Raw genomic sequence first — 72,089 nt, forward strand, 5'->3', positions numbered from 1 at the left:
GCTTAATGTTCTTACAGAAGGTTGTTACCAGCTGCCAATCTCTTGTTTACACAGGCAGGGGAGGGGTCAGCAAAACCTTCCCTACAGGGGATAACCCAAGGGTACCTGGTGGTAAGTGGCAACTTTAATTTCCTTTGGGAGGATTTTAGAAAGATGAACAACCCCTTTAAAGTAACTTGTAAATGTAATTGCTATTAACAACAGTATCTGACTGGCTGTTTCATTCTCTACACTACTGGTTCTGATTCTAAAAACATTGGAACAGAATCCAGCCGATTTGGAAAAAAACAACAGACTTGCTACATTGTTTTCAGAATCAGAACCACAAAACAGTTGCAACTGCATTTACAAATATCTTTGAAATCAGTGAGACCTTGGAATTGATAAATATTGCAAATTTGCATAGGATTACATCTTCTGTCATTATGCTTTATCCACATTACCCAATCAGGCACTTGATTATTAAAAGCTTTTAGAATGTATCTGAAATCCAGAATTACTGATAGAAATGAGAAGTTATTTATTAAAGTGAAAATCCCCCTTAAAATGAACCCCTCTTAACTGCAATTTGCAATTCACTGTGATTGGTAGGGCAGTGGTGTGAGTTACAGACTGAGATGAATAGAACACTCTCTGAATAGAGAAAAAAGCTACAAAATAACAATGAGTCTAACCGCTAATTAATCATCATCTTCCTAATTGAGCCTAGCAAAAGAGTGGTACTTTAAACTTCAGGTTGGGAAGAGAGCTCCATTTACTACATCTACTAATTGGTGCATGTGACCCAGTAACCTCAAACATAAATCTGGGGCAACATGGCATTATAGATCATTGTGGCTGATGACTTACATTGTAAAGCTTTTAAAGATATGACCTTAAAATCCTTATCTTTCAGCATTAGATTAATACTGTAAACAAAAATATATGGGTGAAATTTAATAAGAGGCAGAACAAAACATTGCATAGTGAAGGTATTTACAGAATATAATGTATATTGGAATTTCTCTACAGTAATCATAATACAGAACAGACCATGTTGCAAGATTTAAGAGGCCTGTTCCTTTAATGTCCTGACCTACATACACCAAGGGGCCATTCAGGGACAGGGGCATGTAATAGTAGAAGAGAATCTGTAGTAAAACACATCTGCTTCATGTGCTACTGAAACGGCCTTTAGATTTTAATAGCCAAGCTGCAAAGTGAAGTCAGTAATACTTAATTCAATATGACTGAATGAACAATTGCCTGGAATTTTATATGCTGAACATGCTATAGTTCTACCACATTCCTTTACTTTCTGCGTATATATATTCTTAAAAAAACAAAGTGCACCTCGCCAGCTTGAGCCATTTTCTAATGAACACTCATAGGGGAGATGGTTCATCAACAACTGCAAAAGCTCTCTCAGAACCAGCAAAGCAGGGCTGGGAGGCACTTATCTCTGTACTCCAGGCAGAATAGTGGTTCCATATGATAAAGTACTGCAAAAGTTAAAAATCAGTGGGCCTGATTTACTAACAGAAGCAAAGAATTGACACAATTTGGCATTTATTCTGCAATAGAGTCTTTTTTTCTGCTAAGTTTTCACAAATGGTGCCTGCTAATATTGAGTGACAGAAATCTAGTCTTCAGCAGCGTCAGAGTGGCCCACCAGGATACCAGGAAAATTCCCGGTGGGCCCAGGTGTCAGTGGGCTCTCCTGCTCACTCAGCCATTATGCTTGCATGCTTTTACCATGGTCATTCCTCATTTCTATATGAGAAAATAAGTGATTAAGTGAATAAATAATGTGATTAAAGAGAGAAGAAAAAAATTGGAGTTTGGAGTCTAAGGTTTTCTGGTGGGCCCATGGCACCCCAGTCTGACACTGGTCTTCAGTAACCTGTGCACAACTCTTATATACAGGGCTACCTTGTGTCTCTGCACACTGGGCTTTGAATCTTGCAGGTGCAAGAAAACTAGGGGACAGCAGCTATTTTTAAGGGCCTGCAAACTGCATTTGTTTTTAGTAGCTTTTATAATAAATGAGGTCCAAATAGTTTTATGATTTTAGAATATCCCCCTGATTTACCGGCATTATAAATAATAATATGTATGGGGAAGTGATTAAGAGAATAAATAATGTGATTAAAGAGAGAATAAAACATTGTTTGGAGTCTACGGTTTTCTGGTGGGCCCATGGCACCCCAGTCTGACACTGGTCTTCAGTAACCTGTGCACAACGCTTATACACAGGGCTACCTTGTGTCTCTGCACACTGGGCTTTGAATCTTGCAGGTGCAAGAAAACTTGGGGACAGCAGCTATTTTTAAGGGCCTGCAAACTCTGTGCATTTGTTTTTGGTAGCTTTTATAATAAATGAGGTCCAAATAGTGTAACAATTGTTATATGATTTTAGAATATCCATTAGGGATGCCCAACATGCAAAATACACAAGTCTGTTACAGTCCCTTGGGTGCTCCAGAGCCCCAGCAGTGTCTGAATTCTCTGCATAGACTAACTAGATAAAAGAACAATAGGCAAGGAATGTGCAAGGCATGGAGCCAGATTTAAAAATGCTGTGCCCAAGGTTTGGGGGTTTACACCATTCTTCAAAGACGGAAAGAGGAGAGTAGATTGGAGAGTGGTCTGAGTGGGGACTTCACTATATATATATATATATCGAACCAAGGGTGGCACACCGCTTCAATGCTTATCCCGGGTGCAAAGTAAAAAGTTTAAATATTGAAAAAAAGACCAGCAACACCGGATTTATTGCAAAAAATTAATTGTATATTAAAAAATGCATGAACAGCCAACGTTAAGTTTCGGTCCCTATCGGGATATCCCCCACCTACAGGTGGCCCCAGGGCCAAACGATCGATTTATAATGACGGGCATAGGTAAAGTCGCTCCAGGGACCGAATCAACGAGCTGATGCGGTCCCCGATCCGACTATATTTTCTAACCTGCCCGATCGACATCTGTCCGATTTCAGGCCAGATATCGGTCCGGCGGGCGGGCCCGTCGGTAGTGACCATACACGGGCCGATTAGCTGCCGAATCTGTCCAAGGAACCGATATCGGCAGCTACTATTGGCCCGTGTATGGGGACCTTTAGTTCAGGGAAATAATTGGATTACAAATCTTACTTATAACACCAGTCCTGGTTGTCAAAATAAGCTGGTAATATACTGTTATACACTAATATATAGAAATACAAATACATAATGCACATTACTGTTGAAAGGGAAACAACTCAACTGAATATAAACCATGACTATTACTGCCCTTCATGCCACAACCTTGCATAACTTAGAATAAAGCTTATAAGTGTCCCTGCACTTCCTTTAAGCATGGGACTCCTTTGTTTTACATATACAGTGGTGTGAAAAACTATTTGCCCCCTTCCTGATTTCTTATTCTTTTGCATGTTTGTCACACTTAAATGTTTCTGCTCATCAAAAACCGTTAACTATTAGTCAAAGATAACATAATTGAACACAAAATGCAGTTTTTAAATGAAGGTTTACGTTATTAAGGGAGAAAAAAAACTCCAAATCTACATGGCCCTGTGTGAAAAAGTGATTGCCCCCCTTGTTAAAAAATAACTTAACTGTGGTTTATCAATTCAATGTTCAATTTCTGTAGTCACCCCCAGGCCTGATTACTGCCACACCTGTTTCAATCAAGAAATCACTTAAATAGGAGCTACCTAACACAGAGAAGTAGACCAAAAGCACCTCAAAAGCTAGACATCATGCCAAGATCCAAAGAAATTCAGAACAAATGAGAACAAAAGTAATTGAGATCTATCAGTCTGGTAAAGGTTATAAAGCCATTTCTAAAGCTTTGGGACTCCAGCAAACCACAGTGAGAGCCATTATCCACAAATGGCAAAAACATGGAACAGTGGTGAACCTTCCCAGGAGTGGCCGGCCGACCAAAATTACCCCAAGAGCGCAGAGACAACTCATCCGAGAGGCCACAAAAGACCCCAGGACAACATCTAAAGAACTGCAAGCCTCACTTACCTCAATTAAGGTCAGTGTTCACGACTCCACCATAAGAAAGAGACTGGGCAAAAACGGCCTGCATGGCAGATTTCCAAGGCGCAAACCACTTTTAAGCAAAAAGAACATTATGGCTTGTCTCAATTTTGCTAAAAAACATCTCAATGATTGCCAAGACTTTTGGGAAAATACCTTGTGGACCGACGAGACAAAAGTTGAACTTTTTGGAAGGTGCGTGTCCCGTTACATCTGGCGTAAAAGTAACACAGCATTTCAGAAAAAGAACATCATACCAACAGTAAAATATGGTGGTGGTAGTGTGATGGTCTGGGGTTGTTTTGCTGCTTCAGGACCTGGAAGGCTTGCTGTGATAGATGGAACCATGAATTCTACTGTCTACCAAAAAATCCTGAAGGAGAATGTCCGGCCATCTGTTTGTCAACTCAAGCTGAAGCGATCTTGGGTGCTGCAGCAGGACAATGACCCAAAACACACCAGCAAATCCACCTCTGAATGGCTGAAGAAAAACAAAATGAAGACTTTGGAGTGGCCTAGTCAAAGTCCTGACCTGAATCCTATTGAGATGTAGTGGCATGACCTTAAAAAGGCGGTTCATGCTAGAAAACCCTCAAATAAAGCTGAATTACAACAATTCTGCAAAGATGAGTGGGCCAAAATTCCTCCAGAGCGCTGTAAAAGACTCGTTGCAAGTTATCGCAAACGCTTGATTGCAGTTATTGCTGCTAAGGGTGGCCCAACCAGTTATTAGGTTCAGGGGGCAATTACTTTTTCACACAGGGCCATGTAGGTTTGGATTTTTTTTCTCCCTAAATAATAAAAACCCTCATTTAAAAACTGCATTTTGTGTTTACTTGTGTTATCTTTGACTAATAGTTAAATGTGTTTGATGATCAGAAACATTTTGTGTGACAAACATGCAAAAGAATAAGAAATCAGGAAGGGGGCAAATAGTTTTTCACACCACTGTAAATGATAGGCTTGTCCTGTTACATAGCAACTTTAGAACTGCTATTGAAACGCGGGATTCCCAGCAGCATATAGATGTTAATGTTCAACTGAAGATGGGTGCATTTAAACAAGGGTATTAAATAAGAAGAAATGTAGAACCACATAACTATCTTGGCTACGTGTGATCCTGTTTATACCCATATAAATTCATTTTATTTATTCTAATAGAAAAACAAAAAAGGCAATATAAATGTTTCTAAAAGTTTTATATTTATAAAGGCTGACAAAATCTTTCTTTAGAACTGAAACAGAGCCACATGTGTATAAAAATCCAACAACAAAGGTTACAGTTTAGTAATTCTAAGTATATCCATTTACAGGAGCCATGCAATGCCACAGGCAATGTATCAAGCCTGATGAGGAGTTAAAATCCAAGAGTAATCCCTTAATATGGGAGCAGGATGACCCGACAGAATGTCTCTGCTCCTGAGTGACAAATTTTGCATCATCTGTCAAGTGGAAAGATTGATCAGATTGGAGCAGCAGTCACCTCCTTGCACATAAACCAGGGCAGTTTTTTTTCCTATAGCTCTTTTGACGTCAGCCCTCGTACAGACAATAAGCTGTGAATTCTAATGCTGAAACAAATAGGGCTCATTGGAAGCTACAGCAAAGCAAAGGGGTGTTTTGTGGAAGCCATTACTGTCTCTGAAAGCATAATGAATAATTTTCTCTAACTGTGTGGGAACTTGTATTGCTGCAAGGGGAGAAAAAAAGGAATGCTGCACACTCCATAGGTGGCACTAGGGAATGGTACATGAGTACTGAGCGTTAGGTTTGCTAAAGGAAGATCATTTGGAATCTGTCTGCCAGAAAGAAAGGATTGGGCTGAAAGAAGAGCAGACATGTCTGCAAAGGAAAGGCAGAAAATGAGAGTTACAAAGGACAGCGTTACATTGCTGCCATGCTTTTATTTTGTGGAGGTGAGTATGTGTGTGTCGAATCTATGGCTTTGCTGTGTTGTTGTTTTTTTGCCTTCTTGTGTCTGGGAAACGTGCTGGTTAATGCTGTATCTGTATGCACACAGCCTGTGTGTTGTATTAGTGGCTTTCACAGCTACACAAAATACACATACTGGGGATGCTGCACACATTGCTTTAGGTACAATGCAGGTGTTTGAAGCTACAGACCCCAATGAGCAGTTATTTACTGGATCACTGCATTTCTTTTTATGTCATGGCAATTACATCCAGATTTCAGCTTTGTCGGTCACAAATGTATTCTCATTTAAAATAATTAGCATTTCCAGAGGGGAAATGAATAAGTGCAGCAGGGCATCAGAGGATAAAACGTACATTTTTTTTTTTTTTTTTGCTGGGATTTGCATGTCTTTGATGAAATCACATATATGCTGGTGGAAGATTCAGAAAATAGCATCAGATTAAAACATCCATCAATCTGCAAATGATTTTTATTCAATGTACATGTTTCGATAGAACATATGTGATTTTATTGGTGCTAATGTATATTCTCACATGGGTTTGTGCTAAAATAGCCAAATAACCACATTCTGTGCAATGTTTAATCAGTGCTCCTCTCATAGGTTTCATTTTGTTCAGTAGGCGGGGAAAGGGGAAAATCTTTTGACAGAAGAGTTTATGAAGGTCACATACATATACCGATTCAGAAGGCCACTGTCTGTGTTTTAAGATTAGCCTGGTGATTAAAATGACTGAAATTGCATTTATTAACCAGTTCCTTTCCAGTTAAACGATAAGCATCTAGGGTTTATGGTGTAAACATCTAGCATAGGTTGTGGCCTTAAATTAAATCTAATTGAATTATATAAATGCAGGGTCAATAATGAAAACCCTGTATTGGATTAGTTTGTTACGCTCTTACATACTATGCAGTACTGTAGAAACTGCTTGTATTGTGATTTACACACATATATAAACGACAACAGGGCCTTGTATATGACAGTTCAAGCTGCCCCGGAAAACCTGTCCACATTAAATCAAATCCGCTTGATGTGGTATAGATAATACAGAAACATTTCTCACATTAAAAATAGCATATAATACAGCATAGCCAAATTGATGACAGTAAAAAATGGATGATGCTAAGAAAGGAAGTAACCATGGAAACGGTGCAGTGGATTATGGTCCCACCAAACGTACACAGCACTGTAAGTTTCACGTGCATTAAAGACATAAAATGCATTTTGGGCTGATTTATGTTATGGCTACAGAGATTCAGAAAATTTATTTATTTTATCCATTAGAAGAAACCATTTACTCAAAGCTTGTTAATAAATGATAATAGAAAACAGAAAAGTGAGCAAGAAATGAATACAAAAATATATAAACTGCGCTAAGGCCCAAGACTTTAACAATCAAAATATTGAGAGAGGTAGTCATTGCAGATTCTAACATAAAGCAACATATTAGCCTCCTCCCCTATCAGCTTTTAAGATGAATTTTACTTAAAGGGGCTATCACCTTCAATATGTCCTATTCTTAGCAACTTTTCAGCTGGTCTTCATTTTTTATAGATCTTTCTCTTCTGTCCACCTCCTATTTATATTCCAGTCTTTCATTAAAGCCACTGCCTGGTTGCTAGGGTAAATTGGACCATAGCAACCAGATAGCTGCTGAACAATTTAAAATTGGAAGCTGCTGAACAAAAAGTAAAAAAACACAAAAAAATAAAAAAATGAAGACCAATTGCAAATATAACTGTCGATATGATACTAAAAGCTAAGTTAAAGGTGAACTACCCTCTTAAGGGTTATGACACATGGGATGCATTTTTTTCTCCCTCATTAATCTGTGCTACCCTGCACCCCTACTTTCCTTACCTCCAGTGGGAAAACATATGCAATATTTCTGCTTTCCGAAGTAGCCTGAAGTTGCCTCACACAAGAAAACTTCTGTATATTTTCCACCCAGAGTTTCAGATTGCTGCCTGCCACAAATAGTCCTTGGGCCCCCTGTACCTGTTCTGATCATTTAAAAACTTGGGGTGGTGGATTGGGGGTGGGGTTGTAGTATAATATAGTTTTTTTTTTGTGTAATCGTCTCTATGTTCTAACTTTGCATTAAGACACAATGCAATTAATGCTCTTAAAGGGCACCTATCACATAAAATTGTTTTTTACTTGCTCACCATGCACCTGCACTCCTCCTGATCCATAAGTCATACACATAATGAGCAGAGTGAATGTGCATAGTATCAAGCTTGGGCACTCACTCATTATGTGCATGTACCCCAGCATGGCCGCCACAACACCGGAAGCTCCCTCCCAGTGTGGAGGGGACAGTAGTCAATAAGGCAGTTCTTTAAAAAATACTATTATCCTCAACTGGAGCACAGACTCTTGTCAGCCTACTCTCCAGACAGAGGATACAGAGATTTTATGTGATTGGCACCTGGAAACAAATGTTATGCAATTGATGCCCATTGTATTTTTATTATTATTATTTTTTTAACGCTTTTATTTATAATTTTTCAAATACAGTAAAAAAGATGTTTACATTTTTATATAACATCTTTCTAGAAACAATTTTATCAGTGCAACCATAACAGGCAGAGAATTTCACACTCTAAAAATATTTTTTCCGTACCCATCAAGATCAAGCCATCAAAAGGTATGCCCTTGTGCATATATAAATATACACACACACAGTAATTATACTTTGACTTGTCTTTTAAGTTGAAAACAGGGGTCATTTACAAACTCAAGGACAAGTACAAAGCCAGAGCTGTCAACCTGACAGCTACATGACCACGTGCCACCTGATACCCGAAAGTGATGTCACACACGGGCGCAAAATCTCAGGTGAAACTGAAAAATTCTACCCATGTATGCACAAATGCATCAAATTACATCACCGAACCTTTACTGCGCATGCGCACCCAAAATTTAACATGGGACTTTATGAGCCTACGGAAAAATCGTGAGAATGCTGCTGGGGGATGGGCGAATGGGGAATGGGGGAGAGCTTCAAAGTTGGGTAACTCCCAAATGAATAGTGGGGGTTGACAGCTCTGCAAAGCCTTCAAAAGCTACTTACAAAGGTAGCTGCACTTATAAACACTCGTGTTTTTTGCTAGTTTTGGGGGCACAATTTCTTTTCTCCCAAGTGGGAATGTCCATTAGGTTATACAGTGAGAGTTTACCATGTACAAGATTATTTTTGCATTTCCTTTACCAGGGTTTAGCATGCAACAATTTTAGCTAAAGGTTATTAACCCATTTTACCTATAGGTTATATGGCCTTTGGGTAAAAACCCCAAACCTGTGTTCCAGGAACAGCAAGGTTGGGAACACCTTTTATATTGTTTTCTGCCTCAGACCTTGGTGACCTTAATCCAATTGTAAAATTTGAAAAAAGCTTTTAAATAGGGAGAACATTTTCACTTAAAAAAATTGATACTGATGAAAAACAAATTGAAATTTGAAATCATACAAAGGGAACGAAAACTCAGCCTTTGATTAATCTGCACCTTTGTCTCTATTTCTTTCAATAAGTGCAGTGTCTTTTAGATCATTGCTGATCCCAGCTGGCATGTCCTGCTACAGCAAGGGTAAAGCATGATTATTTTACTCTACTCATACTCAATACAGTGTTTTCCACACTGAGGACCAGGATCACATGTTATGTTTGCTTGTAGATCTATGAAGGCCTGAATGCAATCCTAGCTCCTCATACATTCAGCTTTGTTTTCAGAGACCATCTAAAAAGTTTTAATATATTACATTCCATTTGGTCTTGTTTTTACTTTTCTGTAGCTATAACTTAAACATATGAACTGCCTAATAAAAAATTGTAATCTTGGATGTGATTTGGGGTAAATTTTATATGGTGACCATTAAAAGCATGTTAACCCAAGGGTAAATCCCACATCCCGCAGCAAGGATGGAGCATCTTGCATGTCTTCTGTGCCATTAATAAACTCATAAATTAAAAGTGGCACTAATTCAAAACCCAACGGTACCCTAGTTATAACCTTAGTCTAATTAGAGGATGTTACTCTTGCCAACTACTTTTGTACAATGTTTTCAATGTCTCTCAGCCAATTCGTTAGCTTTGCACAATTGGGGCTTGGAAGACTAAAAGACCTCACTTAGAGTAAACATTTACATGGAACTGTATCAAAAGCATTTGCAAAATCAGATTATATCTACTGCAATGACAATATTCTACTCACCACATTGTTAAGGGATGTAAATTTTTGGAAAAAAAATCTCCAATGACCCCATACAAGATACGGGAGGGTTTTTAAATTTGTTAATTTCAAATCTCAAAAACCTGGCACAGTCACATAATCATTCCCCACATTCTCCTCCACCCCAATCCTGTGTTAATAACTCTCTCTCTTCATATATCTTTTTAGTCATATCATAGGATTAATGAGTTTCTGTGGTAAATTTATCTCAAATGACTTGTGTTTTCTACTCCTTGTCCAGTTAACTCTTTTTATTATTCTGCCCTCAATACTTTGTCCTGTGCTATTTTTTGATCAAACAATACATGAAAGGAAGTGCCAGGGCATAGGATATGTTCTATGCGCCATATGAGCTTTGCTCCTTAAGTTCTTAGCAGAGGACACAATGTGCACCTCATTGATCAGCTTCAAAAGCAGTTTGTTGGAGTGGCTAGTAATTACAGGGATCCTATATATGTGTTCTATTTATCCATAGTGAACAAGCAAATAGGAAGTGACATCAGTGCACACATGCCGTAAAGTGACTGTTGTAGTAAAGCATGTAACTAATGCTGCAAAGTGATTTGTGCCATAAATTGATCACTTTTTTTAGTTACATGCTTTACTGCAACTTCCTATTTGCTTGTTCAGTATGGATAAATAGAAAATGGGGTTGGTTAGCATGGTTGCCTTGAGAAAGGTCACGATGGGGACCGAAACGTAACGTTGGCTGTTCATGTGTTTTCAATACCTGATTGATCTTTTTGGAATATAACTCGGTGTTGCTGGTCTTTTTTTGTATATATATGTATGATTTTTGTGTCCACAGAATTTTTCATTAAAATTCACACTTTTGTGTGGAGAAACTTGATTTTGTAACAGTGACTCTGTATTGTGCACGCCTCATCGGCAAGGGGAGGGGGAAGTGGCCCAGTGCCTAACTATACTGTCCATGCCACCAGTTCTAGACCACTATCAGTAAGGGCAATGTTAAAGATGGTGCTAAAAAGGACCCTGGGCTGGAGTATTTTTTAGAGAATAGGAGTGCCTGTCTGAGGGTCAAGGTTAGTGACTATATTCACTGAGGGATGACTAACAAATTGGCACTGCCCATGAAATAGCACTTTTCCCTTTTACAGCCTAAAGTTTTACCAAGCTGCTATCATTTACACTCAGTAAAATGTTCTAACAAATATCATATCAGCCCTTTATTATTATTGCCCAAAAGCCACCCCATTATCCAAAACCGCCACCTAATTGCCAACTCTGAAAATGTAGTATTCATTTTCATACAATAAGATTTATTAGGGGCAGACCTATCAAAATTTGAAATTAGAGAAAAACTCACCCACTTTCTAAGATTTCCCAAGATTTTAGACACAAAAAAAAAAAAAGGACAGTGTCATAAGCTGTGCCAGTTTTTGGTGTTTTAGGTCTGCCCAGCTTTGCAGCCCAGACAGAGAAGGACCAATTACCCACAGAATTGGTAGTATCACTTGCTTTGTTGATCGCTAAAAAGGGAATATTTGCTTGATTTTGCGTTATGCATTGGAAGCTAAGCTTATGTTTATTATGCTTTATATCCATTCCCTCATCAGTCTGTTTATTGTTTTGGCATCAGAGAGTCACATTAACACAATCAAAGGGAACAAACCCTATTTAACTTTACGTTCCATTGGGCAAAGTGTTTAATTACACCAGAGCTTTAGATAGACTTGTAATAGCTATGTTGAAAAGGGCAAGTTGTGATGCTTCAGGAAATTTGGACAGTGTACTTTCAGAAGAATCTTTAATTTAGGTTTCATGTGAATTGTGTATTGACCTGCCTTTCAAACCTTTGTCCCAATGGCAATATGTAATTTATTTAGATGAATCACAGCTGGAATACAGGAGGGAAAATGGGTTGTTAGCTTTTAAGTAACATATTTAGACATATTTCTGCTTGCTTTCTCTTTTATTATTCATGACATAAACATTGTTTGCTTTTAAAGGGGAAATACATGCATATAATACACCTTAAAACCTTAAACCTAAAAAAAAAGTTAAAACTGTATTCTGCCTATTCTTTTAATAAAAAAAACAAAGCACTAAGCAATCACTGTTTTGTACCATATCTACCTCCCATTCCCTACCCATCAGTATGGTTTGTATTATAAATATAATGAGCTGTGAATAAACAAGCCCCTCCCTTTACCTAGCTGTAGTATACAGCAAGTTTTAAAGATAAGGTGGAGCTCATTATAATATACATGAACTGATTTACTACTCTGCCTCTACTAACAACTGTTCTGAATGACAAGTGCACAACAGGAAAATGTATTTTTAGCACAGCCTCTACAACAGAAGTTGTCACTGCCACTGGCTCCTACTCAGATAATCGGCCACTGGGTAAGGGGGCATGTATAAAGATATGTTTAGTTTACAGCTACTAGGCTAAGTTGTGCTTGTTTTCTTTCTTTCTTGTTTGTCTTTCTGTGTGGTTACTAGCATTTCATTTCAGGAAGATATTTCTGGAGGAGGCAGCGCAGAGTTTATAGCAGCTGCATGAGGCACAGTTGAAAAGGGGGAAAATCAAGATGCCGTAAAATCAGACATTATAGCAGAGTTAATGCAGTGTTTTGGTGAATAATAATTCACCAAAACAAGATCTTGCTTAAAAATTGAGCCTTCCATATACCATTTTTGACTTTTCCATCTGCTTTGACTCTCTAGTGGATGATGAAAATGTATCTTTCTAGTGGTACCCAGGCTGCACTGGAATATCCCATAGCCCCGGAATTAGGCTTTCAGACATTTCTCTGACAGTTTAAACAATCAAGATAGAAACTAATGTGGCATTAAACCAATATTACTGGTTTAGTAAATTAGATTAGCTTTTCATACAATTAAAAAAAAGCTCCTGCTATGTTTCTGCTTGCATATTATCTGATAACATAGGCCTAACTTTCTTTTAATTCTACAATTCTAACCCAGCTTTTACCAAACAATTAGTCTGTGACCTAAAACACCTCTGTTATACAGCAACCCAGCAGTCGAGTTGATCTTTTTGCTTATACCCTTCTTAAAATCCCATAGGAATCCCATAGGAGTTTTTGAGTGAGCTCTAATTTCACACTTTGATAAATCTGCCCCAAGTGGGAAATTTATCAATATCCAAGATTGATTTTTTCAATGATTTGTATAACCCGAGATGAAAAAAAATGGAATTATTGAGTTTTCTCTAATATGCTACCAGTTGAGGGGAAAAAGGTTATCAATCAAACGATTTTGTCACAATTTATTTTTTTATCAATCACCAGCACACTGCAAGGTTTTGCAATAGCGAGCAGCAAGCAGCAATTACCTGGTGTTTTCTGGATAGAAGGTCTTTCTGTAACTGGATCAACATATCTTAAGTCTGCTAAAAATCATTTAAATATTAAATAAACCCAATGGAATTGTTTTGCCCCCAATAAGGATTAATTATAAATTAGTTATGATCAAGTACAAGGTACTGTTTTATTATTACAGAGAAAAAGGGTATTTTAAAAAAATGTTAAATATGTGATTAAAATTAAGTCTATGGGAGATGGCCTTCCTGTAATTTGGAGCTTTCTGGATAACCGGTCCCATACTTGTACTATGAGAATTACAGAGAGATTATAGCATTTTCCTGTGATCCCTGCAGTGTCTAATTGGTTTGCCCCTAATATAAATATAGTAGGCTATAGTTGGTTTTAACTATGCTCTCTAAGTTGCAATGTTTAGCAAGTCTGTTCAAAGCAATGTTCCCTCTAAGTATTTTGGAATTGTATTAAAACAAATGTATTTTAACTTTAGTCAAAAAAACTGTGTGACCAGGAAACTGGGCAGGTCAAAATAAGAGCAAAAATGGTGTGTTTTCATACAAAGTTCTTGGTGTAAGCCACAATTTTTTGTGCATGTGTGCACATCTTTGAGGGAACATTGGTTCAAAGGAGGGTTGATATGTGTCCGTGTCGTTCATCAAAGGCTACATGATTTTCCCTTGTACTGTAATTCTTTGTTACAGACTATACAGTTGTTTGGCAGGTGGTAAGGAATAAGAGCAGATGATCACTATGGGGCCAATCATAGAACATAAGCTGTGATCTTATACTCAGCAATTGAATCACGGTATGATCACTGTATTATTATACGCCCATAAAGGAGAGGAATCTAAACTGTTTATTTGAGAAGAGATGAAAGGGAACAACAATGGGTTATGCCATAAACATAATGACGTAAAATAACTGCATTAAATATGGTGACTGGGCAGTGTAAAAGAAAATACATTTTTATAAATTATTTTACACCAATTTTTTTCCCAGTGTAAATAATTTTTCATATCATGATAAATGGGCCATATATTGTGGAATTTGAACCAGAGATTCATCATATTGTAAGTTTCTGCTGTGATCTAAACCAGAGATTTTAGATTATCACCTGCATTTCCCATTGTGTCTACAACAGCCCAGTAACCTTATTAGCTATTTAGAACCAGCCGTCAGAGCTCAGTCCATTTTATTTAAGGCCTTCTGTTTCATGATTTCCTAGACTGTCTCCAGTCCTGCCTGGTCCTACCTGGGTCTTGTTCCTTATTTATGAAAAACAAAAAATATTTTTTTTATTTTGCCCAAGAAGTGCAGCTATATTAACACGTTGCTTGTGCCCAGCAGCAGAAGCAATGACTATGAAAATCTGAGAAAAACACTGCACTGTGAGAAAAAAAAATGTGTCAAGTTTTGTACCTTGCATCCTGCCTGCTCAAAGTAAATGAGCCCCCTTGCAGTCGCCAATAAATATTAAGTCAGTTACAAAAATGAGGTGAAATCAGGAACATTAATATAGGGGCACATGTCACAGAAGGTCCAGTTTCAGAGAGCAAATAAATACATGCAATGCAAAGAGCTCAGCCTTGAACAAGTCTTCGGAATGGCCTCCAGTAAGAGTCGAGAGGGCAAATAGGAACTAGTTACAAGCAATAATAAGTGTATTACTAGTGAGTACCACACAGCCAGATTACTAAGGGAGACAACATTCTGGACCAGCTCAGACACAAAACACAGAATCTCTACAGGATTTTGCAAGTGCAGGTGCAATGACAGAACTTGGGTAACATTCCATTAGCCAGCTGCAGTTAGAACAATGAAGCAAATACTGTATGTAATTGGTTGCCATAGGTTACTGCCTAGGTGCAAATTTGGTCAGTATTAATAATTGTTTATTGCAGTTTGTTATATTGACCTTCATTTTTATTGGAAATAGCGACAGTAAGATATGGCATCCCCATCAAAATCTTAAGGAATGTGACCAGTTCAAACATCTAGTAATATAGTCCATTTGTCAAGACCCCCACAGGACCTCTATACAGCTTGATCCCACCCGCAGCCATTGAGTCTGCTGCCACTTTTGGTATGCCATGATAAATATGCATCCATACTATTCTTCGTCTGACCCTTTTCTTTACTTTTTCTGTAAAACTCTTCTATTTATTTCTCTCTACAAAGAAACGTAAAAGTAGAATATTGATGACTATAATAGTTGTGATGTCATGCTCAAGAGCACGTTTACGGAAGTGATGTCATGTGCAAGAGCAGGCTTCCGGAAGTGATGTCACACACATGCACATGATGCCTTGTTGAATAGTGATGAGCAGATTTTTTTGGCAGACATGGATTCGCAGCAATATCCAGAATTTTGGCAATACCGAATAGGTTTGTTGTGAAAAATTTGCGGTTGCGTCAGAAAAGGTGTGGCTGCATCAAGAAAGGGTGTGGTTGCATCAAAAAATTGTGCTTGACAAAAAAAAATGTGCATGTAGCCACGGTACCTGTTTTTCGCAAATTTTGTGCTGTTTCGCGTATTTTTTTGTAGTTTAATCCATCATTTGATGAAAAGGGACAGATTCACTCATCACTACTGTTGAAGCCAACATTTTGTGCATGTGCAAATGCTTTAGATGATGTCACTGAATGCTGGCTGCGCATGCGCATCTGGAATTTAAAGCAGAACTTTGGGGGATGAAATGAAAATCAGGAGAATATTATCAACTGACATTAAACTACCTACTGAAATTATTTAGATGGCATCCAGGTGCCTGTACTAAAAAATTTAAATCTGCTTTTATAATTTGATTTTGTACGATAAGGGAAATGTGTTTGCTTTGTAAGCTTAATAATCAACGGCTCTAGGGAAAAACTCAAGTTTTTTTATTAGCCTTCAGTTTAAAACATGACACTGGATGGATGGAGGTTATTATTATTATTATTATTGTTGTTATTATTAGCAGGTATTTACAAAGCACCTACATATTCTGCAGCTCTGTACAACAGTTGTGTACACAGAACCAATTACATACAAATACTAATCAATATGTGATCAGCAAACTTGCTAAAATACACATAGGGGCACATTTACTAAGACACGAATTCGAATTCCGATTGGAAAACTAACATTTTGCGACTTTTTCGTATTTTTTGCGAATTTTCGGCGCCTTTACGACTTTACGGAAATTGTCGCGACTTTTTCATTACCAATACGATTTGCGCTAAAAAACGCGAGTTTTTCGTAGCCATTACGATGCGCTCGTATCTTGTTGCGACTTTTTCGTATTGAGCGCTTGTAAGCGGCGGGCGAAACTTTCAGACTTAGCATGATTTTGGAAGCCTCCCATAGGACTCAATGGCACCCTGCAGCTCCAACCTGGCCCAAGGAAAGTCACCATACTGAAGCTTGAATGAATCCGAATCTTTCGTACTCGGAGCGAAAGCTGTGAAAAAGTCGCGACTTTTCGCGCAAGTATTAACGCTACGAAAAAATTTGTACGACAATTATCCGAAAAATCGCAAAATACCGATCATTACGAAAAAAACGCAATCGGACGCATTCGGCCCGTTCGTGCATAAGTAAGTAAATGGGCCCCATAGGGTCCCATGTTGCCAGTTTCTTACTGGACAGCAACTTGGATAGACAGAGGAACTCCGGGGAAAACTCTGGTCCCATTGGATGATATGGTTGATAAGAGGTAGCTAATAATACATTTCGAAGGCAAAAAGTTTGCTTGTACCTACTTAAAATTTGAAAGATGCAGTATTCTGTGTTCTGTATTAATACAACACATCATATTCAGAATTAGTTGGTTAAAAAAAACATATTGATTTGATTCTTGCAGTTCGGACATCAGTTCTCTGTTTTTTTCTCCCCCTCTATTAATAACTAATACAAAACAAAAGAGTTTTCTAGTAATTGCATAATCCCACCATTCTCATTGTACACATGCTTGGGATGCACAGGCCCCTGGAGTGGAATTAGGGTTAGCAGTTTAATGCCTAGAACAATAAAGAGTTTGTGTACTTTCAAGTGAATACTGGCTCTCTGCGCTAACACAGAGTTAATTACACAGAGTTAAAAAATAATTAATAAATAGTTAAAAATATAATTCTAAATATTCCCTCAACCATAATGTGCTCTCGTATTTCTCAAAATTTCCCAGAACACAGACGACCAGATCTAAAGGGTATATTTATTAAAAGATTTTTTCAGAAACATTGCAGTGTTTCCTGCCATTGTCGTTATATTAAATGATTTTGTTTTTCTAAAATCAGGATGAAAGAATAAACTTTGCTATGACTTCTATAGCAGTTTTTGGTGGTGAGATTTTTTTTACATTTTTCATGACCCCAATTTGATTAATGTAGAAAAGTTCCAGCTAAAAATGCAAATACGTTTTTTCCATGATGGGACTGATGCAACTTTTTGTAGTGATTTGTAAGTATCACGGCAAAACAATCTTGCTCAGATTTGACTAAATCAGCCAGATAAAACTTCCTTAAAAAGCATCTTTAATAACAGTTATTTTGTCCAGGGGTATAATTTCCATTTACTGTTTCTTCTACTAATTAAAGTGAATAATATAAAATGAAAATGCATCAGATACAGTAACTCTGGTTGAAACCCCCTTGACTGCTACGAGTGAGTCAGGCTCATCATGTTTGTGCAGGCTTGTCATAACTCTTAGCAATTAAGCCTTAAAGGGATTCATTAATAAAAGACTGGGTATAGTATATTTGCCATCGTGTCCTATTACTCGTACAGATGTGCAGTCTAACGGAAGCTCCTCAAGGGCTTAATTATATTTGAATGTTATTTAGAAAGGATCAGCATTTTGCTCATTTTAAGAACAAAATGTTTAAACATTACTGGTATGTCAAACAAGTCAGGCACTCAACAGCTCTGATCTCTTTAGCGTTGTTTTGAGCAATTTGCCCACAAGGTTTCACCAGGACTTTTTTTTTAGAGAACTTTTGCAGGTATGCAAAACATTTTGTTGGTTACTATGGGTTACTACACATGTTTAAACCTTGTGCCTTTTCATTGCATATGGAGTTAGAGGTTATGTTATTGAAGGACCAATACGATCAACATGACTTTGTCCACAACTTATGCAGCCAAACTGGGCAAAGATCTACTTTTGAGCTCAAAAATATAATTTTTCTATACATAATTATTTACGTAGCACCTGATGTATTATATATAGTCTTGCAGGGCATGGCCATCTTTATTCTTGTAAAATTTGTATGTTTGCTTCAGATCCCATCCTATTTATCTTATAACTTAACCATAGAGGCTATAGATTTTGCGCTGCATATGATAGATATTGGTGGGGTAACATTAAAAAAAAGGGGGAAAAAAATCTTCTTGTGGTCTTGTAACCCATAGCAACCAATCACATGTTTCTGTTTAAACAGCTGCTTTCAAAGTATCTTTTAGTTTCATTGATATCTATATATATATATATATATATATATGTATGTGTATGTATATATATATATATATATATATATATATAATAATGAAGAATGACGGCACTCAAAGGATTTGCACATCGAAGGTAAAAATAAAGATTGAAAAATCACATATCAAATGCGAATGGTGAGGCTTTATTAGTCACCATTTGCATTTGATATGTGATTTTTCAATCTTTATTTTTACCTTCAATGTGCAAATCCTTTGAGTGCCGTCATTCTTCATTATTGTGAAAATCCTAAGCTCTGGCACCAAGGTATTGTTAAGTTTATGGGTGTGCTCCCCACTCTGGACTGTATATATATATATATATATATATACACTGTATACTGGACATTGGATATACAACAATACCCACAGCCAATGTAGAAAGAAGGAGGAAGAAGCCAGGTACAAGATGGATAAGCACCAGTTATAATTTGTGTGTTTTAGGGCAGATTTACTAAAAAAAACTGATCAGTAACTCACATAAACTCCTGAAAGTTATTTAATAGAAAAATATGATCAATTTTGCATTAATTAAGTCATAATAATTTTTATATAGAATTTTTGTGAAAGTTTTACAAAAAAAGGGACGTTATACTATAATATATATTATATTTCTCAGCAGCAGCTGTAGCTTTAGGGCACTGAGTGGTGGTGAACGTAACAATACGGAAGTGCAAGGACCTTTTATGTGCAACTGACTATGGGGAAAGTGCGGGGTCCACCAACTGCTCTTGTGAACATATATAGCCCATAGGGCTGCTGCGCCTATTGATATCTAGGAACCCCTTCAGCAATAAAATCACTTACTAGGGTACAAGATACCAGCTGCTTCAGTGCTATTGCTATTTAGGTCCAATAAGATGCTGCACAGACAGTTATCAGACTTGATCACTGATTCATCTTGACAAGCATGAACTCAGAACAAACAATTTGCACTTAGAGCAGAAAGAAATGAGTGAATCTGTGTTATGGTTAGTGTTTTAAAGAGTTCATTAAGGATACATATGAAGAATAATAGCTTTTAGTGTATAGACCTATGCTTCTGCCCTTTCTCTGCAATTACTGCTCAGTTCCAGTTACAAGCAACTGCCCACTACACTTTTGCAATTGAAGTGCTCTTGATGTGTGTAAATGTGCAGTTGACATGGATAACTGATTAAGTATTTGCTGGAAAAGTGATAATAAATGCTTCTTTAATGTTGTATTTGCTGCAACTCTTCCACTATAATATTAGTGCATGTGATCAGTTTTATATAGAACAAACGTACTTTTTATACAATACTTACTTTTGTATAAACAGATGCAATGCTAAATTGCTCCACTGTGTCTTTTTACCACAGCATGTACTTTTCCCCTTGTCATGTTGAATGTTTGTGAGTTTGCATGCCCATTGTAAAACTTTATAAAAAACCATTGACTGAATATCTGTCTAACAATATCTTTTCCTCGCACATTTACATTTCCCATACCCAAACCTGTATAAGTTTACTGCTCAATTCCCAATTTAAGTTCTTTCTACAAAGCAACAACAAATTGTTTAGCATCCACAGAAAGAGACAATGCTTAAAATACCAACATCAAATTTATTAATAAACAAATTAATAAGAGCAATTAAAAAAAAGCAAATCCACCTGTTATAAAGAAGTATGTTTATTTTAAAATTTTGATTTTGTAATATGGATAAAGCTCATATTAATGTGTTTGATTTTTTTTTTTCTCCACTAGTTGCCGATTTTGGCTTCTTCTGTGGTTAGTCTATACTTTCTGGAGCTTACAGATGTCTTTAAACCAGTTCATTCGGGCTTTAGCTGCTATGACAGAAGCCTCAGCATGCCCTATATTGAACCCACCCAGGAGTCCATCCCTTTCCTGATGCTGCTGTGTTTGACATTTGCAGGACCTGCAGCAACGGTAAGTCTGATATTCTTTCTCCCTAGCGCATTGTATACCACCAGAGCCTTCCAGGCTAAGAGATCACATTAAGAAAGAAAGGATGAATCACCTACATATACAGTATAGGCTGACATATATTATTCCCTGTGAGTGCCCATTTCAAGATTTAAGAAGACATATTCAGCTGTCAAATTGCCAGTTCTGCAAAATACTGTGGCATAATAACAAAAAAGTAAAAAAAATATAACTAATTCCTGCTCTAGGTAGAAAGCAAATACCAAACAGCCCAAACAATAAGAGGGGGCTCATATGGTATAATACTTGTAGACTAACCACATGACCAACACTTTTTGTGTATAGTTGCTGTAGCACATCCTCAACTGACTTGTCTGCCAAAGGTCATAAATAAATTTTAAAAACTTAATTCACTATATCTTAAACTTATACTATGGGGCTGATTTACTAATCCACAAATCCAAATCCGAACGGGAAAAATTCGGATTGGAAACGAACATTCTGCGACTTTTTCGTATTTTTTGCGACTTTTTCATCGCCGTTACGACTTTTTCGTAAATTGTTGCGACTTTTTCGTAGCTGTTACGACTTGCGCGAATTGTCGTGACTTTTTCGTAGCCGTTACGATTTGCTCGTATATTGTCGCGACTTTTTCGTATTGAGCGCTCGTAAACGGCGGGCAAAACTTTCAGACTTTGCATGATTTTGGAAGCCTCCCATAGGACTCAATGGCAATCTGCAGCTCCAACCTGGCCCAAGGAAAGTCACGATACTGAAGCTTGATTGAATCCGAAACTTTCGTACTCTGCGCGGCGGCTACGGAAAAGTCGCGACAATTCGCGCAAGTCGTAACGCTACGAAAAAGTCGCGACAATTTGCGAAAAAGTCGTAACGGCTATGAAAAAATCGCGTTAATTTACGAAAAAAATCGCAAAATACCGATCATTACGAAAAAAACACATTCGGACGCTTTTCGGACGTTTGTGGATTAGTAAATGTGCCCCTATATGTTGGTCAGTAAAAAATGGCTAAGACACAGGCTACTATATCAATAGAACATTTTTTTGCATTTTCTGCTGCTATAATAAACAAAAGATATGCACCATAAGAAAATATATTGCACCATTTGTAGTTTGCACCAGTGTGCAGCATATGTAACAAGACCTTTCACTTGAAAGTTCACTTTCTGACAAAAGAAAATAAAATGCCTTCAAGCAGGTCTTATTTTTAGTATTTTTAATATTTTCAGCTTTTTGTTCAGCAGCTATCCACTTTGGAATTTTACAGTTACATGACTGCTAGGGACCAATTTTAGCAAGCAAGCATTGGTTTGAACGAGACAGTAGAACATAAATAGCAGAGTACCTGAACAGAAAGATAAGTAATATAATTGTAGCCTTAGGGCAGGGGTACTCGGGGAGATTAGTCGCCACCTGAAAGGTGAAAGAGGCAGAAGATGAAGGCAAAACATACTAAACACTCTCTAACATACCAAAAGTTAACTTTATGGTGAATAACTTTTTTTAAGAGGGGATTCCTACTTTATGTATTTAAAATAAAAGGAGACATTTTTAGTGGTAAGACATAAGAATATTTTAAGGTTACACCATCAGCTGGCACCTTCTGTACACTGAACTACTGCTGATTTGTGGTCTCATTCTTCTCTAGCTACTCTAGTTGGCCACAGGTCAAGGGCATCATTAACAAAGCTTGGGACAAGGTGGGGCACAAGGTGCAGAACATGAGCACAAAGTACCATTGCATTATATGTTGGCATATGGGCTCCTAAAACAAAGTCCACTAAATTATGCCTCGCTCTGTATCCAACACTGCCCTGCACTTTAGCAGTTCAATTTACACAGTTGGTGGTAGGTGGGCAGCGTAGGTGTCCTTTAGACCTCTATTACCTCCCCCCTCCCCCAGCTGAGTGACACAATGTGCTATTGAGCCCTGTACCCAAGCATTAAGTACAAAGCTCCCCAGTTCCTATCATTTCAGCCAAATCAGTATTAGATTGCTGAAAACAATCATGTGACAACCACAAAGCACAAAGATCAATAATCATCATTTAGTCAAACTGACTGAACCCAATGACCTGGTAACTCTGCGTGCGGTCCATTGAAAATGTATGTGCTATCATCCTTTAGATTTTAACCATGCAAAGAATGTTTCTTTTAGTCAGTATGACAAGTTTTATAGGATGGAGTGCAGGACTGTTTACCTTACTTGAAATCTGTGCCAGGCCAAGTACAATGTCAGGCCAAGGCAAAGTTTAAAAAATTGATGCAGTTGTTTAACATGTACTCCTCGATTTTCCCCCCACTGTATCACCCAGAGCTTTTCTAGGTTGGAAGAGTAGCTGCTCTACCCCCAATGCCCAAGAGCCCTGCCAGCAAGTGAAAGACAACTGTAAGATGCTTCAGGAGGCCATACACGTTAAAATCTGCTACTTATCATTTACATCAGTTCCTGCCCCAGTAGAGCTTTCCCATTCACACACAGTAGGGGCAGTTTTAATCAGAATGTATATAAATGTGTTACTCTGCCTGCCTGAGGCATTCATTCTCCAAGGCACTTTGTCATAGGCTGTACATATAAATAAGTGCCTTGGAGCATAAAACACGTCAGGCTTTTTTTGGACATGTAATGATACTTAATAAACATGTTTTTACTTTACTTTAATTGAACCATCATCATTGGTATTTTTTGGGGTGCCTTTCCAAGATTTTGTGATACAGTTTTAATCAGAGCCAATTATCCTGCTTTTATGTTTGTGGAGTGTGGGAGGAAACCAGATTACCCATGCAGTCAGGAGAAGAACATACAAACTCCTTGCCCAAGCTGAAATCAAACACAGGCTCCAGTGCTACCCAACCCCTAAGTGCTACTCACTAAGCTGTCCCATTATCATTTATAACCATTGTAACCCCTATTTGGCTGTAAAAACAGGCAGCACCAGCTACAATAGGTTTAGAGCATGGGGTACATAGGACTCAATCCCTCAGATGAGCTTTCGCTAAGTGGACATATCCCGGGGTGTAGTGCAACTACAACTCGCTGATGCTGTGTACAGAGTAAAATAGCAAATAATGGACGCCAGAAGGTTTTTGCAGATGAACAAAAGATAACTCGGTTTATTGTCCCAGAAAATTAGTTCACAGGGTTAGATCATACTCACGAAAATGCAGAAAATAACAGTAGTACACTCTGAGGACAACAAGAGAGGATGCCCACTGGTTTATCCCACCTCTTTTCGAGACTGGGCAGGGTAAAGACACCTGGTCAGCTCGGCACCACTATGGAGGGCAGTCTGGATAGATACCTCAGTCCTCAGGTTGAATACCTTTAGCTTTAAGGAATCCCTAAAGCTGGATCAGGGTTTGGGTACTAGCCTGTATCCTGTGTCTTAACCGTGGCCCTATGCAAAGGCAACAGCGCCTGTATGGAGGTATACTTCCAGCTAACCTCCTGGTTGGAGCCAGAAACTGCTCTTGCTTTCTTTTCCTAACTGCCTCACTTTCCTAGAAAGTGTTCTACTGAGTGTAACTGTATAACTGGTCCGCATTCATGGGGTCCCTGTCCCGACTTCTCTAGAGTGTAGATGGATACTCTAGGGTAGAAACGGCTTAACTGTGGCCCTGTTGATCCCAGGCTCAGTGGACCTTCCACCTGAGACACCAGAGGCAGCCAAAGAGAAAGACCCACCCCTTTGCGAAACACTATATTGGAGTGCAAAGGGTGGAGTCAACCTGTAAACCAATAAGGCACATGTGCAAAACTATAAACTGGATACATGGGTCTTTGCCCAGTAACAGCATAAACTAGGAAGTTGTAGGTTTTAAAGCTATAGGGGCATGTTAACCCTATGGGTCCCTACACCATAAATACTATACTTCCCAACTGCCATTTGGAATATGTGGATGTTTCAGCCCATGTCCTGATCCATGCAGTCCCTGTTTGTTAAAGAAGATGGTAAGGTAGCATTACAGTGGGGTGCAAAAGCAAGTAATTCTAGTTGCTTACCTCTTACACTGGACTAGAGCTTCTATACGAAATATGCAGAACCGAGAATTTCCTAATGCTGTGCCGCCATTATCTTCCATGTTTCATGTCTCACCTGAACCTGCATTGGGGACGCACCTGCACAGTATTTGCCAGTTTATTCTATTTGTGCAGGTGTTGTTTCTACCTTCAGTTCTCCTGTTAAGTGTTTTAGTAAAGCACTGGATAACTGCTAGTGCAATACAAATATACATACCACTATTGTGCCCCTTGGCAGTCAAGAAGCATGGGCTGGATGGTGTTGGAGACACACTATGGGTACACACTATGGTCAGATCTATTAGGAGTATGAAAGGAAACCCACACAGACTCAGAGTGCCGCCCTGCAGTAGAAGAGCTGAATTTTTATTTAAAAAAACAGAAATTCTGGTCTTAAAATTACCAGAGGCTGCTTTTTTGCTACCCCTGGTAACTAGCCACTCTCTGCCACCTGAGGCAAGGTTCTCACCTAGCTTCATGGCAGGAGCGGCCCTGGAACAGTATATAGTTAATGAGCACTGTGTGACTTAGCACTGTACAGTTATTACCTGCCTATCTACTCAACAATATATCTAGAGAAAAACACACAGTGGGGCTCCTTTATCAACACTGCAAATTTGCCTGTGGGCAGTAACCCAAAGCAACCAATCAGTGATTTGCTATTTTCAGCTCTAGGTAGAACAATAAATGCAACAATTTGATTGGTTGCCATGGATTACTGCCCACGGTCAATTTTGCCCAGTGTTGGGTAAATGACCCCCAGACTGACAGTAACGAGCCTGGAAATGATTGGACCTCACCTTCCTTCCTTGCAAATATATATGGATACTTCCGGCATATGTACTAAGCAATAAAAATTGCTTCCCCCGAAATCCTGCAAAATGTGAGGTTTTATATGCTTATAGAAGATAACAGAGGAGATTTATGGGCAGATTTATCATAATGTGAATTTAATACATAAAAACATGTTCCATTCATTCATAGGGGATTTTTAGAAGCATATTTATGAAATGGTGAATTTTAACTTTCACCCAAATACACTTCTAAAAATCCCGTAGGAATAAATAGAACGTGGGTGAGTTTTTATGTAATAAGCTCTAACCTCACATTTTGATAAATCTGCCTCAGAGTATGAATGAAGTAATTGCTCCTGGGAGCAAACATCTAATCATATAAGCTGTTTATGTCATAAGGCCCTCTTTTATCAAAGATTGTATAGGAAGTCCCTCTTTCTAGCAATTCCGGCTCAGGCCTTTGTCATTATCTAAGCCAGTGATCCCCAACCAGTGGCTCGTGAGCAACACGTTGCTCCCCAACCCCTTGGGTGTTGCTCTCAGTGCCCCCAAACCAGGTAGTTATCATTGAATTCCTGACTTGGGGGCAAGTTTTGGTTGAATAAAAACAAGATTTACTACCAAATAAAGCCTCCTGTAAGCTGATAGTGTGCATAGAGGCTACCTAATAGCCAATCTTAGCCCTTATTTGGCACCTCCGTAAACTTTTATGGTGCTTGTGTTGCTCCCCAAGTCTTTTTACATTTGACTGTGGCTCACGAGTAAGAAAGGTTGGGGATCCCCTGATCTAAGCTCTCAGGGGCATAATTTGTGTCATCTAACCAGAAACTGTCTCACCCATAAATGCTACATAGCTTTGTGTTATTGTGATAATGCTGCAACCTGTTTTCTTGCTGCAACCGTTTCTTTGCCATTCATAAATATTATGCCATTTAAATTTGGATTAGCTAATGTATTAGATTACATTTTTTAACAAGGATTTTCATTAGTGATGAGCGAATCTGTCCTGTTTCACTTTGGCAAAAAATTTGCGAAACTTTGAAAAGATTTGAGGAAAATTTGCGAAATGCAAAAATGACGCACGCAACAATATTTTTTTGGCACTGTGAATTTTTCCGCAGAAAGTAGAATTTACTGGTCACCAATTAAAAAGCAAACATCTTATTGGTTCCTATGGGTTACTGCACCTGGGCAAACTTAGTGCCTTTTATTACATATGGGGGTTAGTGTAATACAGGGTGACCACATGACATAAATTGTATCCTTGGATAGGAATACACATTTTTGCTCTTTTTTGTTATAATCATTGTACAATCACAGCAGTTTATATGTGGTTGTTTTAATTTCTAGTAAATCCTCTAGAGCAAAATCTTCTATTTTTATACTGACACTAAGGGGGCCTATTTATTATGCTGTGTTAAAAAACAGCGAGAAAATTTGCCACACATTGCCAGGCTTCACCGTGTAAAAAACAAAGTAAAATCGGCATAATTTCTTTACGCGTTTTTCTTCCACCAGAACTTACGTCAAATAATGCCTTAAATCTGGCATTCACACTGCGAACTTCTCTGTTTATTTTACACAGCTTTTTACACCATTTTTTCGGAAAATTTTGTTTTAAACAGCATAATAAATATGCCCCTTACAGTTTAATAAAGGTTCCCAAACTATAGGTATTTGGCCCCTATAAGGAGATCAGTGCCATGGGCATGGTTCTCAAAGCCTTGGAATTATATCTAAAGGTGCATTCATTTATGAGGTGCAGTGTGCAAAATGCAAATTTCAAACACATCGTCATTGGAGCTCATTTATTAAGGTAATTTGCACTTGGGCAATAACCCCTAGCAACCAATGAGTGATGGGCTTTTTCAGGCAAAAATTTGATTGGTTGCCATTTTTTGCATTTTACTCAGTGAAAAGGGGTCAATACATACTTGGGGCCACAACTTGAGGTTCAGCCTACTTAATAACTGGGGTTTGGGTTATTAGAATACATACTTGAGTCTTCTTTTTTAGCCTTATCTCTGTACTTATTATCTTTTGTACTATTTATCATTCTTTTGCTGATACAGGTATAGGACCCGTTATCCAGAATGCTCAGGACCAAGGGTATTCCGGATAAGGGGTCTTTCCATAATTTGGATCTCCATACCTTAAGTCTACTAAAAAATCAATAAAACATTAATTAACCTCAGTAGAATTGTTTTGCATCCAGTAAGGATTAATTATATCTTAGTTGGGATCAATTACAAGGTACTGTTTTATTACTACAGAGAAAAAGGTAATCAGTTTTAAAATTCTGCATTATTTGATTAAAATGGAGTCTATGGGAGATAGGCTTTCCGTAATTTGGAGCTTTCTGGATAACGGGTCCAATACCTGTACCAACCATATATTTCCCATGTATTTTATGTCCTAGATTAATGATACATACTTTGTCACTTAATATCTTAATATCTTAATATCTGAAGCTGTATTACGTGTAGCAGCTGATCTGATCTAAGTAGATATAGTCAAATGTTAAGACTTGGCATGTCACCTGAGTAAATATTTAGATGTTTGCACCAGTATCAATTTGAAGTAATTTTACATGAGTGGGTTTTATTCCAAAATATTACATACAATGCAAGTTGATGCCATTTGTTTCTGCCATTTAATTTGCAGAAATTTGCTATTTTTTAAGTTTAACACACAAATAATGATAATTTCCTTGCTATTCTATTCATATGCCACCTTACTGCTTTATATTTTCCATGGTAGCTTCTACCTCTCATGTTTTGTAAAAGATCTTTTAGATCATGTAATAAATAAAGCAATATGTCAGCTGAGGTAGAGACACTTTCAACACTTTTGTATTAATAACTGGCATTTAATAATAATAGTCCCACTTTGAAATGCTTTTTATTTAATACTCTTTCCAGAATCAAAAATATAGTACACTGAAAAGGATCAGGGATAAAATGTAATACATTTCAAGGCAATGAACAATCACCTAAAAGCAAATGTATAATTTTCAAACTACTTCCTTTGCGTCTGAAAGCCTTTTTAATGTTTAGTTATTTATCTCTTTTTTTTTAAGTACAAATTATGTATCACAAAAATCAGATTAGATTTCCAGAATGAGATCAGGAATAGAGTTTTAAAGCAACACTTTCGATGTCTTCATGGAAATGCATTCCATTCTGGAAAAGCCCTTATCTGAGTAGTTAGCCCCACATTAACTTTCATCAGGGGTTAACAGTTCAGGGTTATAATAAAATCTATGTTTTTTGTTATTTCTGGAGCTAAACAGGGTAAACAGCAATGTTTGGTACCTTGCAAGGTAGGCAATTAGAATACCAGTGCCCAGATAATCCCTCTACATCAGAGATCCACAAACTTTTTTACTTGTGAGCCACACTCGTAATTAAAACCAAAAGCAAAATGTAAGTACAGCACAAGCCCTATTCATTGTATTCATGTTGAACAAGGAGGTATTCTGCCCATTACAGATGGGACTTACACAGAAGGATCTTGTTTCAAAAAAATTGATTTCATTTGTACATTCTCCATGTATGTATGTATGTATGTATAACTTTATTTATAAAGCGCCACAAGGGTACGCAGTGCTGTACAATCTTACAACATACAAAATTACACACAGGGAGGACAAGTGTTATAATAAATACAATTAATAAGTATAAATACACAGGGAGTAAGTGCCATGTGGTATGAGACACAGTAGGAAGGAGGTCCCTGCCCCGTAGAGCTTACAATCTAAGTGGTTGGGTAACATACAGGCACAAATTGGAAGGTAAGAGTGCACTAGGTATGGGCATTTGCCCTTAAGTGCAGGACTGGGCAAAATAATGTTTTAGTAATTACATAAAAATCATGTAGGCTGCATGTTTTTTTAATTGATGTATATTGCAAAGTTGCTTGAATTAATGTTTACTTTTCAAAAACCTTAAGTTGTGTTGGGGTGGAGTTCCCCTTTAATTATAGTAGCCACTTATTGATATTCTTGCAACTATAGTTGAATGTCTGCTACAGCACTATTTTTACCTACATCTGTAAAGTTTTTTTAAGCTTTTCAGCTGATGTTTGTAACAAATATAAAAGTAGCAATACAAAGCATATGTGCAACAAAATATATGTAGCTCATTCCATCATTGTGTAGTGTTACAGTATACTGATAATACTATATTTTATTTATAAAACATGCCATAAAACATTACCATAAATAGATAGCAAGAGGAAAACAAACAAACAAAAACAAACTTTTTACAAACTATGCAGAAAGCAGAAGCCATTAATGCGGTGCCCTGCTCATGGGGGACTGTGTAATCACTGAGGTGTTGGTTGGTGGCAGTGTTATTGAAAAGCATAGAGAAATGACAGGCAGCACCATACAGTTGTAAACTGACCATTTAACCATTTACATGGGGAATATCTTATGTACCAATCCCATTTTAAAGGACTAGCATGGAAATGTATAAACTCTATGGGTTTCTTCTTTATTCCCTTTTCCTCTGCAAACACTGTTATCTATTTGTGTAAGGTTACCTCTCTGTTTTAATATGTATTATCTACAGCACAAATAATGATCACTTACAGTTCTCCTTTTCCCTTCAGATCATGGTAGGAGAAGGTGTATTATACTGCTGCTTGTCTAAGAGAAGAAATGGAATAGGAGCAGAAGCCAATATAAATGCTGGAGGATGCAACTTTAACTCTTTCCTTAGAAGAGCTGTCCGATTTATAGGTATCTTTAATTATTTCTACATTACACAGATTGCTACCATTTCCCCACTGTGCCATACATGATAGTTTGCTGCTAAAAGAAATGACAGTATATATAGCACTGCTGAACAGGGGAAACCGCAGGTCTAAAACTGAGTGCAAAGAACTGGGGAAATCCTGTAAGAAGCAAAGGCAATGTGCATAGTGCATTTAAAAGCACATATTGTGCCGCTTGCAGTTTGCACAATGCCTGATTGGTTATAAGTGTCCCCTACTCAGTTTAAGTGTCCCCTACTTTAATTAAGCAAATTAACTTAATTTATTTACAAGTTGGCAGGGGAAATTCTAGACCCTAAGCTGTCTTGAAGTGCCTCTTGTAATGCAGCCCCGTCTCACGCCCAGCACTTACTTTCCAGTGCCAGAGAGGGTCCAGAAAGGGCCACATCACTAGTGCAGAGAGCGCAATTGTATTCTTTGCACTAGAAGAGCTAAATTTCTGGTTTAATAACTGGAAATACAGCTCTTAAAGTAACCAGGAGAGACTTTTTGCCTTGTCCTGGTAATGAGAGGTGGGCTGCTGCCTGAGACGGTTCTCTTTTTGCGTCATGGCAGGAGTTCCCCTGCAGCCTTCCAGCAGATATTGTGAGCAAATTTAGCAGATGGAATAATTGGTGGCTATATATATATATATATATATATATATATATATACATACACTACAGGCTACAAAGATTCATAACTGTGAACTCTGACTTCTAATATCATTATATTTTACAACAGGGGGTAATTTATTTAATACACAAGTTTCAGTGGGTCATGTAACAAAAGATGTCACTAAGCGCAGATTACATCACAAATCATCACTTAAAATGATATAATTTACAATATGTTTATAGCTCTTGTATATTATGTATAGTGGAACAATCTGGTTATCCCCTTACAAAACCAGCAGGCTTTTCTCTATCAATATTTTTTTCAACACTTAAATTTTCCATAAATAAGTTTTTCTGCAAATATTTTTCTTAAGCGCTGCATGCTATTGTGTTTTGTTTATCTTGTAGGGGTCCATGTTTTTGGATTATGTTCCACTGCTCTGATAACTGACATTATTCAACTCTCAACTGGCTACCAAACCCCATATTTCTTGACTGTGTGTAAACCTAACTACACTTCTTTAAATATATCCTGCAAAGAAAATCCATATGTTTTGGAAGACATTTGTTCTGGCTCGGACCTTGGAGTTATAAATTCTGGGAGGTATGGAATTTTGAAGCACTGTTCATCTAATACTTTTGGAGGTAAAGAGTAAATAAATATTTTGAGTCAGGAATTAATTAGCTCGTTTGTGCACATTGGCCCTCCAGGGCAGGAAGTGTTCCTGGAAAATGCAGTCTTACTAGAAACAAATTGTAGGTAATAGTGAGGTTAATTGCTCAACATATGGCTTTCAGTGATTGGGTGATTATTTTGTAGGGTTTATAGTCAAGTGATAATAGTTGTGCAGTAACCGGCCCTCTTCCAATCATCCTGCATCTGATATCTTAGACTTGGCACCATTTTTGACTGTGGGGTCCTATAAAGTCAATTGCTGACCAACTCCTGTCCTGTTAATTATCACTCTTGCACAAATTGAAAATAAAAAAAATATTTTTATTACGTTGACCCCATGCCTTTAGTAGATTTTAACAGTTATGGAATTAAAAAAATTTGTTTTAATATGCGCAAGTGGGATAATTAACACATTGTTGTCCATTTTTGTTACAATGCATTTTCTTGTGCACAAATACATGCATTTAAGTAAGTATGTTGATAGCCTCTGGTTAGTTCACAATTGAAATACATCCCTGCACTGTACAGAAAGGGGTTGTGTCTCTTAGATCTTTGCTGCACAGCAGAAGCCTATTGTTCTTTGTGGACCTATGGTCATGGAAGCAAGTCAGCATGTATCTACAGTTTGTACACTGAATGCTGCACTAATAAAGTTTTCCTCTAGAATTGTAAAACTTTCATTTTTGTCTTTTTTCTGCCAGAAAGTCGTTTCCTTCTCAACATGCAACCCTTGCAGCATTTGCAGCTGTCTACATTTCTGTAAGTAGATTGTCTTCAGATCTATCTAGTCCTTATAGTTTATACAAAAAGGTATTCCTGAAAATTGGACCAAAACAGATCAAAATATCTAAAACTTAAAAGTACATTTAAAAAAAACAAGAGAGATCAAGTGACCATTCTCCCTAATCCTTCACCTAACTGCCCAAGCTCCCTCCTGCCGCTGCTCCAAACCCTCCAGCCCAACAGTTTGGGGACCACTGCCATAGGTATTAACAAAGTCAACTGATTCCTTGTAGTGAAGATTGACTTAAGGGTATTCATATTGTTATTTCTTACAGTTAATTGTATAACATGCAGTAAATCACACTGGAAGATGTTGGAAAATAATTTACTTTTGTACACATTTTTTTTTATTTTACATAGTTTGATCTTTTTGCGTATTTCATTACTCTGTCTTATTATGTCACTTGATGTCGCTGGACATGCATTAATGCATACATTGTATGCTCAATGACGTTTAGTGTCAAATTCAAATAGCTCTCCTTTTTTTGTTTTGATTGCCCAAGCCAGCTCTGGGATTCCCAGACCCTTGCTAAGCTTTGCTGTTGTCTGTCCTGCTGGTTTTGACTTCTTGCCTGGTTTTTTACATTACATTTTCACTGTGACTCTTACCCCTTTTGTAACGTGGTCTTTGGATCCACCTTGGCAGTGTGTAGGATCCTTGCCAGAACCGTAGCAGAAAGTTATGGGGCCCCAAAAGGCCATTGGTGAAGGCCAGTGTTGGCAAGGCTCTCCTGCTACACCTAAGAGGTTGGTAATAGCTTCTTTAATCTACAAGCTGTAATAGAATTACTGCATAAAGCAGCTTAAATGTAAACCCTACTTAATCTATGAACAATTTTCATATAAATATACTTTTTAGAAGTATGTGCCATTTGATAATCCTAAATAGATAATCCTAAATAGAAAATTGCCATTTTAAATAGTAAATACTCATAGGATTCACAGTGCACACAAACAAGCCAAGGCACACATACATGCTAGGCCCCATCAGCCAATTAATGGACAGAGTTTTGTCTTTTGCTCCCACACATCTTCCAGTTAGAGCTGCATTATTTCTGGTCATGTGATCTCTGAGGGAGCACACAGCCCATCACTAAATGGTGACTCAAGGGAAAAGATTTAAAAGGGCAATATTTACAGATATATATATATATATATATATATATATATATATATATATATATTCTAGTTTGGAAACATTTTAATGGGCTACTTAATATGATATTAACTATATTTTGGTTAAATATTCATTCTTGGGGTATAGTTTTCATTTAATTGAGGCACTCCCTTTTGCAAAAAATATATGTATACACAAATAGAGAGCGAGCCAGAGAGAACCACATTTACTATCCTCTGAAAATAAGTAAATATCCTTGATTTCCTGTGATTGGTAGAAGGAAGCAGAGTAGGGAGTTTCAGATCAATTTGAGTAAAAAATATCACCATGAACTTTGCTTTTTCTACCTCAGGTGTACACAGTTCACAAATACTATACTGTACTAAAGAAATGTGTTGTGAGTGATGAAATACATTACATACATAAAAGAAAATAAAATGAAAACACTGAGATTGATCAGCAAGTTAGAGGGAGAAAGGAGCACACAGTGGCAAAGTGAGGCTGGAGCTAAGTAACAGAGATAGGTGTATAATTTTACCTAGAGAAATAGTTGTAATAACCAAAATGGTGTCTTATTTATATGTTCTGAAAAATAGCCTTTTCATTTCACCCGGTGCTAGTGTTCTATACTATAGGAGAAACCTAATTCTTGATATTTCCATAAGATTGCACTCTTATTTCCCATTGAGTCTAGCAAAAAGTATAAAAGCCTATCCACCCCCACAAAGGCTTTACTTGTCTCCTCTCTCTTTATATGCAATTCATTCATTTATATGCAGTTTAACTGACATTCACAATGCTATGATTGTCTAATTAACGATACTACTTGGAACATAATGACATTATAATTCCTGATTTATACCAGTGTTGACCAACCTGAACACCCACTGTTATAATTGAATAGCAATTTTCCTAATTCTCCAACAGTCACAGGTTGCCAGGGCCTGGTGGGAGTTATAATTTAACATCAACTGAAGTGCCATAGTTTGACCAACCCTGCTTTATACAGGGCCCTGAAAATTATATTTGCCCTATTTCCATTAAAAGTAAATTGCTAACTCGGTCCTCAAGGTATGTATAAAACTGATTAGGTGCATCCAGATCAAAAACGATTAATATGTAGTTAATAATGTAACTTTTCGAACACAGAACTACAGTGGATATAAAAAGTCTACACACCCCTGGTAAAATGTCAGGTTCCTGTGCTGTACAAAAATGAGACAAAGATAAATCATTTCAGAACTTTTTCCACCTTAAATGTGACCTATAAACTGTACCACTCAATTGAAAAACAAACTGAAATCTTTCAGGTGGAGGGAAGAAAACAAAAAAACTAAAATAATGTGGTTGCATAAGTGTGCACACCCTCTTCTAACCAGGGATGTAGCTGTTTTCAGAATTAAGCAATCACATTCAAAATCATGTTAAATAGGATTCAGCATACACCTGCCATCATTTAAAGTGCCTCTAATTAACCCCAAATAAAGTTCAGCTGCTCTAGTTGGTCTTTCCTGACATTTTTTTAGTCGCATCTCACAGCAAAAGCCATGGTCCCCAGAGAGTTTCCAAAGCATCAGAGGGATCTCATTGTTAAAAGATATCAGTCAGGAGAAGATACAAAAGAATTTCCAAGGCATTAGATATACCATGGAACACAGTGAAGACAGTCATCACCAAGTGGAGAAAATATGGCACAACAGTGACATTACCAAGAACTGGACGTCCCTCCAAAACTGATGAAAAGACGAGAAGAAAACTGGTCAGGGAGGCTACCAAGAGACCTACAGCAACATTAAAGGAGCAGCAGGGATATCTGGCAAGTACTGGCTGTGTGGTACATGTGACAACAATCTCCCGTATTCTTCATATGTCTGGGCTATGGGGTAGAGTGGCAAGGGGAAAGCCTTTTCTTACGAAGAAAAACATCCAAGCCAGGCTACATTTTGCAAAAACAAGTCTCCCAAAAGCATGTGGGAAAAGGTGTTATGGTCTGATAAAACCAAGGTTGAACTTTTTGGCCATAATTGCAAAAAATATGTTTGGCACTAAAACAATGCTGCACATCACCAAAAGAATACCATACCCACAGTGAAGCATGGTGGTGGCAGCATCATGCTTTGGGGCTGTTTTTCTTCAGCTGGAACTGGGGCCTTAGTTAAGATAGAGGGAATTATGAACAGTTCCAAATACCAGTCAATATTGGCACAAAACCTTCAGGCTTCTGCCAGAAAGCTGAACATGAGGAGGAACTTCATCTTTCAGCATGACAACGACCCAAAGCATACATCCAAATCAACAAAGAAATGGCTTTACCGGACGAAGATTAAAGTTTTGGAATGGCCCAGCCAGAGCCCAGACCTGAAACCGATTGAAAATCTGTGGGGTGATCTGAAGAGGGCTGTGCACAGGAGATGCCCTCGCAATCTGACAGATTTGGAGTGTTTCTGCAAAGAAGAGTGGGCAAATCTTGCAAAGTCATAATGTGCCATGCTGATAAACTCATACCCAAAAAGACTGAGTGCTGTAATAAAATCAAAAGGTGCTTCAACAAAGTATTAGTTTAAGCGTGTGCACATTTATGCAACTACATTATTTTAGTTTTTTTGGTTTTCTTCCCTCCACCTAAAAGATTTCAGTTTGTTTTTCAATTGAGTGCTACAGTTTATAGGTCACATTAAAGGTGGAAAAAGTTCTGAAATGATTTATCTTTGTCTCATTTTTGTACAGCACAGGAACCTGACATTTTATCAGGGGCGTGTAGACTTTTTATATCCAATGTACATTCCTATGCACTCTGCTCACTTCAGCACGGTAATATGGACAGTTCACTTGTGTTCTTTTGGTAGAAAACATGGTGCATGAGATACTTAATTTTGTATATCTTTGTAAAAAACATGTTACAAATAGCGAATAACCTTTTCTTGTATAGCTCAATTACAAAATGTTCAGCACAGATCCTGAGGTTGTTTATACCAACTGGTCTGCTGCTAAACACCTACAGTATGATGGAATTCTAGCTTATTGCTGTGTAACTGAATAACCAGCCATAACAGAAAAAAACCTTATACATAACCCCTGTGGAACTAATGATTGCATTAGTGGCACTTTTTCTAAATTTTCTACCTGGAAAACTATTATAATGGGAGAAATAACATTGCAAGCGCTTTCTTATGGCTTAAAATAAATGTTAATGGCATGCAAGAGGTTAACCAGCTTAAAGGAGAAGGAAAGGCTAAGTCACTTGGGGGTGCCAAAATGTTAGGCACCCCCAAGTGACTTAGATCGCTTACCTTGTACCCCGGGATGGTGCCCCTGTACAGAGAGAACAGCACCAGCCCGGGGTAGCTGCAATCGCTTCCTCCTTCCTCTTTTTTCTTCCGGCGAAATCCGTCAGCCGGCGCATGTGCAGTAGAGTGAAAAGTCGACTTTCTTGTTTAAGTTCGGCTTTTCACTCTACAGCGCAAGCGAATAGGAAGTAGGAAGCGCTCGCTGCTACCCCGGGGCTGTTCTCTCCGTACAGGGGCACCAGCCCGGGGTAAAAGGTAAGCGATCTAAGTCACTTGGGGGTGCCTAACATTTTGGCACCCCCGAGTGACTTAGCCTTTCCTTCTCCTTTAAGTCACTTGGTCATAAAGTTCTATGGAAGAAACAGTTTTGCATATGAAATATTCAGTTACATTTAGAAGCGTATAAGATCAGATTTTGACTGACACAATGACAAGCTTTTAACTGTGCTGAAAATACATCTCTCTCCCTCCTACGTTTAAATGGTGAAAGCAGCCAAGGCAGGCAGCCAACCTTGCACAAGTATCAATTAATTCTTCAGGGAAAGCAGTCATGTTCTGTTCAGTCCCACACATTAACCCACTTCAAGTTACAGGAGAATGCATCCCACTTCTGTTTTTCTGCTGTAGCGCATATTATAGATGGAGGCTGAGCTGTATTCTTTACCAAAGTCTATACTGAATAGAGGCAGAACCTTACTATAACCGAATGTACTGGGTATCAGAGCTAAATTTATACATCCCCTGACAGAAATGCACAGAAATCTCTCCCCTTCAGAACCAGTAAAAAATATCTACACAGATTCACAGTGGATCCTTCCTGCCCTATAAATATACACATATTATCCCATTGTCTTAGTCCTGTGGCCCCTTGGATAGAACTACCAATGACTGCACTACAAATCATTGAAAGGAGAAGGAAAGCTAATAAAGAGTTAATCTCAAGCTGCAGGCATACCTTCAGTTCTCTCAATAGTGCCCTTAAGTCTCCCCATATTTCACCTGTTCAGAGCATCAGAAGCCAAACAAGAAGAAAAAACACTGAGCTGTGTAAAGAAAGTTCCCATAATGCCTCGCTCCTGCACAGAGACCCAGACCAGTGTACATGTTCAGTTTGTAAGACTATGAGAAAGCTTCCTGCTGATTGGCTCAGATCCACATTCCTAAGGGGGGGGAGTTCTTAGCATTCTTGAGGGAGGGGAGAGAAGGAGAAGGGAGAGAGGAGAGAGCTGCATGTCTCTGGCACAGGAAAACAGACACAACAAATCTTTTGACAGAGAGAACTTTTCTGTGAGTGCTTATGGCTGTATTTACATAGCCCTTTCTGATAAATCTTACTTAGTTTTTACCTTTCTTTCTCCTTTAAACATGTAATAAACCCAACAGGATTGTTTTGCTCAGATATTATGAATTATATCTTAGTTTGGATCAAGTACAAGGCACTGTTTTATTATTATGGAGAAATGGGAAGTCTGTTCTAAAAATCTGAATTATGTGATTAAAATGGAGTCTAGGGAGACTGCCTTCCTGTAATTTGGAGCTTTCTGCATAATGGATTTCTGGATAACGGATCTTGTACCTGTATAAGTTTTTCCATTTGGATACCAAGGTTTTGGCCTTCAAATACCTTGAACACTGGCTAAATCTGGGTCAAATGGTAAGGTCACTGGCCAATTGTATTAATGCAACGTCACCAGCAATGTCTGTCACAAAATTATAAAATATTCAGTGAACCCCAAAGATTAATACATGTTCCACCAATACAATACATTAATACATGTTCCACCAATTGATCTGATGGAGGTGGCTGTTCCAACTTTTCCATTGCCAGTGTATTACCTGCCTCGTCTTTAAGAAAATCCAATTAAAATATGCAAATTGTCTCTGAGTGTTTTTTTCCTATTAAACCCTCCCCCCATCAATTGGCTCCAGACTGTTACCGTAATAAAAATGTAAAAGAAGAAATTAAAACATTTTGCATCAAGCAGGGCTATATAATTCATTTTTGTCAAGGTCACAGTATCTGGGATTCCCTATACATAATAAAATAAAACAGCGTTAGGCTAATTATTGCATAAGATAAAACATTAGTCTTGGTTAAATCTATATTTAAAAAAATAAAATAGAAGAAATGGGAAAGGTACAAAGTATTCCAGATAGATTCATGGATACATGGCTGCCATATTAGGTTAAAATTGAAGTGGTCCATTTACTAACTGTTTGGGTTTTTTTCAGATTCTAATTTTTTAGTGCTAAAAGTCGCAAAAAAAATTTTTTTGTTACGACTTTTTCAAGATTTACTTTTTTTACTAAAAAGCCGAATCCGACAGTTTACTAGCTAAAGCTTGTCGAGATCATGTAGAAGTCAATGGCAGAGCTCTCTTCTCTTTCCTGGAAGAACTTTCTTTGCTACTAAACTTTAGAGGATTTTGAATGTTTGATGCTGGTTTTGGTGCGAAAATTTGTACAGTTGCAAGTTATATGCGGCAAGTCGGAAAATTCTGAGTTTTCAAAACTTTTCTGCAATGTTTCCAACACATGCTTTTTTATTTCAGATTCTTTGATAAATGTCAGACATTCTTGGAGATGAATACAAAGTACAGATAATACACGGGAGCACTTACCGCTCGAACCCAAGTGTGCTACTCGCAGACCAACTCCCAGATGGGTCCCAACAACAGGAAATAGAAAAAACAGTAGCGGAGCACCACAAGGATAAAAGTCAGTCTTTATTCCATCATTTATAAAAGGCACATGTAAATCCAAACAGACATGCGCTTTACGCATTTCGTGGCATCCCAAAACTTCCTCAGAAGCATCCTTCTGAGGAAATGGCGGGATTCCACGAAACTTCTAAAGCGTAGGTCCCTTTGGATTTACATGTGCCTTTTATAGATGATGGAATAAAGACTGATTTTACTTTTATCCTTGTGGTGCTCCGCTACTATTTTTTCTATTCTTGGAGATGAGTTTATTTGAATTTTTTTTTTAAATAAAAAAAGAGGGAAGTTATAGTTTTAATAATTCTGCCCCTAAATGTTGCAGAATAATAATGATATATAAAGCACAAAATACACTCTTCTTCTTTAAACATAAACCCACAATTAAAAAAAAATCTTATTTCTCTCATTTTTTTTCTTTCATAGATGTACTTCAACGCTACATTAACAGACTCCTCTAAGCTGCTGAAACCATTGTTGGTGTTTTCCTTTATAATATGTGGAATTATATGTGGCCTCACACGTATAACGCAGTACAAGAATCACCCTATTGATGTTTACAGTGGATTTTTACTGGGAGGAGGCATTGCTATATATTTGGTAAGGAACTTATTTACACAACCGCTCAGTACACATTGTTACAAATCACTGTCTAATGAAAAAAGAATTTCCAGATGGAGCATTTCCATATAGTGCAAGCAGAGCACACAGCACACTATTCATTTCACTAGGAGAAAGAATGTGACTGTATGGCTTAGATATTTAAATCTATGTTAGCTGTGTACAGCACTCCTAGTACAATCTTAAAATTAGATTATTTGCATCATAAGCTGAGTAAAGGCATGTTCTAGAAAAGACAGAAGGTGATATTCTAGTTATATATTGCATATTTAGCAAAAAATGAAAATTTCATCTTAATTTCATCCCTTGATAAATATTCCCCCTAAAATTCTATACAAGGAAAAACAGAGCATTCCTCTCTGTGAACTGTGTTGAGCTCTACCCTATGTTAAAATATATGCTAGAGTTGTGTATGAGGCGAATCAGGTATGAATTCTGCATTTCTGTATTTGGCAGCTATTACAAACCAGTTATACTATTCGATTAAATCATTCAACAGAATGGTAGTCTAGGTTAGTTTGGCACTAAATTACATCCAAATCAGTATTTACACGTAATTTACAAAGTTTTATTTTGTAAAGTAAAAAAAACCTTCTCTATTTGTCAATTCAGGGTTAGAAATCAAAACCAGTTGTAAACACAAACATGTGTACTCTGGTCTACCTCCTATTTTAAATAAACCTTCTTGAAAAACATGTTGTATATAATAGATTTTGCCGTAACCAGTTCTGTCCGTAGTTCAAAGCTTTGCAGAAGACTATTTTACAGACACAGCCAGCAAGTTTTCACATTTTGTCTCATCATGTCCAGACACCATTTTTTAGTATTAAATCCTGCCTCTAGATGGTGCTAGAGGGCAAAGACTTGCCAGCAAAACTCAATAGAAAACGCCATAGATCACCTGGTGGCAAATTTTGGTATTTTTTTCCCTTTATTAACACAAAAGACATAACATGGTAAAGGTATTTGGCTACAGTTGTATGTGGCAAAGGGTTCCCTCATCAAAGCTCAGACCATAAAACTCATAACTATAGCACGATGGGATTGACACTAACATTTACTGCCAACATTGTACTTCAGTTTCAATTAATGTGTAACTATGCTTTTATCATCCACGTTTTCCTATGTTTAGGGACTTTATGCTGTAGGAAACTTTCAGCCGAGTGAAGACAACATTCCTCAGAAGCCACCTCCTCCACTTAGAGAACCTCTACGATCTTTAACAGAAATAAGTCAAGATGCCAATAGGATTCTACCAGGAAAGAATGGCAACAGCACTGATGGTATCGCTGCCCATCATGTAGAAAATATCTTGACCCGAAATCATAGAGAGTCAAGCTCTCTCACAAATATTAAGAGAGCAAGTACTGATGTAGAAGTAATCACACCACGAAGCCCTATGGGAAAAGAAAACATGGTAACATTTAGCAATACTTTGCCAAGGGTGCATACACCATCTTTAGAAGATCCAGCTAGAAGAAATGCAACAATTCACGCATCAATGGATTCAGCACGTTCAAAGCAACTCCTTTCCCAATGGAAGACAAAAAATGAAAGCCGTAAGCTATCTTTGCAGGTCATTGAGACTGAGGCTGGGCTTTCCCCACAAAGGATAATAGAAATGAGGTCAAGCTCTGAACCAGTGAGGGTTGGTGTTAATGGAGAGCACATTGGACCAGGCAATTCTTACCTTAAATTGCAACCTGGCAGTGTTCCAGGTTGCAACAATACTGGAATACCTGGTGGGCCAAGAGTCTCAATTCAGTCACGGCCTGGATCCTCCCAGTTAGTGCACATTCCTGAAGAAACTCACGAGAATATCCTTACCACATCTCCAAAATGTAGTTCTGCCAGATCAAAATGGCTTAAAGTGGCTGAGAAAAGTGTTGTTTGTCGAAGTAACAGTCAACCAAGAATCATGCAGGTAATAGCCATGTCAAAGCAGCAAGGAATGCTTCAAGGGAGTCCAAAGAGTTCAGAAGGAAGCACAGTTAGTTGCACTGGCTCGATCAGGTACAAGGCTCTTACAGAACACGAACCAACAAATATTGTACGAATTGAAGCCCATCCAGAAAACAACAGGCCAATTATCCAGATGCCTTTAGAAGGGGAAGGAAGTGGATCATGGAAATGGAAAGCTCCTGAGAAAGGTACCTTGCGGCAAGCCTACGAGCTGAATGACCTCAACAGAGACTCTGAGAGTTGTGAATCCTTAAAAGACAGTTTTGGAACAACGGAAAGAAAAAGAAGCAACATAGAAAATGATCACCTTCTTCATGGAATCACTACAATACGAGTTACACCAGTTGAGGGAAGTGAAATTGGGTCAGAGACTGTTTCTATTGCTTCGAGCCGAGATTCTACTCTACGAAGAAAAGGCAATATCATTTTAATCCCAGAGAGGAGTAACAGCCCTGAGAGCACTCGAAACATCTTCTACAAAGGAACTTCACCTACTCGCACATACAAAGAATGAAACAATATGTGAGATTTCCATTGGTTTAAGATAAATGAATACTACTTTGATAACGCTTGTGCTCTTATTAGTTTGGGAGATAATGCTAAAAATAGTATTACATGTGCCAAATTACTAATGATCAAATGATCTATGGTAAAACTTTCCTGAAGAATGGAGAAGATTTGGAACTGGTGCAGAAGGGTTGAAAAAAGCACAATGCATAGAAGTCAAACCAATGTGAAGAATTAAACGCATTATACAATCAATTTCCTTGAACAAAAAGCGACTGTAGGAAGAAATGCGATTTATCTAGAAAATGAGTAATGGACTTTAGACACTTTATTTCATGAATGTGCCAATTCAGACATATTATGACCTAAATAAAATAATTTATAGTTTTGACAGCAAAAATTAAAATTTATTTAATGTATAATATTTACATTTGCAGTTTATGCACTAAAATAACAATTAAAAGCAAAGATGTGGTGCTTTGAGCCTAGATAGCATATCAGCTAAAGCACATGAGGAATATTAATGTGTTCTTCTTTTGACAGTCAAGTTGCTTCTGTTAGGTAGTAGCGACTGCCTTTGTATAGAATAGGACATACAGCTCTGTAAATGTGGATCAATCACACTCAACGTTCCAGATTTTGGTGTGGATCCGTACACACTGTTAATTTTTACAAAGTGTGGGTATTATTCACCATGGTATTATTGTTTCTTTTGTTAGCTATTATTTCTGTATTCTGCTTAACATTTATTAAGTGCAGATCATACTAAAGAAATAAAGGTGCTCAATATTAGGGACATTCCTACTGACATTATTCATGAAGAATTTAGACACTCTGAATGTTTTTATCCTCATTTTATGATGTTCCTACCTTCACAATCCCACACCAAAACAGGGTTTAATGTATTATAGGCATAACGGTATACTATAATGTTTTTATGAGCAGCTAACTAAAAGATACTTATTAATGCAGAATACTGCAAAAATAACCTGTGGATGTTATTGGGAGCACCCCGTAGTAGACCTGGTGTTTACACAGATTTCATAAAAGATGCTTAAGTCAAGAGATGAACATGGTAGCACAAAGAAAGGCACAATACAAGGAATGTCTGTGAAGATGTAAGCAATATGGTAACTATAATGTAAGTTGTGGCATTTGGCACAGGAACATTTGTAGCATTGGTACAATTAGTAAAACAGTTACATCACAGCGCATTTAATCTGACAATGCTAGTTTAGTTGTATGGGTTGCTTAAAATGGCTTAAGTCATGGTCACTGTATTAGAAAGAATAGACATACACCATAAAAGATCCACAGAAACATAGTTCATGAAAGGAGGACAGCTCTGACTGTCAGATTTGACAAGTCACTGTTTTCCTGACTGGCATTTCAAGCAGCTTCAGGCCAATAAACTACTGTTGCAAAAGGAAGTCACCAATTAGACTGCTGGCAGTCTACTTTGTCACTCCAGAAGAAACCGATAATGGTAGTTGGCTCTTTACCAAAAACCATGTTTGACTTAGGGACATAATAATGCTTAAAGAGTACAGATAAGGGATTCTTACAAAATATTCTGAATCCAGATTTCCTTATATGGGTCTTTAGAGTATTTTCTAATAATTCCATGTGGAATTTCCCCTTTACTAAATATGCCTCCCCCCCAAGAGTTAAAATATTTCTAAATGTCTGTGCAACACATGTAGAGCAATATTCTGTCATACCTCCCTTTGCCCTTTTTGTCCTACATCCACACTCTCTATGCTACATGTCAGGCCACAAGAGAACAATGCTCAGTGCAGTGATGTGTTGCATTAAGAATGGTGCTGGCAGTGCAAGAGTTCTGGATATATGATAGGTGGTCATCTTCAAATTAAAGTCATTTTGATCTGTTTCTGACAAAGACCAACTTTAAAATATTATCAGATATCATTTTTAAAACCATTTGATCCAATTGAAAAGACTATATTATATAACATTTACATGTCTGGAGTGGAACATGTGCTTTTCATGCTCTGTACTGTTTTTCAGCAAATGGGGCTTTTTTAATTCTCCCTGAACTTATGTGACTATAGTTGTAAAAATAACAATAATCAATAAGAATACTGCAAAATGACAAGAGACATCAATATGCCTTCATATAGCTGAAAAACATGCAGCGTGCAGAGTGTTTATAAACCTCTAGTTTGTTTAGAGCACTAGATTGTACAGTTCAACACCATTCTGCGTATTTCTGAAAGCCACAACATGGGTAGAGTTTGTGTCAGGAAAGTAACCCATAATCTACCAGATGTTTTTCTTCATTATTCTAAATGAAATAGTCTAGTTAGCGCTAGTGCATTGCTATGGATCGTAGAAAGAGCGAACTCTGCCCATGTTATTGCATTATATCCTTGCATGCAATGAACCATTCACTGCAAACTCATGAATCCAGTAAATTACATTTTGCCCTTTTGGCATACCATTTTCTTCCCCTTTTGTCTTTCAGCAGTTTAGTAACCAATATAGAACTATAGTTTGAATGATTTCAACACTCAGTACAGTTCAGGTATAATGAGACATTTTCTGCTCAAGCGTTCCAAAGTCTTAAACATGATTTCTGAGTGTTTCAGCAAACCCTGAAACTGTGCTCTTTACATGAATCACATTCATGTAAATTATTTTATACTTAAAGTGCCAAAATCTGTTTTTTATAAATGCCGTAATAAAATCATAGTATATTGTGAAACACGGACTACAGATAAAACAAATTTAGTCACTTGTTTAAAGAGACACCTACATAGATATTTGATAAAGAAAAATGCCTTTTGTAAATGTCACCTTTGTTTACATTATACTAATACCTTAATTTCAAAACAATCAATTACCAGATGGCATCTTTTTAAATTTCTAATTTTCTTACTTGCTAAAGAGGGCACTAATTTCTTTGTGAGGCTGTGCTTTATTGAATAAAGACTATAAAATATGACTATGTTTTTCAACAAGAAATCCTCTATGTAAAGTAATGTGTTTAATAAAATGTTATGCAAATGTTTTCAAATGGAAAAATAATTTGTAAATTGCTATAAATGTATTTTATCTAAGTAAAAATCAATGCTATCATGTGAGTTTATTGTGTATAACATCACAAAATAAAGATAAAATCTCCTGTGCATTATCCTTTCCTCTGTATGATTTCAAGGTAATAAGAAGGTAAGGGGCAATTAATATTGCCACTTTTGTATATTGAAAGGTAAAACTGGGTTAGCATTTGTGCCCCCTTTTAACCCTTCTGACTTCTTACAGTACATTTACCTTATACTATTCAATTCAGATTTTATTTTGTATATAGGGTTCATCATTTAGCTCCAAAGATGTTTATAGAGATATATTGTAGTTCCAAAAATATTCAGGGCAGCAAAATGTTTTTCACTCCAGTTATTATTTTAATTGGCCATGTCCAGCTTATTTATATAAACGGTAGAGGTGCTGCTGAAACTACAAAACCCTCTCATATTTTTGATGTTACTGGGCCCTTAAGGGCACTGCCACACATGGTGGATTCTCAGCCTGGGGATAAATGCTTATTAATGTGCCTGCACTGGAGCCATAGAGGAACTTTCTTTCTGTATTTGCTACAAGCAATGCATTACTTTGTTATCCTGCAAACTACCAATGGAAATTAAGAAGGTAATACAGCCTTATGTTCCAAATACAGATAAAGGTACTAAAGAAAATAATGATACTTTATAAGGACTGCATTTCCTCACAGCATAGCCTAATTTGCAGGATTCTCTACTATTGGACTTCTTAACTATCTTTGCTATTGTTAATTATACTTGATTATCAGGGTTCCCGCAAAGACTGCCAGTCACATCCACAGGGGACAGAGTCATGTAACAAAGCACATGCCAAACTCTGTCATCTGCACAGTTAGTTCCCATTAAAAAATATTCACCCATCAAGATATAAGGCCTACACATTATCTTCTCACCACATTGTCCTAGAATTGTTGGACTGTTTATGATAAAAGAATCCATATCGGCTTTGCAATTATGAGAGCCTGGGAAAACATGAAAAGGGTTTTTAAGATGGGGCGTCACTAATTTCTTTTGTGCTTATTTAATGCATGGTACTTTTTTCCAGAACCTTTTGGGAATCCACCAACTGAATATTGATTTAAATTTGACAGCTTCTTCAGTGTAATTCTATAGAACCTTTATTTCCATCACAGTGTGATTTATTATGTATAAGCACAAGAAATAGCAAATATGTGCTGCTAGCTGGTATACTAAGAATGTGGAGGTGCAGAATAAAAAACCTAATTCTGCCTCTTTATAGATCCCAGGTAAGGCCTCATTTTGAGTATACAGTGCAGTTTTGGGCTCCAGCCCTTAAACGGGATATTATTGAGCTAGAAAGTATTCAGAGATGTGCAACTAAACTGGTAAAAGAGAATAATCAAACTATGGGGAAAGAATACCAAGTTTGGGGTATTCACCTGGAGAAAAGGTGTGTGCAAAGAAATATGATTACTCATTACAAGTACATTTTAAGATGTTACCAATGTATTACAGAGGATATTTTTTACATAGAACAATAAAAAAGAACCAGAGGCCCCCACTTTAAACTTGAGGAAATGAATGTTTATTTGAAGCAATGCAAATGGTTCTTCATGGCGAGGGCAGTGAGTTTGTGCAAGGTTATATAATAATGGCAGATATTATTCAGGAGAATAAGGAGAACTTGGACTTCTTGGAATCACCATAATATCCAAAGATACCATAATATCTCAAGATTTAGTTAGTTTAATATATGTATATATGTGTTAAGTACAAGGTACTGTTTTATTATTACAGAGAAAAAGGATTTTTTTTTTTAATTTGAATTATTTGCTTAAAATGAAGTCTATCGGAGATGGCCTTCCCATAATTCAGAGCTTTCTGGATAAGGGGTTTTCGGATAGCGGATCCTATATTTGAATGTATGCACACAAATATTATATATATATATATATATATATATATATATATATACACACACACAGAGCCCTCTATAATGTTTAGGACAAAAGCACATTTTTCTTGTGCCTGAAATGAGGGAGACTATGGGGCACATTTACTAATCCTCGAATCCGACTTTATTGTATTTTGCACAATTTTTTCGTCGCTGACGTGATTTTTTCGTATTGACCAATTGTAAACGGCGGAAAAACCAATCCGAATTTTTCACGACGCCGACGAAAAAGGCACAGAAAATATCAGTAATGTCATAACGGTGATGAAAAAGTCACGCAAAATGCAAACAAAAACGAGACAGCGACGAAAAAGTTGCAAAAATACCGAAAAAATTACGAAAAAAACGCATTCGGATGCTTTCGGACGTTCGTGGATTAGTAAATGTGCCTCTATGTATAAAAAGTCTGGTGAAACTGTCTGATTTAAAATTTTACACTTAGGAGCAAAGGGGTAAATAAAAAAAAATGTGTCTTTGTCCCAAACATTATGGAGGGAACTATATATATCTAACTGAAGGAGTTAAACTTGATGAACTACTGTATTGATTTTTTTCAACCCAAATTAGTATGTAGCTATGTAAGAGTAAAGAGCATTGGTAACTTGGTACAGAAGCTTTAATTTATACTGACACATTTGATGGCTTCTGTGTGTGTCTAGTAAAACCACTTTACATGATTACATAGCACTATTACCACATTTCAATGAAAAAAATCTATAAACAAAAAAAAAATGGAAATTGATGTAACAGACACTTATTATATCTTTGTATTTAATGAACCATTAGAATAATTATAGAACTATATAGAAAAGTTCTGCTTGGGTATCTATATACTCAAACACAAAGCATTTTTACTTTCATATATGGATTAGAGTTGCATTTCTGCAAAATAATCACATAAGGAAACTACCAAACAGACTCTGACATTTTACTGGAAGAAAATGCCCTTCAGGGTGCAATGGGAGCAAAGCATCAGGAATATATTAGACCAGAGAACTGCAGGGTGCAGTTCTAGAAATCAATATTTGTCCTGAAATCTTTTCCTGTAGGAATCCTGTTTGCTAAGGACAGTGCTGGGGTGCCCTGTGTAGCTCTCACAGAAAGCTGATATCATACTGAAAGGTCTGTCATACCTGAAGGCTGAAGGTTACTATAGGGAGTTAGAAGGCAGCAACAGGTGGAGGGGCCAGAGGCTATAACAGCTCCTTACATCAGCTCACACATACAAATGGTATTTTACACCTGCAGCAAACAGATGCTGAAGTTTGATCTATAACTTCTAGCATCCCCTGATAGCATATGCAAAGCTGTGCTATGATTTTAGATTCAAAAATACAACTGGATGATGGGAAAAACAGTTGATAAGCTAAGGCAACTCTATTATTATTCTTTGTAGAAAGGAAACACAGGGCACACAAAATATATCTGATATAATGGAGTGTACTGAAGGAAGCTGAAATGTGCATATTGCTAGGCAACTGATTGGATCCTCAAAGAAACACTTAAAACGAGACATTTTTTAGTGCCGATACCCACATCAGCAGTCAAATATATTCATTTCCTGTGGTCTTGGTGTGCATAGCAGTTGAGCAGCAGTGCTGAGCACTAATACCAATCTGAATTGTTAATCCTGGATATAAATCTCATGCAAGGAATGGCAATTTGTTCTTGTATGCAAAATGGATTGTAGAGTATTGGTAATACTTCGCCTATACTTGATAAATCTGCCCCATAATCCTGAAATTCACAGCATTTCTCCAAATCACTTAATACTATAAAATTTAATTCATATAACGACAAGTAGACATGTAAAAAAATATATATCTAGACTCAATAGGTCTCACTTTGACTTAGTACTCATATTAACTGCCTACATTTCAATAATGTTCATTATACAGAGTAACTGCTTTTCTGTTTGCAGCTGCCATGCTTAGTGCTTGATTTTCCCTGACAATTTAATACCAATGATTTATATAGACATATTTTTCTGTACATAAGTGGTATGATAATGTATTGTAAATACCTTTAATATTTCTGTGGAGACCTGTAATTTTTTTTTATTCTGTACATATTAACTTCAGTTTTATTTACTATATCTTGGCAATAAGATCCATGCTTTAACATTTATGCTCTGCCATTTGCTCTTAGCCACCTAGTAAGGATTATGAATAGAGATGTAGCGAACTGTTCGCCGGAGAACTAATTCGCACGAAAATCGGGTGTTCGCAGGTTCGCAAGTTCGCGAACTTTTAGCGAAGTTCGCAATTTTGGGTTCGCCTTAGCTGGAGCCAAATTATGACCTCTCACCCCAGAGCCAGCAGATACATGGCAGCCAATCAGGCAGCTCTCCCTCCTGGACCACCCCCGGACCACTCCCTTCCATATATAAACCGAAGCCCAGCAGCCATTTTACATTCTGTCTGTGTGTGCTTGATGAGTTAGCATAGGGAGAGAGCTGTGCAGGGGTTTGAGGGACAGTTTAGGTAGCTTTGCTGACTAGTAATCTACTTTCTACTGCTCTGTATGTAGCTGTTGATTTTTCTTGATTTTTCCCTTTGATTAGATTCTAAACTTGCAATATACTATTGCGTATCCATTTTCCAATTTATTTGTATTGATTTTGAACTACCAAAAGCAAAAAACGAGTGAATGGTTCAGTGATCAGGTTTAAACATAACCCTGAGTCAGTTTCATACACACCTCAAAGCAATAAATACAAATCAAAAGAAAAGACTGGGTATGTAAAAAACAGTACATAATGTGCATAGCTGAAGAACACAAGAATGCTGTGTGGGTGCTTGGCAATGGCTTACTAACAAATGCATTCCTTCTAAAAGCTTGCCAAAAAAAGTTCTATATTTCATTTAGTATTTCACTGATGATGAGGTGAGTAAGAATCTGGACAGTGGGGATGCAGTAGATATAATCTATTTGGATTTTGCCAAAGCATTTGATACCGTTCCCCACAAACGACTGCTTTCTAAACTAAGGTCTATTGGTCTTAGTGAAGTCGTTTGCACATGGAAAGAAAACTGGCTACAGGATCGGGTACAGAGGGTGGTTGTTAATGGTACATTCTCTACTTGGAGTAAGGCTCTCAGTGGGGTCCCTCAGGGTTTTGTACTGGGTCCACTTTTGTTTAACTTCATGAATGACTTAGGGGAGGGTATTATAAGCAATTTATCAGTGTTTGCAGATGACACAAAACTCTGCAGACCAGTCAATTCTATCCAGGATGTGACATCCCTGCAGCAGGATCTTGACCAACTGGCAATCTGGGCTGCAAAGTGGCAGATGAGATTTAATGTGGATAAATGTAAGGTCATGCACCTGGGATGTAAAAATATGAAAGCCACTTATACCCTTAATGGGACTGCACTAGGCAAATCCATAATGGAGAAGGACCTTGGAGTCCTTGTAGATAATAAACTTGGCTGTAGCAAGCAATGCCAGGCAGCAGCTGCAAGGGCAAACAATGTTTTGAGCTGTATTAAAAGGGGTATAGATTCACGGGAGGAGGGGGTTATTCTTCCCCATTACAGAGTGCTGGTAAGGCCCCATCTAGAATATGCTGTCCAGTTTTGGTCTCCAGGGCTCAAACGGGACATTATTGAGTTAGAGAGGGTCCAGAGAAGGGCAACAAAGCTGGTAAAGGGTATGGAAAGTCTCAGTTATGAAGAAAGACTGGCCAAGTTGGGTCTGTTTACACTGGAGAAGAGGCGCTTAAGAGGTGACATGATAATTATGTATAAATATATAAGGGGAGCATATAATAACCTTTCTAATGTTTTATTTACCAGTAGGTCCTTCCAACGGACACGAGGGCACCCACTCCATTTAGAAGAAGGGAGGTTCCTTTTAAATATTCGGAAACGTTTTTTTACTGTGAGAGCTGTGAAGTTGTGGAATTCCCTCCCCGAATCAGTTGTACTGGCTGATACATTATATAGCTTTAAGAAGGGGCTGGATGGATTCTTAGCAAGTGAGGGAATACAGGGTTATGGGAGATAGCTCTCAGTACAAGTGAGGGAATACAGGGGTAGGGGGGATAGCTCTCAGTACAAGTGAGGGAATACAGGGGTAGGGGAGATAGCTCTCAGTACAAGTGAGGGAATACAGGGTTATGGGAGATAGCTCTCAGTACAAGTGAGGGAATACAGGGGTAGGGGAGATAGCTCTCAGTACAAGTGAGGGAATACAGGGTTATGGGAGATAGCTCTCAGTACAAGTGAGGGAATACAGGGTTATGGGAGATAGCTCTCAGTACAAGTGAGGGAATACAGGGGTAGGGGAGATAGCTCTCAGTACAAGTGAGGGAATACAGGGGTATGGGAGATAGCTCTCAGTACAAGTGAGGGAATACAGGGGTAGGGGAGATAGCTCTCAGTACAAGTGAGGGAATACAGGGTTATGGGAGATAGCTCTCAGTACAAGTGAGGGAATACAGGGTTATGGGAGATAGCTCTCAGTACAAGTGAGGGAATACAGGGGTAGGGGAGATAGCTCTCAGTACAAGTGAGGGAATACAGGGGTAGGGGAGATAGCTCTCAGTACAAGTGAGGGAATACAGGGTTATGGGAGATAGCTCTCAGTACAAGTAAGGGAATACAGGGGTAGGGGAGATAGCTCTCAGTACAAGTGAGGGAATACAGGGTTATGGGAGATAGCTCTCAGTACAAGTAAGGGAATACAGGGGTAGGGGAGATAGCTCTCAGTACAAGTGAGGGAATACAGGGTTATGGGAGATAGCTCTCAGTACAAGTGAGGGAATACAGGGGTAGGGGAGATAGCTCTCAGTACAAGTGAGGGAATACAGGGTTATGGGAGATAGCTCTCAGTACAAGTAAGGGAATACAGGGGTAGGGGAGATAGCTCTCAGTACAAGTGAGGGAATACAGGGGTATGGGAGATAGCTCTCAGTACAAGTGAGGGAATACAGGGTTATGGGAGATAACTTAGAGGTATATGATGCCTAAGGGTTGCACAGGTATTTCCATGAATGAAATACAATCATGCAAGAATGTTTTACTTTTCATTTAAGGTATTACACAGCAACAGCATTTCAAAATACATTTCATAATTCTCCTTTTAAAGGAACAGTAACACCAAAAAATAAAAGAGCTTTAAAGTAATAAAAATATAATGCACTGTTGCCCTGCACTGGTAAAACTGGTGTGTTTGCTACAGTAACACTACAATAATTTATATAATAAGCTGCTGTGTAGCCATGGGGGCAGCCATTCAAGCTGGAAAAAAGGAGAAAAGGCACAGGTTACATAGCAGATAACAGACAAGTTCTGTAGAATACAATAGTGTTTTATCTGTTATCTGCTATGTGCCTGTGCCTTTTCTGCTTTGAATGGCTGCCTCCATGGTTACATAGCAGCTTATTTATATAAATGATAGTAGACTTTCTGAAGTAAACACACAACTTTTACCAGTGCAGGGCAGCAGCACATTATATTTTAGTTACTTTTATACACTTTCATTTTTTGGTGTTACTGTTCCTTTAATGCTCTTGAATATTCCAGTAATTATATTGTTCCTTAAAAAGCTAATGCATGGCTGCATCCTGAAAGCATAAAAATCAAGATGACTTATTCCAACATCAGTCAGTTCAGGAATTCAATTTATTATACAGGCTTCACATTTAGATAACATGGCTTGACCTTATAAAACAAATTGAAATATTGCACTTGGCTTTTACACAAAGATTTTCTATCTTTGTGACAGATAACTGCACATAAAGGTATTAATTCCATTAACAATATGATTTGCAAACAATTATTTATTTATTATTTTTCTTTTAAATACAAATAAGCAACAGAGCAGGCTAAATACAGTGAATATGCATATTAGCTATATAGGATGGCATGATGAGTGATATAGCTATACCTAGGGGCTGATTTACTAAGACACGAATTCAGACCGAATTGGAAAAATTCCGATTGGAAAACGAACATTTTGCGACTTTTTCGTATTTTTTGCGATTTTTTCGGCGCCTTTACGACTTTTCGGAAATTATCGCGACTTTTTCGTTACCAATACGATTTGCGCGAAAAAACGCGAGTTTTTCGTAGCCATTCCGAAAGTTGCGATTTTTTCGTAGCGTTAAAACTTGCGCGAAAAGTTGCGCTTTTTTCGTAGCGTTAAAACTTAAAATGCGCGATGTTATGCGCAAGTTTTAACAATACGAAAAAATCGCAACTTTTTGCGCAAGTTTTAACGCTACGAAAAAATCGCAACTTTGGGAATGGCTACGAAAAACTTGCGTTTTTCCGCAAAAATCGTATTGGTAACGAAAAAGTCGCGATAATTTTCCGAAAAAATCGCAAAATACCGATCATTACGAAAAACGCAATCGGACGCATTCGGCCCGTTCGTGAGTAAGTAAATGGGCCCCCTAGGGTGGGACTTCAGTTACCATAATGTTTGTGCCCACCGAGTCCCTGATGGGAATGCAGTCCAACATGTTAGGGCAATGGCACACATGTTATATGTAGCTTGGAAGGCATACAGAAAATAACTTGCCATTGCCCCTCTATTGTCTTGTATGGTCATTGCCTGGACCCTGCCAGTGCATTCTCAGGTCAGAGACTCACTGTGGTGCTCCCAAGTTATATTTGCGTGACCTGTCAGGGTCTAGCCATTATGGCCAATGGTAAGCAGTGGTGCCTATTCATCCAGCCGGTAAACATGTGGCTGGCATAACACTGGCAATCACCCTGTGTGCCATTGCCCTTATGAATGATGATTAAAGATATGTTCTTTTTATTATTTACAGACTGTGAGTGTTGATTAAGATATTAGTTAATAAAACCACAGCTTTGCAGTATATACAGCAAGGATTATTTATGTTAAATAGAAATATCACACACTGTGCATCTTTTAGAAACAACACTGTGTTCCCATGGAGACATTGCAAATATTATATGTTATGGATGATTCTTTTCTGTTTAAAAAACACTGAAATCTTGCTAGAGGGAAGTTCTGGAAAATGGCTTTTTCCTATAATGGAGATAAAAGTATTCCATTACAGCAAAAACGAGAAAAATTGGTCCACGCACTTAACAGAGGGGGAAAGTTCCAGTAGGCGATCAATGATATGACAGTAATTTTTGTAAATATGTTCCAGTGTCATTCAAGCTTTTAGGCAGTATGATGAATCCTTTTAAAAGATCATATCGTGCTGTTTGGCAGTAAAGCTTGGATGTCATATTCTAGGCAGTTCAGATTAATTGGTTGGAAAATACGTGTCACTTTCAAGCCTGCATGGGTTTACATTCTGGTGATCTGTGGCATCATTGGAGTAATTCACATTTCAAACAATTCAAAGAATACTTGTATTCGCAAAATAGCAAATAATAAAGAGAGTCAATTATGTGGGTAGAACATTGCACTGTGTAAAGTTGCCGGTAACAGAGAAAGGTTGGTGCTGTAAGCTGAAGTTTTAAAGGAACAGTTCAGTGTAAAAATGAAACTGGGTAAAGTAGATAGACTGCGCAAAATAAAAAAATATTTTCAATATAGTTAGTTAGGCAAAAATGTAATCTATAAAGGCTGGAGTGAGCAGATGTCGAACATAATGGGCAGAACTCTACTTCCTGCTTTACAGCTCTTTAAGCTGTTAGCAGTCAGTAGCCAATCAGTGACTTGAGGGGGAGCCACATGAGACATACCTGTTCAATTAGTTTGCATTTAAATCAGACCTGCCTGCTCACAAAATAACTGAACAGTTATGTCCCATGTGGTTCCCCATCAAGTCACTGATTGGCTACTGGCTGCTAACAGCTTAAAGAGCTGTAAAGGAGGAAGTAGCGTTCTGACCCTGAAGTCACTGACTAACTAAAAGGGTTAGAGAGCTGAAAGCAGGAAGTAGAGTTCTGGCTATTATGTTAGACATCTGCCCACTCCAGCCTTTATAGATTACACTTTTACTTAACTAACTATATTGCAAATATTTTTTATTTTGCTCATGCTATCCATTTTACCCAGTCTCATTTTTACACTGAACTGTTCCTTTAAGAGATACTAAGACCAGAAATTAAACCTTTTTTCATCTTTCATAATATTGTCTTTGCATGCTATTTATAATTGTGCCTTAAAAGTATTTGCCCAGGCTTTTACATTCCCTATCTGATCCCCCATGTTCCTCTATGAGGGGGCTGCCATATTTGTGCAGCAGGAGTCCATTAGCATTAGAACCTATAACTGGCAGGTTGAGAAGGGGCAGTCAGGTTGGCAAAACAGTCAGAGGTGTTTTGTAAGTAGTTGTTACTTGATATTTCTAAACCTAATCAGTGAAAAACAATCAACATGACCCATAGATAATTTTTAATTAAAATTTTGAACAGTAGTTGTTTTAGCTTCAGTAGCTGATAACGTAAAGCCTCATTTACAGCAGGCAGTGAGAGTGTGGGTGCATTGTGGGTATTTTAATCAAAACATGCTCCTTGCATTTCTGTATAGTTGTGCTGATCACCAACGTGTCTGTCCTGCCTCTTCTACTGAATCATGCACAAGTGCACCTACTGATGCTGGGGAACCCTGGAGCTGCCACTGTGGACATCATGGTAATTCCAGGGAGTCCTTAGTGGGTTGCGTTGCTAGACCCCACAGACTTGCACTAGCAGACTAGCAAAACAGATGCTAATGCTATTGTAATGCAACCCTCACCTTAAAAATCTTAGCTGTTTGCACCCAGTTTGTAAAAATATGCACTCACTAGACAGTTTATTGTGACGCACTGTGTGCAGTTGAGGCAAGTATACTGGAATAAAAAAAAAACAAACAAATTGCATTGTGGGCAGGGCATGGAGATTTGTGTATGAAAATTCCACCTTGCTCACTGTAATGTAAAGCAGCAGTAAATGCTCACATTTTTCTGAAAATCAAACAAATCACTAGAATGCAGAGCTCACATGGATAAATGATCTGCACAGTTTATTGGGTTTTTAAGATTTGGACTGGGAAATGCTAATGGATTCCCTTCAGTTCAAATTTTGTTTCAGTTACTAAATACTTTAATGGCTGTCAGGATAATGGCCACGCAAGGGTTTAACAAATTCACAGTGTTATCTAAGCAGATCAATGAGTCAGTTCATCAGACTCAGCAGTCAGACATGTCATTCTGTTCCATAGGCTCCAAACAGGGCCAGATTTCATTTAATGCAAATTGATTTAATGGTTTCTCTCTTTCCCACTGCATTAAAGTCAATGGGGAATTCTGGAAACTAAAATGTGTTCACCCTGACTGAATTGAATATGGCCAACTTAATCATTTAAAGGAGAAGGAAATGTACAATAGCTGGGGGTTGCCAAAATGTTAGGCGGTAATCGGTTATCGGTTACTAGATACACTAGGCCAGTGCTCCTGTTAGAAGAGAATTGCACCAGCCCAGGGCTACCTCTTCCTATCTTCTTTCTTTGTGCCACTTGCGCTTGCGCAGTAGAGTGAAAAGTCGAACTATTATCAAAAAAAAACTCTACTGTGCATACGTCAGCCCTGTGTCATTTTGAGTCATTTTGATAAGATAAACCGAGGAACTAGCATTGTCTAAAATGTTGAAAGGCCCCTTCCAAGATGGGGTAAAGGAATGCTCCCTTTTCTCCAAGTCACGAACCATTATGGAGTCTTTAAAATTATATTTTAAAGGGTCTCACCTTCTTATCAAATTATTTCTTTATCTGCTTTTTAGAGAGACCAGCATTCTGTGCCACAAACATATTTACCTGCTGAAGATAGTCAGCCATATTCTCAACCCACTCAACTCTGTGGCCGCACCTTGTAAAACAAGAGCTGTAAAGTGCAACAACAAATGACCTGGCTTACAAATTAATCTCTCTATTATGACCCAATATGGGCTCACTCCAATAGTAGAGTAAGGGAGTGGACCTTATAGCCATTAAACACAATTAAACACATCTTTCCAGGCTGTGGGTTTTCCTGCTCAAAATTTAGTTAACATTGTTTTTATGACACTTTTCCTGTAAATGCTTAGTCCCTATCACTGGCTACAACGTGAGGCAATCTGCATCTTGAAAATAATTCACACAAAAATATTTTAGCTGCAGTCTGTTCTGATTCTTAGTTGGTAATGCTTCAATCCACTTACTGAAAACATCCACAAGCACTAAGCAATGGGAATATCCTTACTTCCTTTCCTCTGACTCCCCATCTATTGTACTAGGTGACTTTAACATACCTGTTAACAATCCTAATGCCCCTGCTACCTCTAAACTCCTTTCACTAAAGCTGGCCATACACGCACCGATACTATCGTACGAAACCTCGTTTCGTACGATATTCGGTGCGTGTATGGCATGTCGGCGAGTCGACCGATATCGCAGGAAGCTGCTGATATCGGTCGACTCGCCGATCGGCCAGGTTAAAAGATTTTGATCGGGCACCATAGAAGGCGCCTGACCAAAATCTGCCGTCAGGGCTGAATCGGCTGAAGGAGGTAGAAATCCTATTGTTTCTACCTCCTTATCTGCTGTTTCAGGCCTGACGGTGTGTGGCGGATCTGACGATGTTTCGTGCGTCCGATGGTCGCACGAAACATCGCCAGATCGCCACGTGTGTGGCCACCTTAACATCCTCCTTTGGGTTATCTCTGTGCTCTGACTCCCCCTCTCATTCCAATGGAAACGGTTGTTCTATCTCAAACTTTACTAACTCCCCTTTCCCCCTCTCTGATCACAATCTGCTCACATTTCAACTCTCGCTAACTCCCTCTACACCCTCTGCAGTCCCCCAAACATACACATACCGAGACCTGCAATCCCTAAACACATCACACCTCTATTCTTCCTTTAACTCTCTTCATTCTAATATCCTAACTGTCTCTTGTCCTAATCAGGCTACATCTGCCTACTACAGCACACTCGCCACTGCCCTCAATGAGCTTGCTCCTGCCAAGACAAAACGCATGAGGCCCAAACCACTCCAACCCTGGCACACTGCTCATACCAAATCCCTCCAAAAACACGTACACTTGAGCGCCGCTGGCGCAAATCAAGGTCAGCGTCAAATTTCTGCAGCTACAAATCTGCTCTGCTCTCCTACAACACCACCCTCTGCCAAGCTAAACAAACCTACTTCACTGCACTTATTAACTCCCTCGCTAAAAAACCTGCCCAACTCTTCTCTACCTTTAACTCTCTGCTGTCCCCTCCTCCGCCCCTCCGTGTGCTTCAGTCACTGCTCAAGCCATTGCAGAGCACTTTAAAAATAAAATTGACACCATCCAAAGTGACATTGCACAACTTAATCCCCATAACCATTCCCCTCCCTCCCTACATGCTACCCAGTCTCTTCTTGGCTCCTTCTCCCCAGTGACTGAAGAGGAAGTCTCAAAACTGCTGTCTTCCTCTCACCTTACTACCTGCCTGCTTGATCCCATTCCTACCAAACTTCTATGCAATGCCAACCCCTGTCTTATCAAATCCTTAACTCATCTATTCAATCTCTCGCTCTCTACTGGAATCTTTCCCTCCCAACTGAAACATGCAGTTGTAACCCCTATTCTGAAAAAACCCTCCCTTGATCCCTCCAATCCTACTAACCTCCGACCTATCTCTCTGCTCCCATTCATCTCCAAACTGCTTGAGCGCCTAGTATACAACCGACTGACGCTATTCCTCTCTGACAATAACCTCCTGGATCCCCTACAATCTGGTTTTAGACAACAACACTCCACCGAAACTGCTCTAACCCGACTAACAAATGACCTACTTTCGGCTAAAGCCAAAAAACACTACTCGCTACTAATACTTCTCGATCTCTCTGCTGCTTTTGACACTGTGGATCACCCTCTTCTCCTCCAGACTCTCCGCTCTCTTGGCTTTCGTGACACTGCCTTATCCTGGTTTTCATCTTATCTCTCAGATCGATCCTTCAGTGTCTCTTACAATGGGGAATCATCTTCTTCCTTGCCTCTTTCTGTCGGGGTTCCTCAAGGCTCTGTCCTGGGCCCCTTACTATTTTCTCTCTATACCTCCTCACTTGGCAAATTAATCAATTCTTTTGGCTTTCAGTACCACCTCTATGCTGACGATACTCAGATCTATCTTTCCTCTCCTGATCTCAACCCAGAGCTTCTAACTCGCGTCTCTTCCTGCCTGTCCACTATCTCCACTTGGATGTCCCAACGTTACCTTAAACTAAACCTCTCTAAGACTGAACTGGTTCTCTTTCCCCCATCCAACGCCCACATTGTTCCCGAGGTCTCTATAACGGTTAACAATTCTACCACCACCCCATCTTCCCAGGCCCGGTGCCTTGGGGTTATCCTTGATTCTGCCCTGTCCTTCACTCCTCATATCCAATCACTTATCAAATCATGTCACTTTCACCTAAGAAATATCTCAAAAATACGATCATTTATCACCCAAGATGCTGCCAAAATTCTTATTCACTCTCTTATAATATCTCGCCTGGACTACTGTAACTCCTTATTAATTGGCCTTCCCCTCCAAAGACTGTCCCCTCTCCAGTCCATAATGAATACTGCTGCCAGGCTCATACACCTCTCCAACCGCTCCTCCTCTGCCATGCCACTCTGCCAATCCCTGCACTGGCTTCCCCTACCATCCAGGATAAAATTCAAACTAATGACTGTCACATTCAAAGCAGTTCATAACTCTGCCCCACCCTACATCTCTGGACTCATCTCTAGGTACCATCCAACCCGCTTGTTACGCTCCTCTACTGACCTGCTCCTCAACTCCTCTCTCATTCCCTCCTCACACACTCGCATTCAAGACTTTGCAAGGGCTGCCCCCCTTCTCTGGAATTCGCTCCCACAAACTATCAGACTTTCTCCCAATCTCTCTGCCTTCAAGAGATCTCTAAAAACGCATTTATTTAGAGAAGCTTACCCTAATCTAGTTTAGCAATACCCTGTGTCACACCTCTCACAACTCTGGTCATGCCCATTCCCACACCTTGTGTCTCAACCCTTTCTCCTTGTAGATTGTAAGCTCTTTTGGGCAGGGCCCTCTTCACCTCTTGTACCGGTTATTGATTGCTTTATATGTTACTCTGTATGTCTAAGGTATGAAACCCACTTATTGTACAGCGCTGCGGAATATGTTGGCGCTTTATAAATAAATGTTAATAGTAATATCCATATCGGGAGGGGTCAATTTGTATAGAAGACCATAGCCCTTTAGGAGGCGGTGCTGTTCTCCTACAAATAAGATATATATTGTGAACATTTCAAATACACATCCTCTTTAACTGAAGGCCACCATACAGAACTCATTAAATTATGAATAGTTCTGTCTGTTGAATAATTACCTCCAACAGGATTTGGTAGCCCCTGTGTGGACTGGCAGCCTACAGAAGGCTCTGTTTGGCTTTACACTGGGTTTTATGCAATCAACACTTGCCTCCAAGCCAGAAATTTAAAAATGACACTGGGAGCAACATCCAAGGGGTTGGTGAGCACATTCTACAGGAAAACTCACACCCAATGGTTCACTAGACTGACCTGGGTAAATACGGTACAATCAGCTACAGTACATGGCCAGATAACGAGCAAAAATAAGTAAGGTGCTTGTGCTTGTGAGACCACAAACATTCACCCACTCAGTGGGATGAATGCATGATAGGAAAGAGTTTTTAACATTTTAAAACTATAAAGATGCAGAAAAAAAGTAAAAAAAAAACAAAAACTTTTTACATGTTTTCTGAATGAATTGTTTTAGTAATCAAGACATAACATTTTTTTACCATGACATGCATTTGCATTTTACTAATGGTGAAAAGAATGCAGTTAAAATAGCAATGGATGAACCACAACTATAGTGCATCACACAATAAAATGGAATCATTTGAACAATTGTTTTGGTTCTCCAGATTGAAGCTTTGCCTTTTGACTATTAAAATATTGGAAGTTTGATGGTACTGCACTCTGTATGAGGACTTTTTACACTTTTATATTAAAATAGAAGATATCAGCCATGTTAATATCAAGGTTGGTCTCCCTCACACTCACTGTTCCTTCTGCTTTACCAGCCTCTTGCCTTTCTTCACCCAGCTCTGTATGAGTGGGAATAAATAATAATAATACAATACAATACTATACTATGGGAGAGAATAGAGGGAGCAACAATGATGGGAAAAGTAGGCATAAAAGAGAGAATGAAGGGATCAGTATTTTGATCCAGACTGGACTGATTTTATTTCTACATCTGAGGCACACTGTATACATGGGCATTCATTAGGATTGCATGTGGCAAATCATTCCATTACAGAAGCTCTGCCTTTAATGCAAGATGTGGACAGATGGGGCTTGTTTTATTAACCACAAACAAGGTTTCTATATCTTAGACGTTTACAGAGTGGCACAAAACGTCTGAGACAATTCCTAACTTGGTTATTACTAACGACAGCTGTGTGCCAAAGTCTGGCCCCAGCTTGGTGTAATGTGCCATAGTACAAATATACTAACTAACATATACACTGATGTCATTAAGATTTACAGTACAATCCAAAATTGTCACAGAAGCAAAATGTGCAATTTACAACCAGGGTACAAAATATTTTCTTCTATAGTTGATAAGTATGTCTCATATGAGAAATTTTAATTTATAAATGCAGTGTATATATATATATATATATATATATATATATATATAAAATAGATGAAAATGTTGGGAATGTTAAGAATTGTTTGCTCTCTGTTCCTTTTTTCCATTTTTTGCTCAGGCTCCAATTATATCCTTGATAGATACATACCCCATCGTGAAACCCTTTGTTATTATACTGTCACTTTGTCTCTAATTGTAGGTCTTTTGCATCCTACAGTGAGAAGCATAGGAAAAACCAAATAACTTCAGTAAAAATAATTATTTGTCCTTGTAAAACTATGCTAAAACATAGTGATTATAACTATCAAATATTTTTTTTCACCTAAAATAATTTAGCAATTTCCGGTTTCTCCAGTGGCAAAAAGTTTTTGAATCTGCTCTAGACTTTCACAGAGGTAAAAAGTATTTTGTACTAGAATAAAAGCACAGATGTTATTATTATCCGCCCCTTGCCTTCAACTTCAACCAATGGGATTAATGGCCACCACCTGTCTATTTAAGGAGCTGTCAAAACAAGTAGAGAGGACACAGTTTGTACATCTCTTCCAGAGACTTTGACCAAGTAAGTCAAACTGTAGCAACATTAATTAGACTAACAAGAGCGAGAGAGAGGTGGATAGCAGGAGATAGCAGTAGTGGGGAGGGGAAAGATGTATTAGTGTGGCAAGTGGGTTTAGTGGAAAGGGAAACTGGGAAGCTTGAGTTGAAGGTAGTGCTTATCCCTTTAAGGTTAGGGGCTGTTCCTTATAGGTTTACCATTATTGGATGGATGCGACTTGTTTATATAGTCTCATCTGTAATCACATGGGTGTTTGCTGGGTTATTCTTGAGAGAAACTGTTTTCCAAGATTTGAACTGGCATACAATACAGAGTAGGGAAATAATCATTTTTTCTACCACCTTCTTATGGGTAAATAGTGGCAGTGTTTTTGTGAGTTTTGGGGTGTCAGGACTAATTTGAGGAGGGTAAATACACTAGTCTAGTGTGAGTGAGAGGCATGTAACCCCTTACAGCTGCATCCCATGTCACCTGAATCTGAGCTGGCATTTTCATGACAATATGATTTTGAAATCATCTAACCCTAAACCAAACTAAAAATCAAATCATCAGAATCCCTTTAACGGTGTATCATATCTAGTAATTATTTTATACTAATCTCTGATATTTTTTTGAAAATGGTATTTTCTACTGACAGTTCTTGAATTTATTTTTCAATCTCCCCAGATGCAACAGAAGGCTGAATAGTGTTGTTTGCCAGAAAATGTTTACCAAGGAATACATTTTAATAGTTTATTTTTGTCTTTATTTAATTAACCAATCTCTCTGATGTCATTGTTCTGGTGTGTTAATTTAATGAAACTTCTCCAGCAGAATCCTGCATTGAAATCCATTTTTTTTATATTTAATTTTGAAATTTCACATGGGGCTAGCCATATTCTTCATTTCCCAGGGTGCCACAGCCATGTGACCTGTGCTCTGATAAACTTCAGTCACACTTTACTGCTGAGCTGCAAGTTGGAGTGATAGCAGCTCCCAGTAGATATCAAAATAGCGCTCAATAGTAAGAAATCCAAGTCCAGCTTGGGACTCCTCCAGTTACATGGGAGTAGGAGAAACAATAGGTTAACATTTTAAATGGTAGAGTGAATTATTTGCTATGTGAACTGTAACTGTGTAATTTAGAAATAAAAAGCACCATAAAATCATGACAGAGTCCATTTAAGTATATATTTTAAAAGCCTTATTCTCAGCCAACTTATTTATATGTTAGGAAATACCTGATCAGTCAAACTCAACAAATGTGGGGAGGATATATTTTAGGTAAGTAAAAAGTCCTGGATTCAACTAAAGGAGTCATTTTATAATATTTTTCTCATATTGTACCACCCTTAAAGGAGAAGCAAAGGTACAATCACTGTCGGTTCCTAAAATATTTAGCAACACCCAGTGATTGTAATCGCTTACCTTATACCCCGGGTTGTCGCGTTAGGACAGGGATCCCCAACCTTTTATACCCATGAGCAACATTTAAATGGAAGAAGTGTTGGGGAGCAACACAAGCATGAAAAAAGGTTCCTGGGGGTGCAAATAAGAGCCATAATTGGCTACTTAATAGCCCCTATGTGGACTGGCAGTCTGCTTTTATGCAATCAAAACTTGCCTCCTTACCAGAAATTCAAAAATGAGCACCTACTTTGAGGCCACTGGGAGCAACATCCAAGGGGTTGGGGAGCAACATATTGCTCACGAGCCACTGGTTGGGGACCACTGCGTTGGGAGAAAACTGAATCAGCTCGGGGTAGCTGCGACAGTAACAAAAAAAGTTGGCTTTTTTACTCTACTGCGCATGGATCACCAACCATTTTGGCACCCCCTGCAATTCTCTCCACTATTTACAATGTGCCTGCTTTGCATTTTATACCATTAGAGTTTTAGTTCTGCAGCATTTGGGGTGATATAAGTTGCTGTTATTTAGCGACCTTTTCCAAAACTGATCTTAAGTAATAAGTCTGCTTTAAGTATATTTGTTCAGTCCCGAAAGCAGTTTCCATAGTTACTGGAACATTATTGTTTTTGTTCAGCTCATGTGGCTGCACCTGCAGCTTGTTCTCTTTGCTCTTAGCAGCACTGCTGGAAGCTTCACAGCTAAGTAGCCGGTTCAATTATGTCACAAACATTTCTATATCATTGACCAGCAGGCGATATCAAGGTCTTTTGATGGAATTTAAATACATAAATAAGTACCAAATTTATGGTCAATGTGAAATTTTCACCAGGTACCAGTGGAGCATCTTGTTGCTAAAGTATCATACTTAATGTGTATCAGACCGATAAAAAATGGCTGTTGTACATAGTGTGCTAAACAATTCTTTAAAAATCAAGTTAAACTGAGGGTTGATCATATTTGATAGGATTTGCCATTTATAATTTGCAATACATTTCTAACAAAATAAGAGTGAAATCTTTTTAGAAACCTTTAAAAATAGAATACAAAAAATTATCAAAAAATAAGAAACAATTCATGATTTTCCTCACCCAGTTTCTCAAGAAAATTTGGTTTGTGTTGTTTTTTTAAAAATCTCCTATAATTCTCATTACTCATTACTTGAACATGAGACTGTGGAGACTTGTTCCCTCCCTTCCCACTCTTGCCCCGTTGCACCTAACTGACAAAAGACACAATGACACCGTTGTGTGGGTGGAGTTCGGTCACAGCTTATTATAGAATACAACCTCAAAGATAGTACTTGCCATGTAATTCAACTTTTCCAAACATCTTAAACTGTTTTGTTAACAAATGCCGGCCACTGCAAACGCAGTGGGCATGTAGAAGCCATAAAACAACCCAGAGCTTAAATGGCCAAGGACTACCCCACGCCATTTGCTGTGACAAATTAAATATACAGTATATATTGATAAGATAACTTTTTTTTTTTTTTGCATGAAACAGAGCTGTAATAAACTTACATCCTTATCCGACAGCACTTATATAATAACGTATCATAAAGTGCATGTGCTTAAACAGGGAGGGGGGAGGGGGATGCCGCTCGGTGGAAGCCGGAAGATGAATGGGCAGCAGCGCGGGAGATGCAGGCACGGAGGGGGAGGAGCGAGCGAGGAGGCTGATCTTTCCCTGCCTACACTAACTGGGTGAGTTAACCCTTTACCAGCACGGAGGGAACAGAGCCACAGCTGGCTCCATAGTCCCTCCGCGCTTTCATTATTTATTTCAGTGCTCTCTAAAACAGCAGGAAACAAAAAAAAGAAACTCAAAATATCTAAAAGTCTTTATTTGCAAGAAGAAAGGCCAAGTTCAAGTTTTTGCCTTGGTACTGTACATTTGCACATAGGAAGTAGGTTTTGTGGTGTTGAAAATTAACATGGTACAAGATACAGCATAAAAATAACTATAGCAATATAAACTAACATGACATGGAAAAAAGCATAAAGATAAATGCGATGGTGTATATAATTCTTTTTCTTGTATACAGTAGTCATAATTACAGCACAGTTGAATGTAGTTAGTTTGATACTTGATTATTTTGTAATACGGTATATGACCATGTAGATTATGCATGTGTGTGCATATGGATTAGTATGTGTGCAGGGTATGTCAGAGTGTTGTCCTCAATCTATTATTAGGTTGCTGAGCAGCAAAAAGGTTTTGCTGAAACTGCAAGAAATTTTCTCCTTCCCAGTTCACACTCTTAGGGATCATGTCTGATTCCACAAAGTAAAATATGATATTCTCTCTCTGCAAACTGGGACCAGTTCCTTCCCTCTTTTTGTTCCAACCCCTCTAACTTACTCTGGTACTTAAAGTTCATCTGCTTGACATAAAATCTGTTCACAACCCAATATGAAAAGCAGAGGGATTTCAAGCCCCAGAATCCATTACTTTACAAAAGAACAAGGTGATTACACTGTGAGCATAAAAGGGGTGGAAAACTGGTCCTTCTGGGGCCCAATGACCCGGAACCTAGAGTAGGGAAGCAGGGCATGACAGGGTTAAGGAGGGCAGCCTGCCCCCCCCTTCCCCCCTCCTTCTTTGGGTTGCTGAGGCTGGCCAATGGGGGCCTTGGAAATTCCCGGGCTCAGCAAGGGGAGGGGTAACAAAGGCAGCTTACCTTCAGTCAGTTCCAGGCAGCGTGAGGATCGGCAGCTCGTGACGTCCCACCCACCCTCCCTTTCAAGCGGTGGTTCGTTTGTCGCAGTTAGCGGAGGGTACCTTACTCCGTGCCCTCAGGGGGAAGTTTAAGTTGCCAAGGAGACTGTAGCCCGTTAGGCCTGGGGTCCTGATCGGTAGTTAGCCTCGGTTTAGGTCAGGGGAAAAGGAGGCAGGAACCAGGCGTTACGTTCAGGCTCAGGGATTGTTGTTACTGTAAATGTTGGGTATTGTAAATGTTTGTTATACAAACGGTTTTGTACAAGTTTATAATGTTAAAATGTTAACGGATGTAAGTTTTATTGTGAATAAATAAATAACTGCGGCCTTCTCTTCCCAACCTACGGTGTCCATGTGTGTGCCCGAGGGTAAGTTGGGGGCGGGGTTAAAGCGGGGAAAGGGGGTAAGGGTGCAAGCTCGACGCTGCACCTGTCATGTTCATAGAGTCAGACTATCATGGTCTCCTTTTAATCTGCAGAATAAGGTTTGTCTGTATATACATATATATTTTTACATTTATATTTATTTCTGGAAGTTTAGTTTTTAAAGAAGAAGAAAAGTAATTTTGGCATTTTACTACCAATAGATTTGCCACAGTAGTGCCACCTAGAACACTATATTTATTCTGCAGAAAGCTTTATCATATCTGTTATTCTCTGATTGTAGCTGCCATTTTAGCTTGGTCTCCTTGCTTCCTGTTTGCAGTCTAGCCATTATAGTTCAGCTCACACGTTCCTATGGGTGGGGGGAGTGAGTTTTATGAATTCTGATAGGAGGGGAGAGAGGAGAGCTGCACAGACTTTGGCCCAGGGAATGAAGGGTAGTCAGATACCCTCACAATATGTTTACAAAAAAACAGACAAGACATCCTGTGTTTCTTTTGATAGAGGACTCAGTGCAGCTTTTCTTTGAGTGGTAAATACAGTGTGATATAAGAGTTATGTCAAATGAAATCCCTGGTTGTACAAAGAAAACCTCATTCTATTTCCAAAATCTATGTTATACTACCGCTAACTGGGTACACATTGCAATTATATGCATGGGTGAAGCCACCTGACAAATCTTTGCTGAGCTATTCTTTATAAATAAATCATTATTCTAGCAATGGAATACACTTTGTTTTTAAATTTTTAATGTAAAAAACATTTTGCATGTTAGTTTAATATATGTGTGTATTAGAGGTTTTCTTATCATCCAGTAAAGTACTACTATTTTAAGATTACTTACAAATTCATTGCTTGCTGAAGGAAAAGTCAGTGCAGAAAAAAATCTAAATTATGATTGACAGGCATTCCTTAAAGTTCTGAATTTCCAACAGTCTACTAACTAGTTCAGGTACTACCAAAAAACACATTCTTAGTGGAGTTCACAGGTATTTTTCATAATTGCTATGTATTCTCTAAGGTGCACTATTTCAAACTCTCCTTAGCTGTTAAAGTTCTGAAGACTGATGTCTGTGCTTGCAACCACAAGACGTAATGGGCATAATGGTCTGACAAGGTCCTCTGGGAGATACCAATCGGTAACCAAGCCTCAAACTTGAAGGTAGGAGATATAATAAATCTGCACAGCCAAGAGATCAAAACCTGTAGCTTGAGTAGGTACCTTATCACTAAATTATAAGTGGATAGCCTGAAGCATTTTGTGTTCCACAGCAAATAAGTCTGTGATTAGTCTACCCTGTGATATTGTACACCTGTTCTGTAGGTCTTGTAGGTAGATATCTTTCTGGCCATAAAACAGCAGGATTTAATGCAGAATGGTTAATATGCCTGTGCTTTATTATCTGCTAACAGCCTGCACCCCAGAGGGTTTATTTATATGTGGGAAAGCAGGTGCAAATTGCCATGTTTTTAGTACTTATCACTTTGCCCCACTGTTAGAGCCTGTGGAAATGGAACACAAGGGACTTGCTCCTTTCCTATGAATACAACACTGCCATGGTTCATTTATTCATTATATTTAAAAGAGGCTGGCAGGCAACCCCTCTCCCACCCGAGCTGTGAAGACATGAGATGTGATGTAATTAATGTTAAATGCCGTATTCTCTCAAAAATTCTTCTTAAAGCTGTTTGTACATTCATTAAAATTTACCAACCTCTACTGAAGTTTAGAAGACGTACAGCAATATTTTGTTACATATTGTTATAATATAACTGGCATCTTTCTTGTTTTTCTCACACCGAAATAAAACAGCAAATTGTCTAAGCCTGCACATTGTTATTCTGTTTCTTTAAAATCACAAATTAGTCAATGTTAAAAGGTTTTTCTGCCTAAAAACTGATTTTTTGCATAATGAAAGAACACAATGACATTGGTGCCATGTTTGGGTGGGTGTTTCATATGCTTTTTATCCTTTAGGGATAAAGCAACCATTACTTTCCCTTTGCCAAAAAGTTCACAAAACCATAAGAAAATTTGTGAAGTCAATAAGTTTTTTCAATGAAACTTTAACGGATACTTTTTCCATGCAAAACACATTGGGGTCTATGGGTGCTTTTTTGCAGCAACTTTTTTTTAGTAGTGACTTTATCCATGGCAACTTTTTCTGTGCAGAATACATTGGAGTCTATGTGAAATGCAGAATTTTGCCATAACTCCATACATAGAGATCCCTAATCTCTACTCATCCTCAGAATATTATGGGGTTTAAACACAAACCATGTGTATAACACATTCACAGCACATGATTTCGGCACTTACAATGACAGGAATTTGGAAGTGACTAACAATTCCACAAAATACTATAGGACTCACAATGCTTTCATGTATGATACTATTACTATCAATTCTGTATCATGGTTACAATCTAAAAATGACATACAACTGGAATCTACATTACAAATGATAATGATTATAAAACACATAGAAGGTATTACATCAAGTAGGAATTAAAGTTAAAATGATTAATAACACCAAAAGATCACCAATAGATTTAATGGAACCTAGAAATCTGTATATTGAATGAATTATTAAACAAGTCAATTATCCTTATGTCAATAAGAATAATTGTAAGTAAAGGATGAAGTAAGAATTTACTTTGCTTTTTTCTTTGATTGTTCTTTATTTTTGCAGACAGTGTTGAAATATATGTGTGTGCTACATTTGGGAGAAACATCCCAATAGACTATTATACAAATATGTAAGAGCTGTTTTGCTGTTAAGCTGATAGGAAACGCGCCGAGCTTCTGCCTTCCTTGAACCTGCTCATTCTCTTTTCATAACAAGTAATATCCATGGAAACCATTCTGTGTTTATAGAGACTCAGTAACCTCCCTGTCATTCAGCATGGCTGGATTGTTCTACTGCTTTTGGTAAATACAAATTGCAACTATTGCTACTAAAAAAAAAACAATGCAAGAAAAGCATAACTCCTTTTATATATTGATGAAATTTGTCTTTTACCCAAATATACTCTAAAAAGGGATTTTATGACAGAAAGCTTTGCTGCAATTCATCTCTCCCCCCTATTTCATTAAGAAATATGTGTACAATACCCATTCTGACCTTGAATCCGTATAATTGATGGCTCTAAATATGCCTTTAGTATGGTTTACCATTCATCATACAATGAACATGAAATGCGAATGAATATTTCTCATTCCTCTTATTTACTCCTGTCATGCGTGAATGCAGAAGAAAATAAAATAACACACAAGAAACGGCTCTAAACAAAATGTTGAGAGAAGGAAATTTTTAAAGAAAATTTCACAATTACCTAAATTCCTCTGTATAATGGATTGACAGCTATATTAACAATGCAAATGTGAGAGCTGAGTTTTTTATAATAAGCATTTAGAGTAGAGGGGCAGCTTGAGAACATTGCATGAAATATTCAGGTAGGGAGAGGCAGGATTGGGTTATAAGATTTCTCTCCCCCTCACTCTCTTTTTGATTGCAAGATTGCTAAGCACCTCTTTTAAAAATTAATCACACTGTTTAATCTTAACTCCTGCTTTTTCTAAATTAATATTACTCACTTATTTATCATTCATATTTTCTTATGCAATTCAAGTTTTTTTGAGCTAAAAATCATGAATTGGAATAATGGTTTGTTAGAAATCAATGGGAGCTGTGCTAGACAAAATTAAAACTATTCAATTTGAGTTTTTAGAATTTTTTCATGAGCTTATGGACTCATTAAACATGATGAGAAAAATATGGATTGAAAGTATTCTGACTCCAATTTAAGCTAAAGCTTGTTTTGTACGATATTCAGTGTGTTTATGGTGGATCAACGAGATGACCGATATCGCAAAAGCCTTGGATATTGGTCGTCTTGTTGATTGGGCAGGACAAGATTATTAAAAGTAGAAAAAAATACAAAAATTACACAAATAGGAATTTTGATAAAATTGGCCACTATGTGTCATGACATCACCAGTAAAATGTAGTCAAAATGGCTTTTAATAACTAGATATGTCAGGGAGCAGGTAAATAATAATAGTTACTATGATAAGCCATCATAACCCACAAAAGTTCAAGAACATTCCAGTGGATCAAAAGAAAAGAGAGAGAACTTTAAATAGTTGTAACTTATTGCAGCTGTATTTATCTGTATTTATTGTTATACTTTGTATTTATCTATTATTATCTTATTAACACCCTGTTTGTATTAATGTATTCTACTGTACAGTGCTGCGTACATAAGTAGCGCTTTATAAATAAAGATATACATACATACATATACATACATACATACAGAGCAATAGTTTTTGTCTCCTGGGGTAAGTGACCCCCTATTGAAAGCTGAAAGAGTCAGAAGAAGGTGGCTAATAAATCAAAAAAGATAAGAAATAAATACCAATTAAGTTGCTAAGAACTGGCCACTCTATAACATACAAACAGTTAACATAAAGATGAACCACCCCTTTAAGTCAAAGGTCATTTAAACATTAATTACCCCAGTAGGAAAATCATGCCACCAATGTGGATTCATGCAGCTTAGTTAGGGTCAAGTACAAGGTATTGTTTTATTGCACATTTTACCTTAAACATTTAAAGAAGAATGAAAGCTTTAATCACTATGCTCACCAAAGCTTGTCATACTTTTATACTTAAAAGATGTAAAGCTTGTAT

General features: G+C 38.0%; 1 protein-coding gene across 1 annotated transcript; it reads left to right on the top strand.

The window, feature by feature from the left end:
* Positions 1 to 5,514: 5,514 nt before the first annotated feature.
* Positions 5,515 to 45,904, top strand: plppr4 (phospholipid phosphatase related 4). Its single transcript, XM_002933790.5, has 7 exons — positions 5,515 to 5,944; positions 20,691 to 20,876; positions 30,323 to 30,452; positions 31,492 to 31,687; positions 32,461 to 32,518; positions 40,090 to 40,263; positions 41,417 to 45,904. The coding sequence occupies exons 1-7, from the start codon at positions 5,867 to 5,869 to the stop codon at positions 42,758 to 42,760; spliced, it is 2,166 nt and encodes a 721-aa protein (XP_002933836.2). The 5' UTR covers positions 5,515 to 5,866; the 3' UTR covers positions 42,761 to 45,904.
* The last annotated feature ends 26,185 nt before the right edge of the window (positions 45,905 to 72,089 follow it).

The sequence above is a fragment of the Xenopus tropicalis genome, chromosome 4 (genome assembly GCF_000004195.4).
Source record: "Xenopus tropicalis strain Nigerian chromosome 4, UCB_Xtro_10.0, whole genome shotgun sequence".
NCBI lineage: Eukaryota > Metazoa > Chordata > Amphibia > Anura > Pipidae > Xenopus > Xenopus tropicalis.

Bases quoted from the DNA above. Each gene is read 5' to 3' on its own strand.
- plppr4 (XM_002933790.5), top strand. From the start codon at position 5,867: ATGTCTGCAAAGGAAAGGCAGAAAATGAGAGTTACAAAGGACAGCGTT. The intron at 31,688-32,460 runs GTATGGAATTTT...TTTTTCTGCCAG, and splicing joins GGAGTTATAAATTCTGGGAG to AAAGTCGTTTCCTTCTCAAC. The intron at 40,264-41,416 runs GTAAGGAACTTA...TCCTATGTTTAG, and splicing joins GAGGCATTGCTATATATTTG to GGACTTTATGCTGTAGGAAA.